The sequence below is a fragment of the Scomber scombrus genome, chromosome 16, assembly GCF_963691925.1.
Source record: "Scomber scombrus chromosome 16, fScoSco1.1, whole genome shotgun sequence".
Lineage (NCBI taxonomy): Eukaryota > Metazoa > Chordata > Actinopteri > Scombriformes > Scombridae > Scomber > Scomber scombrus.
Window position 1 is genome coordinate 11,625,864 of NC_084985.1, and position 72,089 is coordinate 11,697,952.

At 40.7% G+C, this 72,089-nt stretch overlaps 3 protein-coding genes across 3 annotated transcripts in view; 2 read left to right on the forward strand and 1 right to left on the reverse strand.

The window, feature by feature from the left end:
* Nucleotides 1-1,201, forward strand: part of trim46b (tripartite motif containing 46b) — a 12,860-nt gene extending 11,659 nt beyond the window's left edge. Inside the window, exons 11-12 of the mRNA XM_062435599.1 lie at nucleotides 531-598; nucleotides 736-1,201. Coding sequence (XP_062291583.1) covers nucleotides 531-598; nucleotides 736-1,201 — 534 coding nt within the window. The remainder of the gene's footprint in view (nucleotides 1-530; nucleotides 599-735) is intronic.
* A 12,478-nt stretch (nucleotides 1,202-13,679) lies between these two features.
* On the forward strand, nucleotides 13,680-15,173 carry dpm3 (dolichyl-phosphate mannosyltransferase subunit 3, regulatory). The gene is made up of 2 exons (XM_062435600.1): nucleotides 13,680-13,718; nucleotides 13,958-15,173. The coding sequence occupies exon 2, from the start codon at nucleotides 13,994-13,996 to the stop codon at nucleotides 14,270-14,272; it is 279 nt and encodes a 92-aa protein (XP_062291584.1). The 5' UTR covers nucleotides 13,680-13,718; nucleotides 13,958-13,993; the 3' UTR covers nucleotides 14,273-15,173.
* Nucleotides 15,174-21,901: 6,728 nt separating this feature from the next.
* Nucleotides 21,902-36,166, reverse strand: efna1a (ephrin-A1a). The gene is made up of 5 exons (XM_062436038.1): nucleotides 35,886-36,166; nucleotides 24,538-24,833; nucleotides 23,926-23,991; nucleotides 23,677-23,802; nucleotides 21,902-23,560 (listed from the first exon to the last, which is right to left on the reverse strand). The coding sequence occupies exons 1-5, from the start codon at nucleotides 35,981-35,983 to the stop codon at nucleotides 23,433-23,435; spliced, it is 714 nt and encodes a 237-aa protein (XP_062292022.1). The 5' UTR covers nucleotides 35,984-36,166; the 3' UTR covers nucleotides 21,902-23,432.
* Nucleotides 36,167-72,089: the final 35,923 nt, after the last annotated feature.

Below are 72,089 nucleotides of genomic sequence, written 5' to 3' on the forward strand. Positions count from 1 at the left end.
AGCAGCCACAGGGACTCTATAGTGTCTTCCAGAGCTCAAAGGCTCAAACTGGATATATAGTAATTTAAAGCACATTGCTTTTCTAAAGCACTTGAGTAACAAAGCCTTTCTCATCATGACTGCATGCAACATGGCCAGTCCTTGTGATGTGCTACCGCATTTATTCATCTTCCAATGTAACCGCATCTCGAGGACAGTTATGTTCAGGATAAGTGATGCCTTAAATCAGAAACATTACAGTGAGCCTTTGGTCTTCGAAAATGTTCCCTGGCTCAGTTCCATACTTGATGTATTTGTTTACAGTGTACACAGACACATGTCTTGGTAAGATTACTTATGTGTGGATTGTAACATTGCACATACCAAAATTTGCATGGCAGGAAATAACCACCAGAGAGAGGTTTATAATCCTGTAAAGATGTTGGTATTTTCACTTGGGAATAGAGACAACTAGATGGATAAATAAAGATTTCCTGCAAGATTAATTTATGGTTACATACAAATCAGTTGCTTGTTTGTCTTTTGAACAGCTCGGCGTTGGTCTAGAATCCAAACTGCAGGAGTGGTTTCATCTTCCACAAGACATGGCCAGTCCCCGGTGAGTAGCTGGAGAATGAATAGGAAATTAACTAACAAAAACAAAAGAAATTGTGGTATGTAATAAAAGATAAAAACACGGACAACATAGTAGTTATCTGTTTCATCATTATTTGTCAAACTGTGCTCCCTCTCCAGCTACGACCCAGACAGTGGTCATGACAGTGGAGCAGAGGATGCCCTGGACTCTGCTCCACCCTTCTGCTTCCTCACTATGGGGATGGGTAAAATCTACCTGCCCCAGCACAGCTACCACCACCACCACCACCACCACCACAACAGTAGCCATGGGAACGGTATCCGAGACCCCATCACCAACGGCAACGGCCCCTCCTCGCCCACAGGCCTCACCTACCCTCTGCCACCTCGGCTGGGTGTGTGCCTTGACTTTGAGAAGGGTCGCGTCACTTTTTATGATGCCCACTCTCTGCGCCCTTTATGGGAGGGTCATGTAGATTGCTCCGGCCCCGTGTGTCCAGCTTTCTGTTTCATTGGCGGAGGGGCGCTGCAGCTGCAAGAGTTGGTAGCCAATCGCAGCGCAGATCAGACTCCGGTCAGGAGGGTAACCATCCAAACCCGTGTCTCTAATTTGAATAACAACTGATGGCTGATCTGAGGTTATATGGTAAATTGGAATGTTATTAATAAGTGTATTTACTCAGCTAGAGCGAAAAGTTAGACATCTCAGCGATTTTGTTTTGTATTTAATTTTCTTTGTATAACAAAATGTTTCTATAGCAACAAATATGCAATGTAATTAAGTTTCTTACATTTTGGTTATATGCAGTTTTGCAAGAGTTATTGCTTCAGTAGTGTCTGGTGTATCCAACACTCACTATGTAATTATATCTTTAATGCTTGCACTTGTAGCCAGGCTATCTTGCATACATTTATAAAGCTAATGTAGATGCAGCACCACACAATGTCGTCCTTCCTGTAGAAACTCATCTCATGCTGTTAATGTTTAAAGCTTAATGTTTATGTTTTAAAGATATGAACATTATGTGGGTTTAAAAAAAGGCCTTGACTTCTTTATTGCATCTATAACAAAACGTGTGTTTAACACACACAGTTGATGATTTTTTTTTGTTGTTAAATACTTTCTTGTCTTTCACCCATTATGATCCCAACCAAAGGTATTGTTTTTCTGGGATGTAAATGTGGTAAATTAGTGGTAGAGAGGAACAATGAGGCAATGCTATAATTAGAAGCTCCAATTATACCTCTGCTGCTCAGCTAATCACTAGTTTCTGCATTTCTGTTTGTGTTTCCTACTTCAAATACACGAGTCTGTGTGTGTGTGTGTGTGTGTGTGTGTGTGTGTGTGTGTGTGTGTGTGTGTGTGTGTATTATAGGTTACTTTTGGGGATGGATTTCAGACTTAGGACCAGTTAATTGGGGGCAGCTTGTTTCATTGGGGACATAAGCCGTGTCCCCAATTGGCAAAAGGCTGATTTTTTTTGGGTCAGTGGTTATGGTAAGGGCTAGGGTTAGGCAAGCAGTGGTGATAATTAAGGGTAGGATAATTCTCCAAGAAATAAATGTAAGTCTATGTAATGTCCCCAAAAGTGACCATGGTCGGATATGTGTGTGACCATGTGTGTATTTACTTTGCTATGCGCATGGATGCGTGTATGGTTTGACTGATAACAGCATTGATTCATTGGCTTGTGGAAAAAAGTTGTTTTCACACAAACAATACTTGTTTTTTTTTTTATTTTTAACCTTGCTTGATTGTAATTTAATGAGCAGTGCTTCTTATGAAACGATTAGCAGATTTAATCCATAAATTTCACCTGCTGGCAGAATGTTTGCAAAAGAAAAAAAATGGATTAAGGAAACAAACACTGAATAAATACAAATTGTTTAAATTATGAAAAAGCCTTCTGTTTTCTTTTGTTGTTGTTTAATTAGAATTCAATCTGCGTCAACCGGTTTTTCACCTTATGATAATTAACAACTCCACTGAATGAATCCTTACCACTGTTTAACCACTAGGGTGCAGCAAGACATTGCAAAGCACCATTTCCAACCTCACAGACTGCAGCTACTGTGATGGTCAGAGTATTTTTATTTGGAAAGATGAATAATTGGACTCATTTTCCATACAAATAGTCCTTTGTTACAGGATATTAGCAACAGATTTTTGAAGCTGTTCAAAATTGGCAACTATAAAAACCCTTACTGGGACCATCTCTTATAGATTTGTTTTTTATGGGCCTATTTCTTTTATGGATCTTTTATTAATCACCTGCCTTTTTTGGTATTTTATTCCCAATTAACAGTTCAGTGTCTGGCTCTGCTCATTGAATTATGTTTCTATTTTACTGCTTTGAAAAATGCTGTTTAACTGCAATAAAATGTGCCATGCAAGAAGAAGAAGAAGTACACTTCAGAGCCCATAAGAGGACATTGGGGAAATAAATAGATAGGTCCCAATGTCCCCTTAGGAGCTCTGCAAAAGTAGAATAAGTAGAATAGTTATTTAGAATCACTGCCAAAATATATATTTTTTGAATCTATTACCATACATGCACACTTTGATTGGCCACCATAGCCAAGGAAATAAGTCACTTATTTAACAGCAAATAAAGTTTTAGGATGTTGGCTGATCTGGACAACCATCATAAAGTTTAACAAATGAGTCATGCCAAGTTCTTCAACTCGACAGAATAGCATTTACTGCCAAGTGCTCTCTTACATATATATAGAGATATGGATGTGTGTGTATGAGAGTCTGTGTAGGAATTACCAGTAAATCAAAATTTATGATGTCCACACACATATATAAAATACATGTCTCTTAGTCCTACATGGTTCCTTTGTTTTTTAAAGTGCAAAGAATGCCTCCTTTTGTATAATCACTACTTAAAATAGACTCAGCAGACCTCCACAGGCACCTCCAAATGTTAAAATGTTTGCCCTTCTCTGATTGTTAATAATATGCTTCTTTAATTGTATGCATATCAAAAATCATGCGTGACTATGAGATTCTTGCCCAATGAAACACGTCAGGTGAGAATAATGAGTAGTGATGACCATCTGCTTTTTGGTAGGGATATTAACACCTCACATGTGTAGGTACTGTACTTAGCATTCCTTATGCAAATGTGATGCATTGCTGGAGCTGACCTTTTATGAGCTTCAATACGAAAATCCGCATATGTGTTTAATTGGACCCACATTCAAGGAGGAACTGTAGGGGGATTTGGGTTTGCCTCAACCACAAAGGGAAAATAAAAAAGTCGAATAAAAAGAGAATTGAAAAAAAAAGCGCATAGCCTTGACACAAGCCAAGGTTCTTTTTTAACGTTGTAATAGACACAGATAAAAATACTGCCTCCAAAGGGAGGTTTAGCTCTGATCCCTCATGATATAGAAGAAGTGGAATGTAATGTAAAGCATGAATACAGCACGACACAACCCTCCACCCACCCTCTTGTGCTTGCTGCACCTCACTTCTTTAGTCCAAATCTGTAACAGATTGGGTTTAGTCTGACTGGAGGTATGCAGCCACAACACCACATGTAGGGGTCTGCATAATCCCTCCACTAAGTATTAAGCACACAGCATGGGCATTCTTTTAAAGACCTGGTAGGAATTACCAATGTATAATCTCCATGATCATCATTTAGTATAGTTCAGAGGGAGAGGATGAAGGGGGGGAATCATCTGAATTTATGAGGGATCTCAGAGCTATATACAATCTGTGAAAGACAGTGTGCGGTGCCATCTGGAGAACACATAGGAGAGAGTCTGTCGGAATCCGCTAACCCAACTGTCTTAAACAACACGTAGCTAAACCACATGTTCAAAATACCTGATTTGTTTGTTGAGCCCGCTATGTGGTTCTATGGCCTGAAGAGGAACATTGTTTATGGGCAACCTGTTTAATACTATTCTGCTGAGTCAAAAACATTACTGTGAAACTCTGTGACGGAGGCCAGCAGTATGAATTAAGTAGGCAGGGGGTGACATAAAAAAAGGATATTAATATATTTGGGCTGCAAGCTCAGTTTTTTGTCAGCTGCTACCTAAATTTCATAGCTGTAGAATTTTCATTTGATTGAAGAAGAAGTAAATAAATTATTAATCTTTACGAGCACAAACTCCACATTCCTCATACAGTGACAAGTCTAATTTCCCTGATAATCTTCTCCTTCTCCATATGTAACAGGTTATTCGCTGAAGGGATTGAATCACATTCACATCATTCATTTTTCTTACTCAGTTTGCTCTGCCTTTAAATTCAATAATGTTGCCTTGATATCATTCTTCCGGACGTGGCCACTGCTGAAACATTTATGTTTCTCTTTCTCGTCCATCCATCCGCCCGTGTGACTGAATAGCATTAATAATAAACAACTTCCTGCTTTTATCACATTGATAATCTGAATTAAGGTAGAAAGAGAAAAAATCAATCAACTAAATGTTGGCTAAGAGGATTTGAGGGGCATAGCGGGGCCATCTTCCCTCACTACAGTAAATGAGGGGTGACAGTAATGCTAGACAGAGCCCATATGGCCACATACTGTAACCTAGTTCCCTGCAATTGTGAGAGAAGACACAGGGCTAATTTAATATAACATTTACACTCCAGCGGCATATCCTAATCTATTGGATTTGTGTACTGCATTTTGTTTTTTCTGCTTAATGATGCAATGACTATTATGCAATAAAAGTGGAGTTTATTGCATAAATCAAACTGCATAAAGCCTACAAGAAGACAATTAGAGCCATCTGTGACATCAAAAAGCCACATTACACGAATTGTTTGACATTTTTAGGAAAGCGCTTATTTGCTTTCTTGCCGAGGGTGACATACAAAGATTGATACCTCACTCCAATCTGTCAAATATGAAGCTACAGCCAGCAGTGGTTAGTTTGGCACAGCATAAACACTGAAAAGCCAGCCAGCTAGCCTGGCTCTGCTTTAGGTAACTCTAGGTAACTTTAAGGTCTGCCAACCAGCACCTCTAAAGCTCAGTAATCATACATGTGCATCTGTTTATATCTGTACTTGTATTTATGAATTCAATCCTTAGTTACTCGTGACCTATTTCTATATCTATGATAGATTTACACTGTGTGGAGCATCATTCACTAACTGGAAAAATATATGCATATTATCATGTTATCATTAGGCAAATATTGAGCTGAATAAAGAGTATTGAAATAAATAAATAAATGACATTAAATAGCTTTTTTACGTATATTGCAGCTTAAACTTTTACAAAATCTTTGGTGTAAAAATAAGTTTAGTGGTTTTAGTGGCTGTATGTTTGCTTTGCTGGGAGCAGTGACTTCCTAGAGTCTTATTTTTAATATGAGGTTGTCACATTGCTGTTTCCTCCTTTTTTCCAGTCAAACTACACTAACTGGCTGCTCGTTGACAGGAACAGTTGACATTTTGAAAAAGAAGTATATTTCCCAAAATGTCGAAATATTGCTTCAACTTCAGGCTGAAACCTAGAATGTGTCGTTCCCATCTTTTACAAATAATTGCACCCAAAGAAACTGTCTGCTGGTTATGAAGTCTGTCTTTTGGATCAAGTGTGTGAAGTGGACCAAAACATATTGCATAGCTTTTGGTCCTGAAGGTGTAACTTTAAGGCTGGAGTAACATCAGATGTATGTCTTTACGTTCTGTCTGTAACTTAACAACTAGGATATTATTGTTTCCATAAAACTAAGGTGTGGAATAGCATTTTGGCGAGACTAATGATACAAAATTCTTTGTAACAAATGGTGTGAGCAGGTGTGTGACCATTGCACGTGTGGTTAGAAACCACTATTTTTGATTGAATTTTATGTACTGTGTGACATGTCCATTCAGTCTTTCAGTCAGGCAGGATGCTGGATATTTTGAGTGGTTTTCCATCGTGGTCAAACATGCTGAGTCGGACCTCAATAGCCCCTGCACAGTTAAAATTCCAGGTCTCTGAAAAGTGAAAGGCTAGTCAAATCAGAATGTCAACAGGGGATTCGTAAACCACAGGTTTCCTGAGCGGCTCTGTCAGGACCAGCTGTGCATACATCATAGTCTGCATGATCTGTGTGTACAGTTAAAGAAAGAAATAAAAGACAGAGAGAGGGGGGGGGGGAGACAGAGAAATAAAGGTAGAAACAGACAGAAAAAGTCTGACATAAGACAACAGATACCCTCAGACATACACAGAACATGAAGTGGAGGAGGGGGAGCTGGTATTTCATCTGTGAAAAGAGAAAAAACAGTCTGATCATCTCTCTGAAGTCTGACAACTCCTGGTCCTATCTGTTACCATGTCAATACTTCACAACAGCCCACACCCGGCGTCCCAGTCTGTCCCTCCTCACCTTCCAGATGCTCACCCAGTGAAGGGGTGAAAGGTTGGCAGGTGCCTGGGGGAACAGTGAGAGGAGCGTCAGGGTCAGATTTCTACGAGGTCAAGCAGTCACGGTCTTTGGGTGGAACGAGTGGGGAGGAGGGCACAATATGGCTAGTGTCCAGAGCAGGAGATAGACGGGACCACAGACCAGCAGTCCCACCTAATCAACTTCATTTATGGGCAATGACAGACAGCCACGCCTGACTGGGGCGGCCACAATCAGCTTTCAGGGTATTACCCACCACAAATCCATAATCCTTGAATCCTCGACCTTCCGCATTTTCAACATAAAGTTAATGACAGCCACAATGGCATTGACAAATGTACAATGCATTTGTGTGATCGGTTGCATTTCAATTCCCCAAATGATCTGTAATTGTTAAATAAATAAGCGCCAGCGCCTTCCAAGTGACAGTTATTGATTATACATGACATGCTGCACAATAATTCAACTCTCATGAGCTGGTTTAAATGCAAAGCACGTTGTAATTAGTCTGTAGAGTCAATCGACAGTGTATTGATGCGCACTCAGGCTGTATCCACGTGATTTCTCTGATCATGACTTCAGCCCTGACCACCGAACCTAATCTGGTGGAACACGAAAAGGACATCGTCTACATAATGAGAGACCAAAGGCAATATCTTGTATGCAGTCAGTGAGGCTTGCGTCCATCGAATGGACTTAATGAGTTTTTGTATATAACTTCATGATCTGTTTGGCCTGTTTGGCTTTATGATGCTCCAGTTTCTCTATAGCCACCTCATTATATCAGTGAAATGAGTCAATTACATTTGCAATTTGTCTAGGCTGAAATCAATATGATAATGGTAAGAGCTATGTTGTCCGCCACGGTGTGTGTAGCTGTACACAACTATCAGTTAGATTTAAATCACCTATAGCTGCCTCTACAGTAGCTACTACACACTGTGCAGCTATCAGATCTATCAAAGGAAAACGATGTAGTGAGTAGATAAGATAAGTAGACAGATTTCCCCTCTTTTCTCCATTACCATCCATTATAAACACAAGATAAGGTCAGTTTATTCCAGTCTAGACATACCCCTACATCATCCGCCCCTTGCTGAGTGTGCTGCACTGACCCACATTAATACATCTATAATCAATACCTCCTGAGGTCCCGTGCGTAGATTCGCCTATCAGATGTTGGAGGAAATTGGGCAGTCCAATTTAAAATGGCCCAGGGGGAACTTTCATGACCATGTGCCAATTAGTTCCACTGTCAATAATGGTAATGCTAAAGGACATTGTGTTCTGGGGTGAGAGGAGCGGATAGATAGAGGGAGGAGGGAGACATCATCAAGCTTAGGCCCGCTGCTCATTGTTAATGGCTGTTACACTGACAAGAAGCATTTGATCAGACACACACACACATATTGCGGGCCCCTGGATGTGGTTGAGGGGGCTGTGTTATGGGGCAGAATTACACAACCCATGAAGATAATAAGTAATGACGTCTTATAAAGGTCAACAAACAAAGCACTAGTGGAACAAACACAGGCCGTGTGATGAGATTCATTAGGACAGCATTGAGAGCGTGGAGAGGGAGAAAAAGGGGATGAGGGGATGAGGGGTTGAAGGGGAGGAGGGGGAACATTCCTCCGCAGTTTTACTTCAGCCGTCACAGCCGCAGCTGAAACAGGTGTGTTTCTTTACTAAGGGCATTAAGGGCAAGTAAGTGCTATTCTCACATGGTTCAGACTGGTCACACATGACCACACTCTGACCTTACACCCACTTGAGTAGCCCAAGACTTCATTAAGTGGGTCCTAAGTAGCGCGGGGGTCTCACAACTATTATCTTGGCAATTAAATTTAGACTCTCACTGTCACTAAATGATCCGGGCCCAAGGATATTTATGAGAAGTCAGCTTATCAACGTCAAAACTCTCAGGAGCCATGCTAGGGATTCGGGCCCTCCACCCTGACACGTCTACTTTGATACGCAGTCACCTCACCTGTCTGAGAAGCCTCTTCTTAAACTTGGAAAGTCATCACACAAACTTTTCTTTGCTCAATGTGGTCTGACCAAGTAGATAATTCATTAAAAGGAGATATAAACATGAAGCTACCAGTTGGTTGGATGAATGCACAACTTACTGCATGTACTTCTTTTTTTGTTAGTCGTAGACTGGTGGCATGAGATTCAGATTGGATTCCGACTTAAAGAATATAGCTTGTGCTTTTCTATATTTTTCCTATTGTCAACAAATCTCATGTGCAGAGCCAAACCAACGAAGAACTGATCCGACTTACAAGTATTGTGTGTGTAGCCAAAATCTGATATATCATATTCTTCTGTGCCGTGGACCGCCGTTATTGTCCAAAAACAGCCACACCACTGCACTGGGTTACATGTTCCTCCACCACAGAACGTTTTGGGTACGTTAGTTTGTTTAGAATAAGCTCCAAAGATTACAACAGTAATCACATTTTCAGTCCCCCAAGAGCAATTCCTTGTACAGCAGACGCCACTGCAAATGTGCAGGAACGCAGTTACATTTACAGAGTTTGGCTAGCTTAGTGTGTTACGTATCAAAGGCTCTTGAAAGCTCAAGAGTGAATTTGATAAGACTTGAGATTTGACATAGACTTAAATCAACTGACTGAATATTTGACTTGAACATACTCATTTTAAAACAATCATTGGTCAATTCTTACAATTTTCAGACTAGAAAAACATAGCAAGTCCTGTGGTTAGATTGTAAAATCTCTTCTAAACTAACAATGGCAGTTAGTTTTTGAATAAATCTATGATGAGAAATAGGCTGTGTGGTTGCAAAATAAGGCTTTCATCTAAAAACAATGCCTGCTGACAAGATTTAAGAGTTTGAAGAGATTGTCTCATCACTTTTAAACCATTCCCTTATATTTTGCTGACCAGCCTGGCTTTATTTGATTCGAGTTGATGCTTTCCAGACCAAAATCTCATTGTGAAAACCTCAACTTGAAAGATTTTGGCTGTATTTTGCGAGGCTCACCTCTTTTTACTTCGGTATCAGTACTCGCACTTCTAACAGCAGTGAACTTGGGCACACTGACGCAGTTTTAGTCACTCTTTCCTTTTCCCAAACACATCTACACACGCATCTAATGACAACATAACACACTACGATGGTCGCCAGCTCAGGAAACAGAGGGTTCCTGTTTTTGACTCCAAGCTCTATTGTTATCTTGAACAGCATTTTGACAGTACACTCTCTCTCTGGCTCTCTCTCCTTCTATCTGGGTTTCTCTCCCTCTACAGTTCTTGCTTCACACACTTGAGATATTACACAATTATTACTTTATCTAGCCAAATCTCGATCCCCATATAGCTCTTTGGTACCACACACCCTTATCTCGACCTTTCACTCTGCTAATATTGACAAAACCAGAGAGATAGTCAACACAACTCTCCATTACCACTTTTCCTGTTTTATCTATGCCTCTTATCTCTTCTCTTTGGATGAAGTCACACAGTCACTTCTCCTTCTGCACTCGAGGATCAACTATCTTCTCTGCCATCGCTCTGCTTCTGACAGTCTCTGTAACTGTCTTCATGCATTTTCTCTTTCCCTCTGCCTGCTCCCTTCATTGTGGGAACCGACTGAGGTGCTGCATGCAGTCTATTTCGCAGCTGAAGGTGTTAGGGGGATTGAAGAAAAGTCTGGATAAGCAACAGCTGGACTTAATGCACCATTAAGGTCATTGGTTGTTCAAACTGCACCTGCAAATCCCCTGATTTCACCCCCCTGTCTAAAACCTCTCTCTTCTGTCTGTTCCCTCCCCTCCCTCCCCTTCTCTTTTCTCTGTTGCCCTCTCCTCTTTCGTCCACTTAGTCACCCCTTCTTTTCATTCCAGGCCTCTCAGCTTTCTCTCTCTCTTGCCCTGTCAGCTATGAAATCCCTCTCTCTTTTCTGGTTCTTTAACGAAAATAACTGCTGCCACTGCTTCACTCCACTCTCATTCTGGTACCCCACATCCCTGTCTCCTTTTTTTGTCTCGCTCCGCATGTCCCTCTCTCCCTCTCTTTCTTTCTCTACCTCTCTCTCTCATTCTCCCTATTTCAATGCCCCACCCGCTCGCAGGCTGTTGTGTTGTGTCTACCAGACCTTCTCGGTTGGAGCACAGGTTTCCTGAGTACTGGAACGGAACAGGAGCTGGCAGGGAGATACACTGAGAAAAGCCAGCTTGACTGTTCCCACTGAGCGTCACACACGCTCACACTGCTGCTCATAGCGATGCAACACAAGCAGGACACAGCATACACTATGATGTATGTAATGATGCAGCATGAGATGAGTAATCCCACCTGGATTCAGTTTACAATATGAAATGAATCCCAGGGTCTATTGAAAAAAACGTACTCTTTAAATTAATTAGGAGATGATTTAAAAAAAAATATTTAGTGGGTCTTTATCTTTTAATTTACAAAATGAATCCATTAGAGACAAATTTACATATAGACATTAGCGCCGAGGCAATTTGTCAAGTAATCAACAGAAAGTGAAGAACGACAATTTTGATAGTCTATTAAGTCAGTTATCAAGCAAAAATTCCAAATATTCACTGCTTCCAGCTCATCAAATATGATGATTAAAGCTGTTCTATACTTTCTATCACTGTAAATGAAACATTTTTAGGTTTTGGACTTTTTTATTGGAAAAAAATAAGCAATCTGATGACATCATCTTGGGTTTTCCCTATATTTTGAAAGGGTCGGCCTGTGGCATAGGGCACCAAATGAATATTAAGTTGTGTGTATGTGTGCGGTGGGGGGTGCTTGTATACTGCTTTTGGAAATACATAGCCTACATAATCTTCATCTTAACAATTTCCTTTGTCCTCATTAACTTGCATGGATTTTCATCTGGTTTGATTTTACAAAGCCTTACTGTTAAGTCCTTGACAGTCTTATGTACTAGACAGTCTTAAGTCCTTGACAATCTTTAGTCCTTGACCCCAATGTGCCCTTTTGTCTAGAGGACTGCAAGGACTTTGCCTGAGCTGGAGGAACTATTGTGGCAATTGGTTTTAGTGTGAATTCGAATCTGAAGTTCTTGGACTGCAGGTTCCACTTTTTTGAGGGCTTTGATTCAAATCTTTTAGGGCTTCAGTCTAAAATATTGCTTAGGGCACCAACATTTTCAGGGCCAGCCTTGTATTTTGACATTTCATATACTAAACGATGAATCAAAAGAAAGAAAAGAAGTTGACTGATAACTCGTTGATGAAATTAGTCATTAGTTGCAGATCTACCAGGCATGTACTGCTGCTTCTTGTTGAAAAAAGTTTGAATGGATAATTGTTTTTTTTTAAGGGTTTTAAATATTTTACACTTTCTGTAAACAGACATTAATGCTGACTATCTTCCAGCTTTGCATATTACTGTCTGCATAGACAGAAGACACAAGCTGGCAGGCGTGCAACTCGTCACTTACACTATTAACACTGGTGCAGACAAACATAAACACTGCCATCCTAAGAATAACTCCCCAAAGAATAATGTTTATTTCACAGTGGCTCTTTGGTGTGTCCCCCTCCCCAGCAAAGTGAATGATGTTTACATCTTCCACTCCTCCTGATTTCACCCTGGAGAGGTCTGTGCCCTCTTCACCTGGATAGTTCACCACCCTGAATGAGCGGACGTGCCTGATAGCACCTAAAGAGACACCAAGATCTAACAACAGTGTGCTCCCGGTGGCCCCTAATGAAACTGTTGTTGGATTCCTCACTTTAGAATAACATTAGTATTTATGGATAGCTTTAAGCTTAATGGTAATCTAATTTTCAAAATGGCTTTTCTAAATTAAGAGGATGACACAGAGAAACCGTTAGAGGTTTAATGTGTGTTAAAAGCCTGACAGGGGACCTCATTAGAGACCAAGTTGAAACAAATTGTTTTCTCTCTCTCAGCTGACAGGGCGCTGGTGGTGTTAATACATCAGACAATCTAATGCAGTGCTTGTTTTGTACATTATCAAGAGGTGTTTTAATGAAAGAAGAGACAGCAGCAACATTAAGATTACTGAGATGTATAAAAAAAGTTAGTAAAAGTAATTACTCTTTATGACCTGTCACTCCTCTATTTCAAACTAGTGACAGAAAACACGGTATATACAATACAAATGAATTTAATACACCACTTCACCAAGGATTTATTAATGATAAAATAAAATTTGCAAATATATAAATACACATGTCAATAAGAATGGAATAAAATAGATAAATAATGTGAAAATAAATGTATCATTAAAACATGTGCAAAAGTTATATCTTTAAAATACATATGTATGTGAATGATTGTATTTGATAGATTTTAGATTTAAGTTTTATTGAAAAAAATAATCAAATAAATCAAACTTAACTACAGCTATGAGGAATTTTACAAATATTATGAGATGTAATAATATACCCTTCTTTGTGTGTTTCTGATAGCAGATTTTCACTCCATAATATTGTTTTTGTAATATTGTATTATATTACAATTTTAAATTATATGATATTATATGATATTATATGATATTACATTATATTATATTATATATTGTAATATTGTGTTTTAATTTTGTTGAAGGGTTGGGTGTTGTTCTTGGACACTGAGAAGGTGTTTGTGATATGGACATATGATCTGGTTGCGTTAAAAAACACAATTTAATATTTTATTGACTACTATGAACTACATTTCCCAGAAGGCATTACTGGTCGCTACATCATAAACCTGCGCAGAGCTGAGCTGGCGTTAGAGAGGAGGTAAACACATCGGATTACTTCTTCTAAAGTTATCAATGAACGAAATGCGTTTTTAAACAAAATATATGTTTAATTGAGCCCAACTGTTTTATTTCTGTGATTATTTTATTCCTCCGATGAGCAGCATTTTTTTCTTTTCCGTGTGTTTTAGCTATATAGTTGATACGGTGCTACTCTGCTGTGCTAAAGCTAAGCTAGCTGTATTGAATAGGGGTTCAAACCTTGTGTTTCTCTCTCAGGTCTCCGTGAAATCCCCTCCGGTGGCTCTTTTCACCATGACTAAACTTCTGGAGTGGCTGTTCGGTGTGTCGGTCGTGGTCGCCGTCTGGGCTTTGGTCACCTTCGACCTGTTGGACCTAAGCCTGCCGCAGACCTACAGAGAGGTGGCCTGGCCCATGCCTCTGTATCTGCTGGTGTCATTCGGCTGCTACTCTCTGGCCACAGTGGGATACAGGGTGGCCACCTTCAATGACTGTGACGAGGCTGCGAAGGAGCTGCAGCAGCAGATAGTAGAAGCCAAAGAAGACTTGAAGAAAAGGGGCTTGAAGATGTAGAGCTAGGGAAAGGACTATGTAGAAACTTTTGAGAGACTGGGAGGGAAACATGGACCACCACTCTTCCCCCCTGTGTCTGCACTTGTTGGGTTCCGTGTGTCTCCTATTGAGGATCTTTTGAATGTGTAAATGTGGCTGAACTCTGAATGTACACTTCTCTCTATGTTGTTTCCAGCAGACATGATATGTACATCAATCATTTTTTTTGGAGTAATATTTACTTTTGTAGAATCTCACTCACTGTCATGTTAAAATTAGATATTGATCAGGCATGCCTTCAGTAATGAGACACGTCAGGTCTAATGGATGTTTTTTTGGGTCACTCAAAAATCATAACAGAGAAGTTTGAATCCTCTTTAAACGTTCATCATTGTCACTGTCACTTAAGGACCTCCACCACCACAACCTCTTTTTAAAGCAACTGAATGAGATTTGACTGTGTATGTACGTTTCTGTTTAAACTACACTGCATCAGGTCGTTTCACAAACTTGAACCAGATGAAAGAGACAGTGAAAACACATGTTGCAGTCTTTTTGTTGTTAACTGCACACACGTAACCCTCCATGGCACACTGTTAAATTCCACTGAGTTCATATCACTGCTACGCTAAACTGTCATCTGTAACCAGTTGCTGATCACTGTCATCAAATGAAACCCAAAGGTCACGTTGGAGCAATCTGACTAATGTCGGTTTTTCACTGGAAATTCTCAGATGCTTTCAATCTGCCTCCGCTTCAAAACAACACAGTGCGGACCTTGTCTGTGTCTGGAGACTGTTGCTCGTCAGTGTAAATGGACTAGATTTAATCTGTAAAGACGTGTACATTCCATTGTCCAATATCAGAACTGTGCCCTGCAGCTATTGCTGGGACCTAATTAAATTGAGTCTATTTTCTTCAGTTTTTCTGCCTACAAATGTGTATATATGTGTGTATGTGTGTGTAGGCTGGTTGGGGGTTTGGATAGGGCCAGGAGGTATGCAAGTATGTGCATGAGTGCTTGTATATATGATGCATTCCTTCTCCAAGCATAGCCCACATGGCTTTAGGGGCTTTATATCAACCGTTCAATGCCTCCCTCTGTGCAAGACACAGATCTCTTTTGTCCCATTTTCTAGTTAACGGCAGGAAATATACATTATGCAGCATTTCCTTTTCTTCCCTCACAGAGGTTTGTTCTAATCAGAAAATGTGAGCTAAGTATTTCGTTGTGAAGTAATCTGATGTTGGCAAGTACAGTTCCTTTGTGTGCGCCTTAAAAGACTGCCTATGCTCATTTTCGGCGAATCCCTGCTGTGCATAAACAAAGCATAGCCTGGCCAAAGGCATCATTATAGGGTTTCAAAAGCTCCCATAACTTCAGAACAAATGCAAAAGAGTTGGCAGTTCTCTTTGTGCAGGCTCTGCCTGTTGTGCCGTTTGGCTGTAGCCCCACCATGCCTTGCAACGCCACCCCCCCATGAATGTCTGCAAGCTGTTGCTAGAGCAGACTGGATGAAAGGCAACCTGTTATTTACCAGAAAACCTTCTACTCTGGCAATTACACCAAATGCTTTCCTCAGTAGGCAGCTATGTTCTTACTCGTAGCCACATGTGAAATAGTTAATCACTTCTGTTTGTTATCACTCTCCCCAAATTTAACTTAAAGACATCCATCTGTTCAATCTTTTTCTGCAGGATGTTGGACATAAGTATGAATCAGACTAAGCTCAACATATTATAGGCCATATAGTGCATGTGAACAGTGTGAGCATTTTTGTGCCTTTTCCATTTAATCCCTTATTTCAAACATACAGTACATAAGCTTCATCCCAGACATAGCCCATAGCATTTACATAATAGCTAGTGTAAGTAAGTGTAATCGGATGCATACTGAGTATGAAGGCTGACCCAACAGAAATGACCTCAAGCTTTTTTTTTTTTAATCTCCTTGCATTTAATTTGCAGCAAATGTGAGATGAGGTAAGAGGTTCACAAGAGAGGATGCACCTGATACAGTATGGTAACTTGAAGCACTGAGCAAAATCCATAATAATGATTGCATAGTAATTCTGTGTCTCTGTCTGCATACTCTTCGGACTTGGAGGTGAGAGGTTTTTGTGCCTCTGGTGTGTAAAGCTGCAGAGTGCTGCCTTCGCATTTCAATGGGCTACTTAAAGATTCGGTGTTGTGAACTTCGAGAGCTGTTATTAGGCGCATCATTTTAGCAGGGAAGCAGTAAGGAGCCAAGAGCTGATGATCGTTTCTTGTTGGTGTGCCTTCAATAATCCAGGGCCGTTTATTGTTCCTCTATAGTGAGCTGTCTTGGAGGACTGAACAAAAAGTACAAAACATATATTTTTTTACTGAATTACATAATTTCACTGCATGACCTTAAAGTAGGCATTCTAACTTCCATTAGATAATATAGATGAAAAACATACAGTTCAAAGCAGAGGTATGAAACACTAACACAATCTCCAAGAGGATCTTGGTGTAAATCAGGAGCCCAATTGGCTTCTTTTAAAATTAATTAATTAATCAGTTGAAGTCTGCTCAGAAGAGACGTACCTGAAAATGGGATCAATATCAAACAGGCAACAAAAACCTGCAAATCTGGAAAAAAAACCAAAAACTACCAACCAAACAAAAAAGCCCAAACTACTAATTATGTCAAAACACAACCCATATCTCAAACAAACACACGTATTCAAAGTTTTTGCATCTGTGGGCACAAAAGTCTTTCTAAATAGTTCTGTGAAGCAACTTACTGGTGATTCAACACATTTTAGATGAAGTGAAAACACCAAACAGGGGATTCCCTTAAAGTATAATTTAAACTCTTACCCTGGTTCTGCCTTTCAACACCAATTAAAGAACCAGCCTTTTTTAAATAAATGTGTTAACCCTGTTCCCACTGGCAGTGATGCTGTTCAGCCAACATACAACAGACGATAAAGTCTTGATAGAAAACATTTAAAAGCTTTCTGAAAACATGTCTTATTGTTCTTCATACAATATACCACAATAGTTGTTTTTCACACTGAAGATATGAAGCTAGTTCTGAAGTATCTAAATTATTGATTCATTCTTGTATAATTAAGTGGGTGAGTACACTTGTTTGTGTGTCAAACTTATCATAACATACCTAAATAGTGATTGTAAAAACTTTGTTGTTGCCGCTTTGGTATTCTTTTTTTAGGGGGGGTTTGGGAAGTTGGAACCACTTACCAGAATTTCATAATTACTTTGGTTTTGGCGAGGGAGGATTTTGACAGTAAGGGGGAGGCTGACAAAAATGACAGACATGCACAGAATATTCTTCACCTTCTGCTCCAAAACAGGGAAGCTGAGAGGCTTCGGATAAATTGGAAGAAGAGCTGAAAAACTGGAGAAAAACCTAATGGGGATAGAGACAGTGAGGGGAGCAGGCCATAGGGTTGTGCCCGCAGCATGGCCCCACTGAGACACTATAAAAAACATTTCTAGAGACACTCTGTGACACTGCCGGGAGCAAATCCATCTCGACAGGCTGAGAACCAAGACTGAAAAAATGATAGGTTATCATTTTTCTGCACAGAAAAGACTTTTTTTTCACCCACCCACACATTTCACAGCAAAACCTCAAACCCAACTACAGACGGACAGAAAGAGAGATGGAGTCAGTAATCGAGGCCTAGAGCTGAAAGAGATGGAGATTTGATACAGAGACAGAGTAAGGACAGCAGTAATGACAGGATGAGAGTGACATGAGGACAAATCAAAACAGGAGATAAGATAGATACAGAGAGAGAGAAAGGACCAATTAAATGGAAAGAAAGAAAGAAATGTGGGTAGAAGTTCCATGTACTCTCTGTCCAAAGCTCTGTTCAGCTTGTTAAACAATTATACAATGCATTGTGTTGTTTATCCGTTTTTAGTGTGAATTTTAAAAAACTGAAATCCTCATGCTTTTCCCATTCTTGTCTACAAATGGACGATTGGAATAGACAAAAATACAGACATATCTAGTTCAGTTAGGATCTAATGTTAATTAATGTCCCGTGTTCTTCTACACACCCAAAAGGTCTTCTGTTACACACACACACACACACACACACACACACACACACACACACACACACACACACACACACACACACACACACACACACACACACACACACAAATTCATACTGTAAGCGTGTTTGAAGTATAGCAGCCATCCACCTGATAAATCCTGAGTTCCATCAGAGCTATCTAAAAGATAATTTATTACCACAAAAGTTTATTACCACAGCTTCTACTTTCAGCTTCTGAAGTAAACATTTTCAGACAGCTCTGATGGATATCAGGATCTATCAGGAGGACGGCTGTTCAATTCCAAATAATTTCACTGCATGAACCTGGACTGTGTGTGTGTGTGTGTGTGTGTGTGTGTGTGTGTGTGTGTGTGTGTTTAAACAGATGACCTTTTGGATGTGTAGGCTAGAAGATCTATCTATCTATCTATCTATCTATCTATCTATCTATCTATCTATCTATCTATCTATCTATCTATCTATCTATCTATCTATCTATCTATCTATCTATCTATCTATCTATCTATCTATCTATCTATCTATCTATCTATCTATCTATCTATCTATCTATCTATCCATCATCAAACGGAAAAATAAAACAATGCATTGCATATTTGCTTATCCTGTTATCCAACAAGTTGACCACAGCCTTGGACAGAGGTTACTCAGGCCATAAAAGTATGGATGTGAGAATGAGTAGTAAAAAAAAAAAAGGAGAGAGTGACTAAGTGACACGGGCAGGAAACCAAAGCATGAACTGGAACAAGACGCATGACCCTTGCAGTGGCGACGGCTGTAAGTGTGTGACAAGGCTTTTTCGGGAAAAGGAGACCACACCCCGACCGCTGGCGATGGCAGGGGACCAAAATGTGCCCTGATTGGCCGAGAGGCTCCAGCTTGTTCTGTGTAACCAGTGTTTCCTTCCCATCATCCCTGTCTGACCCGCCTGTCATTTAAAGCTTTTACAGGACTCAAGCAGAGGAGAGAATAAAGGAGCTTCCAAACATGAGGCTACATTAAAATGAAATTTAATCCGAACATGCAGTGCATCATCACTGTATAAAAATGATGTGAACACGGCTAAAAAGTCACTCAGGGGTCAGCCCATTGTTCTTTCGCTGCTCATAAACAGCTGCTTTGATACTTACGGTTCCCATCCTACGGCAGCGTGAAAGCTTATAAATGCCACAAATAGCTACAATATCATTAGGTAACCTCCCAAAGGTCCTGTAAGGCAGATACTCTTGGCTCTTCCGAGTATGTTAACTTATGCCAGCAGACGGACAGGGACTGGATGTGTCCTGCTGATATGGAGGCCTGACTCAGTCTAGAGATACCGAACCAGCTGGTTGTGTGAAACCATCTCTGCATTTTGGATATTTCCTGCTGCATCTCCGCCTCCACACACTGTTGGCTCAGTTCCCCTTGATGATAAATTGGTAAATGCCCTGGGTTTTCTGCTTGTTGGGAAACACATACAAACACACACAAATACATGCAAAGGATGTACTGTGTATATAAAGACAGGAAAAACCAACATAAAGTGTATTAGTAAGGTGTTGGGCCGCCACGTGCCACCAGAACAGCTTCAGTGCTCCCTTGCCATTGACTCTACAGTCTCTGAGCTCTACTGGAGGGATGAACATCATTCTTCCAAAACATAGGTGTTCAATTTGGTTGTGATCTGGTGACAGTGAAGGCTATAGCATATGATTTAGCACTGTACTGTACAAATTGTATTTTGATTGCTTTGGCAACATTGTTCTTCAAATATTGTATTCCAGTAAAGCCCAATGAATTAATTTTGATTAAAAATGTAATTAATAAAACCCAGGTTTGTGGCTTTTATGTATTGCCACATCTGAGTCAGAGTTAAGTACACCCAAATCCAGATCTTTGAAAAACCAAAAAAGGATGTTGAACAACACTGAAGGTATTCCAAGAATTCTCAAAAATTCCTCTAGGCATCTGGATAATAAAAATGTTCCATATGCTGCATAATAAAACAAAACAAAAAGGTTTTTAACCTATTCCCCAAGTTGCACCACTGTTTCCTAATCTTAACAATGATGGCAGCTGGAAATGACTTCATGTCCCTGTTCAAATTGTACAACTGGAAACAAAATGTAAAGTTGTTATAATTGTCAGTTATATTTGTCTATGTTAATATTACATTATTTTATATTTTCATACACTTCTGTTTCCATGCCATATTAAAATTAGCATGGCAATATGTCATTTCTGGCTACCTGGACTGGAAATATAGTCGAAACTTGGAAAACAGCGTAAAGGACATATTTTCATCCAGATGGTTAGATTTTTTTGTTGCTGTTAAACACTATTCTGCATTTTACAAATTTTGGTGATTATTTCTTCTCTTTTTTTTTTTTTTTAAACAGCTGATGCTAAGCTTTATGACTGAAATATAATGGTAATACATGGGAGCCACAAGCTGATGCTAGATTTAAGATACACTGTAAATGTAAATGCTTGCAAAACAACGTCCTCCTTCTTTAATCGTATTCTCAACATGCAGAGATTTTGATTCACACTGGTCTTGCTACTATTATATATAATGCTTCTGATCTAATGCAAACATATAGAGTTTTTCCTCATATAAACCTGTTACGACATTGCCCTCAGGATGTTCTTGTTTTCCTTGCTCCATGTTTGCTCTGTTTATCTCCTGACTACCCTCAACATTTACTACAGCGTTAAAGGTTTCACACTTGTAGTTCACATTTACTCAAGCTGGTATGCTGAACGAGCAAGTAAATAAAAAGAATTGTCTCCTCTTGACAAGATACTACTCAGTGGGGCCCTTTCTAGGGGTCGGGCGGTTAAGAGTCCTGTCCACTGGCCTTAATTTATGACCAGCCCCTTTGAAAACACTGGGGAGTTGTGAGGCTGTGGCACCAGTTTTTGGTGCTACAGCTGTTTTTACTGTCACGGCCGTAAAGCTCCCCTGGGAAGGGAGAGACAAGAGGAGGAGAGATGAGAACAATGGCTTGTCATGCAACTAGCAGAGGAGTAAGGGATCGTGGTTGGAAGAAAGAGGAGTGTGTGTGTGTGTGTGAGAGAGAGTGTGAGTGTTGGGAGGGGAATGTTCCAGCACAGGGTGGAGGCTCGTCAGAAGGCTAAGATTAAGACAGTACCAGGATCACACCTGTGTATTTTGTCTCCACACCAAAAGGCTGTCCTAATGGGAATGATAAACATAGCACTCTCTCCTGTATTCCTTTATTGTTCTATTGTTGCTTTTCCCGTCTCTGGCCACCTTGGCCTTGATTCTATTCAACTTTTGTCACATTAGTGTGTTTGAACCATGATCTGTGATATTGGCTCCTCTGTGTAAATCTTTATGATATAATGAAAAGGAAAAATGGGCTGGGTTTCCTGAAAGCTTTCTGGTACCAAGATCAAACTAGGTTCAAGGGAAAAAAATTGATATTCCCTTTACAGTAATGCTAGAAACCCAACTGGATTCTTAAACTATATAAATATATAGTCACAAGGAAGCTGTTCTGGTTTTCCAAAAATATCGTTTTTTATTTCACATGAATTTTTCACATTTAGCATATTTATCAAACAGGTCTTTTATATAATCTTCTATATATTTATATATATACATATTATACACTTATCTTACTTACACATGTACAAAAATCAGGTAACAAGGATTCAGATTAAAAAAAAGACTGACTTCAACGGTAGTCATACACTGTTGTGCTTTGTTGTTCAAGCCAGTCTGTCAGGTGAAGATGCGCTTGGCAACTCGGTTTGATGCCGTGTCGTGTCTGTTGTGAACTGATTACAAGAATTTTTCCAAATAACAGTGATAATTATTCTGAACAGCTGATTACTTTGCTGTGTGTTTAGATGTGTACACTTGTTTTCCAACTGTAAATCTAATGGAAAGCACAATGATACACAAGGGTTTGGGGTCCTGTTGTAATTAAAGATTTGATACCAGCTCTTCATGTCGGACAGTTTATCCAATACAGGGGCAAGATCCAACAAACAGAGAAGTCCAGCCTCTCTGTGGTACGCACAACATCTCAGTGTTTGCTTTTGGCAGAAATACATTTTGTCTTATCGCTCTTTCAATCAATCGCTCCTTAGCTCGCGCATGTTATCTTACTCACACTGTAACACACATATCTTCCCTTTCACACAAGCACTAACTCTACTAGGAGAGAGAAAAAAAAGCTCTCTCCATTGCCAACGGTAAACATTTCATTTTGTGAGCACATAGTATATACAGTAAAACGTCTCAGCTGCAATGTTATAAATTATCTTCACAGAATGTACATGTAACAGTTCAATGTAGTGTGTCTGTCATGTGTTACAGAGCGTCTGATGTCAGTGTGTGTGCATGTGTGTGTTTGTGTGCAGCACTCTTGTGGAGTGTATGTTGGCGTCTTTTTACTGTGCAGTAATAGTGCTACAGTATTTAAGCACATGGTCGAGTTTGCAAAGGAATGGTAGTCATGAGAACAGCCTCCATGTCTGTCATTGCTACATTTGAGAAAGTAATCACTTGGGACATCAATGCCACTCAATACCATTACAATAACAATACAACAAATAGTACACAATACTCAAGGGTGGAATAGTGTACAAGTTGGAGAGATGACTGATCTTTGTCTCAAAAGGTAGTAGATTACTTTAGAATGTGGATTTATTCCAGATAATTTTATATTTTATAGAATTCAACCAGAGCTTGTGTGTTTGTTCTTGATTGTTCTTCGGCCAGGTTCGCCTCCTCTTCAGCTTCTTCATTTTTTCTTGAGGGGTTATCATCCAAACAGGTTCATGTTGGGTTTTTTTGTTGTTGAAAAAAAGCCCCAACAATTACAAATCAAGGAGAGCTTGATAATTCCAAGCAAAAATACTGTCACCTTTTGAAAAATAAGACGAAGCACACATACTTTGTCTCAAATGAGCACATTTAGTGCAAGTGAGTCCATCTGAACTTTACAGGCTTCAATTGTCTCTCCCTGTGGCCAGCACTGGGCATGGAAAACTGTCTTTTTGAGTCAGTGGTTTCTTCCCCACGGACTGTCTTCATTGTAGTCCCTGAAAAAATTGTCTGCGAACAACAGTTCTTTCATGTGCTCTCAGTGCAACAATAGCAGTAATGAAAATGGGACTAGCAATGAGAGGATTGAGAGAGATGTAGCTGCCACTGCAGAGTTTGTCCGCACACTCTTCTGGACCTCTGGCAGGCTCACCACCGGGTCATCTGCTTGAAGATGGGAGATAAAGAAAACACATTAGTACCACATATTTACACCCCAAAGTAAAGCTGGATTGTTTTAAGGTCAGGGATAATTAGAAAGGACACAGGGTTGGGCAACATACCTGCAGGCAGTCTGTTGGACGGGTTGTGAACCCCACCCCCACCACCACCCCCACCCCCACCTCCAGCTCCAGCTCCAACTCCTGCCCCAACTGTGCCTCCTTTAGCCACTCTGGCTTCTTGGGAGCCTGAAAAAAAAGAAAAGAAAAATGCCATCAATTACTCTGCTTGGGTCTTAGAGTAGTTTAAAACGACTGTTATTAACTGATTGTGCTGCTCTCCTTTTCGGACAGGAGGGTAGCGAGACTCACCGTCAGCAGCTACTACGTCCACCCTAAGCCTGAGGCACTCCTGTCCATGGTGGTGTAATGGTTTGGCTACAGGAAAGAGGGAAGAAACAACACAGGCGTTAACATCCTAACTAATGCACTTATCCTCCTCTGGCCACTTAATCCACCTTCATGCATGTGTGCATACACACACGCACACACACAACAGCCACACACACACATACACACACACACACACACACACACACACACAAAGAGAGGCACACACAAACACTTGGCAACAGACTGACACAGGCACAAAGCTTTAGGAAGCCATCTGTGACCAGGCGAAGTGTGTCTTGTCCTGCCGTTTATCTAATTACAGCCATGGTCAGGGTGACAACATTGCTTGCTCTTTGTGGTTACACTCTAGCAGAGTAAGTATGCATAAACGTGGCAAAATAAGCCGACACCCCAGTTTGTGTCCGTGTGAAGTTTCACAGAGCTGTCCAACAAACTCATATCAGGGTCAGCGGACAAACAAACCAAACCCACAGCACTTTGCCCTTGTAGGTAGTTTTATTTCAAATATTTGCACTACTGCCTGGCAAACAAATTGACAGATCTGAAAAAAAAATCTTTAGTGACACTTACAGATATAATAGTAGCTTTCTCCTTGCCGGAACTCCTTCCCGAGAGTAAATGGAGTAAAACGCTGGAACTTTTCGGAGAACTTCTCAGGGGCGTGAGGAGCAAATGGATGGCCGCACTCCCAGCGCATCTGGTCATAAGACTGGGGCTTGCAGGATTCATAGTCCTCGCGCTCCACCATATAGAGCACGTATCGTTCGGCATCCAGCAACGGCACCTCACCCTGAGGGTAATGGGGGCACACAATGTCCAGGTAGTCATTGAGCTTCACCTCCACAGCGTAGTCGTCCCATAGAAACCTGCGGGGGGGAGGCAGAGGAGGACAGTTAGGCAAGTGGCAGGAGACTGATAACCATGGTTATAGTGTCGGACCGGTAATAAATATAAGCCTCAAAACCTGTGATTATATATTGATCGGCTACACGCCAGTGTACAACAGGGAAATCAGAGGAAAGACTGAGGGGCCTGGGAATGAGAGATTCAGAGCAGGATAAAGAGAGTGTTTCTTGTAAGAAGATATATGTGTGTGTCGGAGTGGAATGAAGAGGGAAAACGCAATAAGGGGAAGAATGATCTGCAGAGAACATGTGCATAAATATGGATGAACGTGAAGCCACTGTAGCTGCTGCCGCTTGCAGCTGTGTTGAGAGTTAGCACCGAGTGTACATTGATCCTGTATCCCTCAGGAGCTGGATGATGTTTACTAAAAAACATTAGCAGTCAGTTAGCCTGTCAAGACAGGAGATGAGTATTGACATCTGCAGGGCTACACACACACACACACACACACACACACACACACACAAACACACACACACACAGATGGAGAAGCTGAATACATAATGACAAATTCAGACAAATGCACACACACCTTGGTTTACTCAAGATAGGGACATGGATAAAAATAAAGGTCCGTCATGTTTTAACCCATACATTAACACTAGAAAGAGACTGACAAATGCAACATGAGTCTGGTGACGGCCTGTAACTGTCTCCCCACCACACTCCCTCTCATTACAAATACAGAGGGAGACGAGAGACAGTCAGACTGTCTGCCTCCCTTCCATTCCTCCCTGCATCCCTCCCTTCACTCCTCCACCCTCTTTATGACGGTCTTTAAGTAAACAAAACTTCCTCCCTCTCTTCTCTAACCTAGGTCAAAGAGTGACCACTGAAAACCTCTCAGTGTTTTAATTTGCTTTAAATGTCCACACACAGGAATTTCAAAGTCAATTGTTGCTGAACATTTAAATAACAATTCAGTGTACTCTGAGGCAGGTTAAATTGGCCTTATCACGATTCCTTGCCCCTCTGTTTTTTTCTTGCAGCAGAGATATTATGAGTTTATCTCCGGGGAATTACCACTAAAGGTATTTCAGCTTTGTCCCCTTCCCCCTGACTGCTCCAGGGGCGGCTCACAGCTAATGTTCTCTTCTCAGCCAAAGCCATCTATCACCAGCCCGAAGTGGTAGCAGGCCGCTAGCAATACACACAAACGCACACTAACTTCCCAGTAATTCCCATCTATCAACAACCTAAAGCAGTAGCTACCTACTATTTGCACCCACCGAACACACACACACACACACACACACACACACACACACACACACACACACACACACACACACACACACACACACACACACACACACACACACACACACACACACACACACACACACACACACACACACACACACACGCATCTCCTCCCCCGGTACTAAGTTCCCCAGCGATGCCTATCAGTTTACCGTCTCCTACTGTTTTGTGTCACCAGGGGTTCCCTGAGAATGGATGAAATTTGACTGACTTAAATATTTTCACAACACACACTGAGAATGTGTGTCTAATATAGGGTTTTGTTGCTTTTGCAATGAATACATGCACGGTTCGTCAGGCTTTCAACAGTCCAAAACGAGGCAGCCTGCCAGCCAGCCAGCCAGCCAGTGTGAATCAAGTTACTTACAGCTATTTTAAATCAGATCTACAGATCTTTCTTTCTTTTTTTTAAGATAATTTGGGTTTTTCTGCCTTTATTTGAGGATCAGTGTTGCAACAGAGGAAAGAAGGAGAGAGAGAGAGAGAGAGAGCAGTGTGACTTGTAACAATGGTGGATGTTGCAGTTATATGGTATGTGCCTTAAGCATTAGGCCACCACGGCACCCAAATCAACAGATCTTAAAGGACTTTTCAGCTGCCCACAGGGTACCAAACTGACTCCCTTAGTCCCCCCAAAATCTTGCAGTGAAGGGCATTTCTTTCAACAAGTTAACTTTTCTTTGAGAACTCTGGCATTTTCTCGTAAAACACCCCAAATGTAACAAGTAGCATTTGGGGAGTTTGTGTTTGTGTGACAAGGTCCATATGTGTGACTAACGATCAAAGTGCACAGGCGCAGGCCCCTGTCGCTCGTTAGCTGGTGTTGTTGTTTGTTGCCAGGGGTCTCCCCTGGTACCCCCTGGCAACAGGACAGACGCTGTGGCTCCAAACTCCGGGACCCGACTCCTGCTCCCTCTCTGGTCCCCTCCCCCTCGTCTTTTTACCCCTCTCTGCTTGACTGCATTCCCTCAATACTGATGACCAGATTAGCCAGCAACACCATTACAACAGCAACATGGGTCTGTTAGGAAACAAGCACCTTTTTAGTATACTGATGGAACTTCCATCTAACTGTGGTGATAATAGCGTGCTCCAGCCAACTTTGGAGGGGGGGGGGGTCTAATAATTATCATTTTGCCATGGTCCAGACAGCTTAGTGCTTATCTGCAGTTTGCCTGCCATGCTCTGTTTACCAGATTGGCGGTAAAGTGTTTTTTCCCCCTGCAACTTTCAATTCCAGTCGAATCGATAACACTATTGAACAAACACTGTTGTCTGCTTTTTCCTGACAGAGTTATCATCTCCCTGCAAACACTGAAAACACACACAAACAAACTCCCTATACCCAATCCTTCCCTCTCCCCTCTGAGCCCTGATTACAAACTGGTTGTGGTATGGTCCCAATGTGTTCATCAAAAGAGGGTCGAAGGGGGGCGCAATTAAACACAAAAAAGGGTATTAAAGTTGCCCTGGAGGGGGTTAATTATGCCCTCCTGCTCCCCACTTCCCAGCCCCTTTAGGCTGAGAGAGTTTGGGGAGAGACAGAGGGCATGAAAAGCGTAGGCGGGGGTAGGCGGGGGGGTCAAAGGGCTTGAGCTGGGAATGGCTTTTGAAGTTTCTCTCAGTAAAAGTTTCTATGTGAGTGCTACAGTTGCTTTATCAATGCCACTGTTTCATACAGTGTCTCTATTCACAATCTGCCTGCGCTGATGGAATACTTCACTTAGCAGACAGAACAGAGGCTGAATACACACCCGGGGAGGCTGGCTAGCGCCTTTTATTAATGGCAAATAGTTTTAATTATCCTGCTGCCTTTTGTTTCCCTCTAACGCCTCAGCATTGAAACGTTCCACATCATCAACTTAATTAACTGATTGGAGTAACGCACTTCAAAGAGAGCATCGGCCTATGTGTGAAAAGGTTTAGCTAACAAAGTCAAATCATGCCACCTTCATTTTGGCAGACACAATCCTCTTTCTCTCTGTCTTCCTCAGTGTGTGTCCCTTGTTATTTCCTCCTTCCAGACTGTTTCTCTCGACGTGTCAATGGGCTGTCTTTTTTTGTTCACATTGTTTATCCCTGGATGCTCTCTTTTAATGACAGTGACGCTTAGAGCTTCAGCAGTATGGAGGTGCTGATGTTTTGTCTACTTAAGGATGATTTGTGGAACTATGGCAGATATGCAGCTAAGACAGTGCGCGTGTGTGTTTGTCTAAGCCCGAGACATTTAAATGTGTTATTCTTTGTGTATGGGGTGTGTATGGGTGCGATCTGTCTATAGAGCTCTAAGGAATCTGGGAGTGTGTTTCAGTCACGATAAGGTGGATAATGAATGCCAGTAATGAACTGCGATGATAGCAGTGAGGGAATGTCAAGTGGTCAAATCTGTGAGTGTGTCTGTATGCTAGCGTGCAATCTGGTGAAAAATAGACTACAGACTGTTCCGGCCACTCGTCCTCCTCTCCTAAGAAGGAATTCCTGATTTATTGGAGCCTCTTCAGGAGCAGGAGTCTAATCTCTTTTCTTTAATCTCTGTTGCTAGCGTTTTGCTTTCTTGTCTACCTCTACCCCCCTCCTTTCATCCATCCATCACCCTCTCATCTCGGTACTCTATCGCCCTGTGGAATGCTGGACCTTTGAGGCGAAAAAGGTGCACCGTGGATCAAAGGTCGGACAATTGCCAAGTCAGCGCTGGAGAATTTTATACATGGACAGTCAGCAAGAAGTGCCTTTCTAACCTGCCTTTCTATACACGGGTGCCATGAAAAGAAATACTCTCTTGAAAGATTGATTCAGATCTATTTTAGTCCATAGAGGCTGTTGTAGGATGAACTACTCATATCTGACCAGACTAGAAGAGCTCAAGTCTACTTAACTTCTCAAAAGGTGAAGATCTGTCTCTCTGGGGCCAAAACAGTTACACTAACCACATTAGCGTGATTATTTTCATCCCGTGTTTTTACACACGCCATTAATGTGACCTAAAAGGTGACTGGCCTATGTCACGGATGAGTGAACCGGAATGTGGGGACCACCTAATCGGCTCGTCCAAGCCTGGATTACTGGGTGGAGCAGAGGCTGAGCTCGGGTCCATTCATCAGCACCAGACCCTGCTTAATACAGGGGCTTAGAGCAGGCCCAGAGCAGGGGCCGAGGGGCTCGGTACAGAGTAAGGGGTGAGACACTCCCCCCCCCCCCCCCCCTATTGTTCTCACACAGAGAAGGGGTATTACTCCTTTACACTGGAGTTTTGTAGTTCAAAAAGAGACACACTGACTATGTATGTGTGTGTGTAAGTGTGTGTACAGGGTTGCAGAGGGGAAAGTGAGAGGTGTTAACAGAATAATGAAAGACAATGGACTCCAGGGAGCTGTTTCTTTTAAGATATATCTGCAAAAGCCACGTAACTCCACGAGGGAGGTGGCATATCAGAGAAAAGTGAAACCTTTCTGAGGTGTATTACAAGCTTAGTTAAGCAGTAATGATTAATGTTATTGCTCGAAACTCTTTTTTTTTCATCTTTTTGTCTATACATCCATCAATGTCAGCCCCTCCCACTCTCTGTCCTTCTTTCATCACTCAATAAGCAAACCAGATCCTCATGTCAACTCTGTCCATCCCCCACCTCAGACTAGCTGAACCAATCACAACCTGTCCTGGTGGTATTCCAAATATGCAACTTTTTGACCCACGGTTTGCAGAGGCGAGCACAATGCTGCATGGTTATGTCGAGGGTTGTCATAGAAACAAATATGGTCCAACTCTTTTAACATAATATTCCAGCCTTCATTCTTTGTGTGACTTTCTGTCATCCATCTCAATCAGCATTCTATGTCTGTCTTTCAACCTTTGTCTGTCCGGATCATTGGTCATTCTGCCGACGTTCTTGGCTGAACTAGTTGAGCTCCTTGTGCCGCTGAGCAAAGCGACAAAGCTTTAAGTCCGGCAGAGGAAAAATAATTGGCTGACTCCACTGAACTATGGTGGCTTAGATGAATACATATGCTCTTTCCAACTGTCTCACGCTGTCCCCAGAGCCATTTGTATCTTATATGGGCCAGAACATAAAGGTCACCGCTGACATCACATTTCTCAGGGGGCAAATACCTGTACAAAAAAAATCGATTTTGCTGAATTGATTTCCACAATATAAAACATTCAAGCTCAGTGGTTTTTTTTTTCCTGCAAATACAGTCTGTGCTTATAGCTTAATGAATTCAATGGGGAATTTATAATATGTGAGTACAAGTCACAGTTGTTATATAGTTTATTTAATGTAGTAGTAGTAGCAGCTCTTGCTTACAGATATCTAGTAGTAATAATGGTAATAATACAACTGGCCTCTAGGGGGTAGCAGCTTTTACAGCAGGGACATTAAATCTAGCCATCCAACAAACAGGACAAAAAAAAAAAAGGAACAAAACAAAAGTTACACAATGACCCTTATTTACACAACAAAACAAACACAATGGTTCATTTCCAGAGATAATATCTGACTCTTGCTGCTTAATTCTTCCTCATTCAAGCACATATATACTGAAAGTCACCACAGCTAGACAAATAAGTCTGGAGGACACACGCACACACACTCTATCTCACCCTCACACACACCATGAGAGAGAAAGTGCAGGCTCAATTTGTAATTGTACTATAATCATACATCTGTTTACTAGTGGAGCCCTTCTTCTTCTGTGTTTTTTACGTGGGACTAAACAGTTGTAAAGCAGTGCAGAGAGCAAAGGAGGAGCAGGGTGGGAAGGAGCAGGGGAAGTCTGCTGCGAAGATAAGGAAGAGGCATGAGGATGGGCAGGGGGCAGAGAAACTGCTGGTGGGGTTGACTGGGGGTGACACTGATCAGAGGAGAACCCTAAACAAAGACAGGCAGAGATTTGACAGCAGGGGAGGCGGGCGAGGCGGATCCTAAATCATCCTCGAGGCTCGACAGTTGCACATGCCTCATAAAATCAATTAATCACTATTAATCACTGCTAATGTACTTATTCTTGCTGCCAGAGTTGAAACGTGTTTATTTCTCATACAAGCCTGGGAAATTTAATCAGCTCCTGAGTCCAGACTTTTATGGTCTTGCGTGTGTTAAGTGTGTGAGAACTGTATTGTTTATTGTGTAGACAGGATACGCTGTTTTCCCGGGAAAAGACGTAGCCAGGAAGTGCAGCACTTCACAGGGGAACACACAGCAGACAGCGTGCAGACCTTGGTAACGCCAAGCAGCCCGTCTACGGGAAGTTAAAACCTTTGGCCTGATTCACTATCTAATGTGATCAATAAAACAAGCCCTCCTGCCACTGCCACTGCAACAACAAGTGGGAATATTGAACAAGATGAGAATCAGCTTTTGGAAGAAAAAAGAAATGCTGGCTCTTGTCAATATGGTCCACAAGGTAAAGTCTTCTTACAGACGATTACAGACTGTAAAGATAGGAAACGTCACACACTTCAGTGATCATTGAGCCTATAAGAGGCGATTACCATCCGTTTGTCAATCTCTCAGAGTATTTTACCCCAGATTGAATTCACCAGACAGATTACAAATCCAGATTAAGGGTGGTAGGAGGGGAGAGGGACCGACAATGCGAGAGAAAGATGGAGATGGACTTAGGAATTTACTGAAGAAAATGCTCACCGAAGGGGGAGGGGGTTATGTGGTGGGTTTAGAACGAAGGCCGGATTGTGAAGTGAAGTGGGAAACCTGGATGTTTTTCAAGGAAAGTAGCTCCAGTTCAAATTACTTGGAAATTGCAGAAATCCCTTATCTATTGCATCCACCTAATCATACTCGCTGATGTGACCACCCGATCTTATCTTTCGTCTCTCTAAACATGCATGCGCCCACATGCACGGAGGGAAAGTGCTCACGTACACCTTCTCATACCTTTGTTTTCTTTCTTTTTTTGGGCCATTTAATCCCTGTCCTTTCAGTGCTTTCATGAGTTCTCAGACTGGCTCTACCACCTCCATTACTTCAGCAAGACACTCAAGATGACAGAAGAATATACAGACAGACATGTGAAAAGACCAGGAAGAGGAGAGAGAAAAAAGAAGCAGGTTTGCTGGGAAGACTAGAGTGGCTTTTCAGAGAGAGGTAGAAGGAGGAAGCTTTAAGCGAGAGAGCTCAGAGGAAGGGAAAAAAAGCGTGAAGGAAAGGGCAAAGTGCCTTGTGACGGATCGCCATGGGTGCCAAGAACGATAAAAAAATTCCACACCTCTTAGAATGTTTCCCTCCTTCCCCCGTTCTCAGAGAACCAGAGTTGGAGGTGAGGAAATAATAGACTGAAAAGGGACAGCTTGTAAAGTTGAGATAAAAGCTGGTGAAGGAGCGAAGGGGACCCAAAAACAGGAGGGGGAAGAATGAGAGTTTCCCAGAGGCAGAGCCACGTCCATGTGAAGAAGGGCTGGCCTGAGTGGCAGCCAGTATTCAGGGACCACCGCCGTGACAGAATGACTGACAGATTGATAGAGGCCGTGCCACTTCATCACATAGTGAACTCTGACCCTCAATCGGTCACACCAGTTACTATTCTCTTTCTATTGCTCACCGTGAAGACCATTCCCCAATTTGTATGGGAAGCACCACAAAACACCCATATTGACTGGATAAATACCAAGAAAATCCTTCATGTGGGTGAAACATACCTTAAATAACTCCCTCATTTGAGCTAACATAGCACAAAAAAACATATTCAGTCAAATAAATTAAACAACTGAGCCAGCAGTGGTGGGCGAAAAGAAATCTGTAAGCTTATTTTGTGGCTTTTCCTAAAATTAAATGAGCTCATTAGAAAGGCATAGTACAACAAAGGCTTCAGAGTAAGAAGGGATTAAGTCAAAAATGTGTTTATGATGACAGAAAGGGTGACGATGATGATGGTAAAATAAACAGTGGATCAAACAGATGTGAGTATGTGTGTGTGTGTGTGTGTGTGTGTGTGTGTGTGTGTGTGTGTGTGTGTGTGTGTGTGTGTGTGTGTGTGTGTGTGTGTGTGTGTGTGTGTGTGTGTGTGTGTGCGCGCGAGCCAGCCACGAAACAGTTAACAGATTCACAAAAACTCGAGACCACAGAACCAAGTTGGAAAAGGGAACCTGGCCAAGAAGAGGGGGAGGGATGTGCTGGAGAGAGGGAGAGACAGGTACAAAGCAGAGGAGGAGGAGGTGGAGGAGGAGGGGGCGGTGGTGGTGGTAGTGGAGGTCTACTCATGCTCTGTCAGCAGGGAGAAAAGAGAAAGGGGAGAAAGAAGCAGTGAATGAGCAGATTATGGCCTCACATTGGAGGCGAGTAGTCCAGTGGGCTCTGGGGACAATGTTAACATCAATTATAACACATGTGCATTTGACTGGGTTAATGTGTATGAGAGTGTGTGAGTGACTCAGGTCTTGCGGTGTTGAAGATGTGAGGGCTCACACATTTACTGGCTTCTGCACTGACACTCCACTCACAAAGACACGTACACACGCTGGCATGCTGGGATCCTAGCTGACTGGGCACACTGGTGAGCCTCTTTCTGGGAATCAAGCCGTGTTGGTGATTAAGCGGTTGCTAATCAGACACAAAGGTTCAGTCTTTTGACAAATTTTCCTGACAAGGAAAGGTCATAAAGTGCTAAAAAAGACAGGAATAGATTCACTCATGCTGAAACAAAGTAGTCGTTAAAGTACAGGCGGATACGACCTTGGGAGTCAGCAGGGCCCCCGGCACACACATAGCTACACAAATTAGTAGTGAGCAGGGAAACAGAACAGTACATGTATATGTATGAGTCTGTTGCTAAATCCCTCAACAAACACACAGATTAGAAGGAAATGAGGCTGCACCACATGGACCAAAGTGATCAATCTGAGATCAATGAGATTGATGACAGCTTTCCGACCAATGGGGATGGAACAATAAACTCAGGGCTCGAAATAAAATCTCATGAGAGAGATGGACGTCAACACACTGTATCAAGTAACAGGTCAAAGGGGACAGCAGATTGCTGGAAATAATGAAAGAACCAAATGAAAACATCTTGGAAACTCTGTGCTTTTTCTGCGAATACAGGATTAAGAGTAGCCAAAGGCAGAGATTTAGCACAGTCATCCGGAAAAAAATAGCAAGTGCAAACGGGCGGATTACAGTATAGCAACGACCACTGTCGTTCCACGGCAGGGTCACAATGAAACGCCTATCCATCTGGTCTTCATTCTGATCTGGACTTCATTCTGATTTTCAGTGAAAGACTTTGTCACTGTAATTATGGCCTTTCTGAGAACAGTAAATGCAGAACTTTCATCCACAGGGAAGATCAGGATGGACACAATTGAAGATTGTGAGAGAATAAACGAATATCTAGGTGTTTACACAGCAGAGAGTGTGAACCCAACATTGATTGAATTAGATGGCGTCACTTGCTGATTGAGTAGTTGTCTGCCAGGAGTCTCTGTTTGTGCTTGCCTGCCTGCGTGTGTACCTGGGTTTGTTTATATGTGGGTGCATGAAGAAGTTCATTTGTGGCATGTAAACCTAACCCTCCTCATACCCCGAGCCATTTCACCCCAGCCATCATCAACCATAATTCTAATTGACCCCCACTTATTCCCAAACGGCCCCTAACCTTGACAATTTGAGATCCAATTTCTCCTCCCTGAGCAATCCATCTCTCTCCCACAGCGTGACCTACTGGGCAGGCCTCAAGTTACCTCCTCTGTCTCTGTCATACACCATTAATACTCGTCTTACCACCTGAAATATGAACACCCTTATGTCTCCCTGACAGCCACGTAAACCCCAATGCGATATCTCTTGATTTAGGGGATACAGTAACCTCCCACTCCACACAGAGGTTAGGACACTGTCAGATGGAGAGGATATTGCAACAGATATTTCAACACGTATGGCTGTGAGTCAGACCTGGAAAAGAAAGACAAAAAACACAACCCTTCCCAGGGAAAACTTTAAGCAATCCTTTGTAGGATTTCACCTCATGAATACAGAACCAACATGACAGAGAAGGGCTCAAATTTGCTCATTTTTAACAGTGTTGTGTCAGGGCACTACACAGGTCCATTTTTGCTGCAAGTGGTTCTGCAAATAACTTAAGTCAGAAAAATGTAGAAAAGGAACACGTGTACAAAAGACTTTAAATAAGGAGATGTATTCACAGAGCAGGCCTTTAAATGTCCTAAAATGAAAACCCAAGCCCCGCAAAAGGAAATCACCATCTTTTCCTGCATTACTCTTTTCACAAACCCCCCACCTTCACCCATTTAAAGCAGCTTTCTTCCCTCCAAAGTACGAGCTGTCTAACTAGCTCTCTGTCAGCACAGAAAGATAAATAGATGGCATAACCTGATGTAACTAATCCCGTTGCAAAGGTACACAGATTGCGAAACGGATTAAATCTGAACAGGTTAGACAAAGTATTACAGGTAAAAAGCATAACAGTAACAACAGGTTTGAGCCCAGTGGGGGGAGGAGGGGGGGGCTCCCAACCGTTTTGCATTATCATGACAACAGCAGCCAGTTGCTTCCATCACAAATTCATCACAACAACCTCGTTGAATATGCATGAGTTGCAACTATTCAAATGCAATATGGATCATAATGATCCTATCTGCGCTGAGAATTTGGGTAAAGTTTACTTATATTTGAGATGCCAAACAGTCAGTCATTGATTGATGAAAAAAATAACGCGAGGTTTGGTTCAAGTGCACTAAATTAAAATGTAAAAACAAATATCAGAGCAGATATTTACTTTGGGTTGGTGCTGTTCCAGTAGACGCTGTGTCGCTCCGCTGAAGCAAACCAGGCGCAGACGCTCACAACGAAGCCCACAATCCAAACCAAATCCATGGTGGAGAAGAGTGGAGGCGTACAGGGGGGGACGACACACAACTCAGGTAGATTGAGCAAAAAGAAGAAAAAGAAAACTTTGCCGTAAAAATGGCTGCGCACCCGGAGACTGCACGCGTAAAAATAAACACTTTACGCGTGTAGCTTTTAAAGGGAAAAAAAAGTAGATTAGTAGAGGGATGAAAACTGTGAAGAGATCAGGTTAGCCCAACAAATCCGTAGTGAATGAAAGCTTGAGCTGCGTGGAGGCTGGTTTTGTGAAACGCCCACAGCCGCGAGCCCCGCCTCGTGTACCACAGGAGACCAATCAGAGGGCTGTCCGAAAGACGCTAGGGGGTTTTCTCTGGATGTACTTTACTGTATGTTTATGTGTTGTAATTGCAACTCCAAAGAGTAGTTTGTCTGGATAAACCCACAACAAAACATTTAAACATATTTCCCCCAATTTCTATGACAACATTTTTGCATGAGCCCATGTTATACCTTATGTATTAGTATTTTTTTCTTCTATTTTTTTAGTGAGTTTTGAGCATTCTTGCCTAAGCTTGTTTGATCTTTCCTGTAAGGTTACAAGTTTAGGAAGGTAGAGGTCATGTCTTGACAATAGCTACAGTTATAAATCATAATGAAAGTCATTCCCTTTAATATTTTGCAGATCATTTTTAAATAGTTTTAGTAGCAGGAAATCACTTAATTTGTTCATAATATTTTATCCATATATTTCAATTTAAGCTTTCTTGCTTTTAAGTAAACTAAACATTTTTGATGTATTTGCAAACATACTCTATTGTTAAAGTTTAATCTGCATCAGTCTCCTACAAGGGAAAGACAAGAAATGTGGACACATGACAAAACATGTAATCCAATCCAATAAAACATACACAAATACAGACTTAAATAAACAGCTCTCTGGCACAGTGCCAACACACAGTGACCTGAATACAAGTGTCCCAACAGTATTGAGCACAGGGTTATTGCATTGGGTGGCATTACCTTGTACGGTTGTTTTAGTAGTTTTATCCACTTGTGATCAAATTGTAAGATTTCCTTCGAAGTTCTTATCTATCCCCGGAGTGCACCGCCCACTCTTGAGCACTGGTTGGGCAACATCTGATATGTTTGCATAGAGATTAATTGCACTGAAGTTTTTATCTCGCAGTTACCCAACTAACTCTTTTGTATCAGAACATTAGTGGCCACTATCATTGTTTGCCAATTTCGCATTTAATCTGAGGGGGCACATTTGTGATATGGAAGTAAAACAATATAAACTTTGAATATATTTTGTCAAAGTTGCCAGCAAGCCTTTGAAATAATAAAATCAAAATGTAGAAATTGGGACGCAATGGCTGTACATCGAACTGGAAACATATAACCTTCATGCTGTCAGATACGAAAGCATACATCCATCCTGATTCTCATTTTCGGTTCCATTGACATGGATAATCTGGACTGCGAGCAGCTTGTTCAGTCTGGTGAGCCATATTGCCAGAAGGGGTTTTCAAGCCTGCTTCTGCTTGACATGGCACTTTATTTGCCATGACTGCTTAGCAGCGTATCAGCTTTCAAAGGTAACAAACCAAACAACAAAAACGAAAAATAAGTTAAAAGAAGGGCAACCATTCTGAATAATAATTTTAAAAATTATAATAATTGCACAGCTAGAAGGCTTGGCTCCATTTCAGGATATGGATAAGATTCAGGGATGCGATCAGTTACACTCTGCAGGGATTTGGACCATGTTTTAAAAAAGGAGTGACGGAATGCAGAGAGTGCAGGGTACACTCCTGATGTAACCTGAATGTAACACTTAATATAAAAGGTTTCCTGCTCCACATAAAAAGGGTAAAATAAACTGGGGCATTCAAGCTCTATGCAGACCTGAGATGAACCCTTTAAGAATGTATTGTTATTAGCCACATGAGAAAATACATTCATTTAGAGGAAGTTCTGGCTTTAACAGTCAACCTCAAAAAAGTTTGTGGTAGATGCATACATACATAGGACGAATGAACCAGGTGCTAGACCAAACATCAAATGAAAAACAAGGAAAACGTCTCCACACTGCAGCTCCCAATGCAGGTATTTATTTGACTATCACCAGCGTGATGTTTCAAGCACAATGCTCTTCTTCAGACTAAACTCGTTCTCGAAACGTCACACTGGTGATATTCAAATAAATACCTGCATTGGGAGCTGCAGTGTGCTGACTTGTTTCTTGTTTTGCAGTCAGCCTGATACTTTCACAATATAGATAATTTAAATGTCAGGCAAATCAACATACAACCTGACAATTTTATCATCACAGTCCAGTAACATCCCACTCATCTGGTGCTTAAAGCAACTGCTAAGATCTATCTGCATCTCCTGTTAACCCAGGTCTGTCTCTTTTCTGTATCGTCCTTATCTTTGAATAATCACCTCTATCAGGCACCCACACTATCATTTTGTCAAGCAGTTTACATAAAGCTTTTATTTTTTATTATGTAGTTTATGCAGCAAAAAACTCCAGACCTGTGAAGAGGATTCCTCTATATATTGCAGACAATATATTCCATGCTCAGTGGTTTTGAGTATTCAGTTTATGCAATCTGCATTTCAAAATCCTGTCCAAACTGACAAACCATTTCAGTGCAAATGCAGAAAGGCACATATACATGGTAATTGTGTGCTTTTCAGTGTCAAGCAGGTCATCCTAAGTAATGTGTTTTGTATTCACGAAGAGCGCTCATCCCGGTGGATCAATTTTTTTTAGAGTCCAATTGTTTTTTCAGGCTCGGTGGGAAGATAAGAGGGTGAGAGGGACTGCCAACATAATTGTCATTTGCGTTGCAATCGAAAATTGTTGTGGAAAAGCTTTCACCACAACGCAGATGTCAAAACTCTATCAGGAGCCAAATAAGAAGACCTTTAATTTCATACCAACCTGAATTGTGGAATGAGTAAATAGAAAGATGAATTGGAACAAAACTGCAGCCTGATATAGTACATATATATATATATATATATATATATATATATATATATATATATATATATATATATATATATATATATATATATATATATATATATACATATTTTTTACAGAAGGCAGACAGACAAAAACACACATGCATGGTTCTCTGCAGGCCTGCACGTTTACACAGACATCAACACAGGCGCACATACACACACCACACACACACACACACACACACACACACACACACACACACACACACACACACACACACACACACACACACACACACACACACACACACACACACAAATAAACACTACCCTATCCACCTCGAATCCTGACGGAATTTGCACTGAGCCTGTTCTGCGGCATGAAAATAAGATATAGGAAAATGATAGGGAAACCGTTTCATGTAGGCATGGGAACTTAACTGTCCATAATTAGTTTTTTTCAACCATTTCAAACCAAAGTAATTAGATGATGTAATAGAATTGCACTTTCCATGATCCTGAGAAGATAAATCACAACAAGAAGGAGTTTTTCCTCCAAAATCTATGAAAACTAAAATACCTCTGCACAGGAACAACCCTACACTCCATGTTCGGGGAGGTTCTTATAACCCATGATTGTAGATTTCAACTTTGCTTAAAATGTTTCTCAGACCATCATGTCTGATCTGTTGTGCTCTTCCAGTCCACCTCAATAACCAAAGCAGGCCTCCTTTTTTGTTGTTGTTGTATGTAACAGATATTCAGTGAGTTGACTTCTTGTCGTCTGCTGAAACTTGTTACCACTGCCTTCTTCCTTGCTCTCCAACATTGCCATTAAAGGAGAAGTGGTGAGTACCTTCGCTGTGAATACAAATGAGACGTTTAATGACAGACTGTCTTCTTGTTCCCATCCCCAAACAACACCCTAACATCTATTTACATAAGAGAACTGCACCGCTCGGTCCAGTGTGTGTGTCTCACTACATTGGCCTCCTTGGTTTGTTTCCTCTATTGTTAGTCAGTGTAGCTCCTCTGCAGGAGTTGCTCCTGAAACTATGAGCTCTTTCTCTGCAAACAATGGAAGTGAAGTGTTTCCTGTAATTAGCATTGCACAGGTTTACCTCCTCTTATGAAATAGAGACTCTGTAAATACAGCATAACCATCCCTCAGTCAGGAGTTTGCCTGTGAAGAACAAGTTTGTTCATGGTCTTGGATTTGCCTGTTCTGGCACAGATCTTGATTTTCCTTTGACTTTCCTGAGGCAATAGAAAGCAACGCCGATTTAATGATTAGGTGGAGCAAATTTAAAGCAAAACAAAGTCAGTAAGTAAGTCTAGCGTTACAGTGAGGAGAGATGAAGTGGTAGGTAGCCAGTTCTTAATTAGCCGTGGTTAATTATCAGAGGCGAACAGAGAGGTGCTTGATTATGCATAGCCACAACCAGTGATCAGTGTGTTGGCTGACAGTTCAGGTAAGACTATTAAGATGACATCCGAGCGAGTGGCCTTGGTGATAGCCAGGCAGTCGCTGTGCTTAGACATTCAGAGAAGCACACACAGACGCACAAATATGTACGCCTGCAAATCCACCGTACAAGCCAAACTGAGAGACAAAGAGCAGCTGAGAAGGAGGCGGATGAGGAGGAGGAGGATGAGGATTGAGGAGAAATGCAAACCAAACGTTAGATAACGAAAGTGTAAGACCAAAAATGAAAGCTAAAGTGAGGATGTGTGCCAAATGAGAGTGAAGAGCTTAAAAAAGATGGATTTAAAAGGCACAATATGCAAAGTGAAAAGATATAGTAGAAATAGGGCAAAGGAGGGATAGACCATGAGGCTAAAATAAACATGTTATCAGCGATAAATGATGTAGGCAACCTTTGGGCCAGTAATTAGCAAACATGTTACCTACTGAACTGTAATTATGGCTCTTTCCCAAGGGCAAATTGAAATTTTAGAGGTGTGATGCATCATTTCCCTTAGACTGTCAAAATTCAGTAAGTGGTGTCTGAGATATTGCAGGTGACTCACAGACAAACAAATGAACAATACAGAGCTCTCTCTGGGGAAATGCAGGGTAATTTAGAAGAAGGCTGGGTGGCAGGCCACCTCATCCATCCCTTTCAGTTACAGGCAGTGCAAAAACATCAAAAATTCTATGTGAGACTTGTAGGAGAGAGAGACAGAAATTTACAAGAAGTTTAATAAAGAAGAGGTGATATGAGAGATGAGAGTTTAAAATAAAGGTGAAAAAGAGATTTAACGTGCACACATAAATTTATTTGATGCGAAAGTGAGTGCAGAGGAGAAGCGGAAGGAGAGACGGATGCCAAATGAATAAGAGGGGGCCGGCAAGAGAGTGAGAAAGATAGAAATAGACAGGAAACAAACAAGGAGAGGGACAGAGGGAGAGAGGAGAAGCACAAGATGTAATAAGATGTTCAGATGAGATGTAACACACAAACAAAAAGATAGGGAAGCAGAAGGTGAGACTAAAGCTGGAAAGGTGGAACAAAATAGAAGAGGCAGTGATTATGATTTAGAAAAGCAGAAATAGATTATTACTGTATTTACTGGCGGAAATGTGGAGCAGGAATAGAGAGGAGGATTTTAAAAGATGGATGAAAGGTATAATTTTCAAGCAGAGTTTTTAAGGAGACAGTGAGAAAGGCAGAAATATGCTGAAATAAACATTTGGAGTGGGGAGAGAAATTGAAAGAGAGACAAAGTTGGAGGGGTGTGTGAGTTAAGGTAGTGACACTTCAAGTGAGGCTCACAAGAGTTTTAATCTTCAAAACAAAAGACAAAAAAATTTGGGCAGAGGAAAATTTGGAGCTAAGTGGTGTGAGAAAGGGAGGGAAGTGGGCAGATGGAAGAGAGTGAGAAAAAAAGAAATCGAATAGTGGAATGCAAAAGTACTTTTTTAGAGAGATACAGACAGATGCAAAGAGAGAAAAAAAGAAAGGGAGGGAGAGATTGACACTCAAATGTAAATAGGGAGAGGAGGGAAGAGTGGATGAAAAAGCTGCACACTGGTGGATTCCTCAAAAGCCCCTTCAATATGTATGAGGGCAGTTCCATAGACTCTGGCAGCCACAAACAAGCGACAGAACAGAAAGGAGAGGAGAGAGAAGCAACGCAGGTTGTGTTGAAAAGAAAGAGCTCCTCTCAGCAGACTTTACAGTGTGTCCGGGGAGTCTGAGTCCAGAGAAAGGGGACCACCCAGAGGCTCTGTTTACCATTCCCTGCTTTTCCTTGACACAACAACACAACAGCCTGAGAGTGTATGAGAGGCTCACCGTGAATAACCTGCCCACTAAATTACTACGGTGCACCAAAGCACAATTACACCATTTGAACACATACAAGACTGATGTGAAAGAGGAACCAAAATCATATCATTTGGTAAACAACCCAGCACCACATTACACTTATAGAATGGGATTTTAAACAGAATGCGCTAACAATCTCAGAGGGGCCAGCTGAGCACCTTTCTCTAGAGGAAATAGGTGGAGGAGAGGCTGAATAGTAATGACAGTATTTGCAGAGCCATGTTTTTTTATTTTTTGGGAGAAGTTGCAGGCTAGATGCACCTGATGCCAGCGAATACTTAGCATAACTAGATTTGAGAGGGAACAGCATGTACTCACACTGTCAATCTCAAAGATGCTAAAGCCTTGTTTGCTTATTACCCCCTTAAATATATTGAAATGAAAATGACAGGCTCTGCCCTCCTCCAAAGAACAGCGATCTGTCCAAAGTGCCCAGACCTTTCCAGCACTGATAAACCCTGGGGAGCCTTGAGGGTTGCCCAGAATATTGCCATCCTGACTGTCACATTGACAACAACAACAAGTGACACCATTGCTAACAAGAGGTTGTACTTCACATGCACGTTCGTGCAACAGCTACAGCGGCATTGCTACTGACTCCTGCTGACAGATGGGAAGTATAACTTTCCAACTCTGAACTTGCTTTTTGCAACTCGTTTTGCTGATAGTGTGAAAAAAGAAATACATGCATTGATAGAGCGTTATATAATTGAGGATGGTTTGAGGCTTTGCAGCTGAAACATAGCAATAGATGGTGTGAAAAATATGCAGCATAAAGGTCTGGATGTATACATAGAGAGACAGAGTGGTAAATAGATTGCTCCGGGCTTTTCAGCTGAAGCAAGATAGTGTGAAAAAAAAGCTGCTACTGCAAAGTCTGGAGAAGCACAGAGATAGCAGTAAATCCAACTGACACAAATGATGTGCCTGTATGCATGCTGAGGATGTGTTTACATAACTCTGCTTATGAATGAGCAGAGAGCATGTGTGGTCCATGGCTGCAAAAGGAAGGACTGTCTGGGTGCATGTGTGCCATGCTAAAAATCAGCTTAATAGTAATTACTCCACCCTCCATTCAAACAGGCACATGCTGCCTCTCTGCTTTATTACTTGAGGCAATAAGAGAAAGACTTTTATAGCCTCTGACCTCGCTTCCTTTTTTCCATATGAACAGGCGTCCCTCTGCCACGGCACACTCCGCTAGTCAAACCTCTCTCTTGCTTAAGAAAATAGGGAATAAGGACTGAGGAAATGAATTTTACTGCCCCATTTTCCCTCCCTCTGCTTATTGACAAAGGCACCACACTCACTCTCAGCGACTTCTGCTCCTCCATTACTTAAAGAGAGGAAAGGAAAATGAATGAATTTTACAGCCTTTGGTCCTATCTGTCTCCTCAGACACCCCCCCTCCTGAAGTGGCACACTCCGCCACTCTCCCGCTTTCTCATTACTTAACACAAAGATTGGAAATGAATTTTACTGCCTATGCCCTTTCTTCTCTCCTCAGCACCATCCTATAGTCAGTGATCCACATTGCTCGTATTGTCTTTCTCCTTTGCAGCCTTAAAGAAGGAGAAAATCAATTTTACAGCACCCTCTCCCCCATAAAGTGGCAGACTTCAGATTTTTCTTGTTTCTTCCCTTTCAACTTGTTCAAAAAAAGAAAGGGGCCAAAATCAATTTTTGGCCTCTGCTTCCATTTTACAGCCCCAAGCCTTCTCCAAAGGAGCGGCACACTTCATCCTTCTGTTTCTGCAGCGCTGCCCTCTCTGAAAGCCTCACGATACATTAGCATACAGGTTGTATCTTTTGTTTCCTTCTGAGACACACTTCTGCTCTGTATATTGCCCATGTGTCCACTTTGAACGCCCGCCAGTGGAGGCATTGTGAAAGGGCCGAGGGTATTAAAAGGTCACTTAAGATAACTGGCCCTTCTGTTGCCACACCTCCTCCAACACCTCCCATAGATAAGGCAAAGTCATTAGTCTAGGGCTGAGCTGCCCTTTCCCTGCAGCCCATAGAGGAGTACGAGGAGTGTGTAGGGTAACTAAGTATATCTGGCTTTTTGATCTTGGTAGTGCAATGATACATGTCTGAGCTTAAAATGTGAGCACTCACGCTTGACATTCCATAGAAATATTTCCGAAAGAAAGATGATTATGATTATTATTATGAGTATTACTTGAATTGGATACATTCATACAGTGCATTTTCTACCAGGCAGGTCACAGAGAGCACTGGCTTCAAAACAGATCTTTTGATTCCTCTCCTCCCCCAAGACGTGCACTGTTACCACAACCTCTTTTACATGATTACACACATATCTGCTGCCCAGATGCTACCCACCCCCCTGTTCTCCCTGCCTTCACCACCCCTCCCTCCTCCAGCTGCCTCGCTCCACTTGTGGCTGCTGCTCCAGCACCCTATTCATTAACAGCTTCTTAATGCTCCCAGATGGGTTGACTGTAATTTATGGTGGCCTCAGTGTGTTTACATGTGTGTGTAGGCGTGCATGTGCATGTGTGTGTGTGTAAGTCAGTGTGTTTATCCATAAAATCTATGCATAGCAAACAGATTTGTTTATATGTGTAACTGATTAGAACCAATGGAAAAAGCGTTATCTTAATTAGACTGCACCTACATTTATTTGGATCCATTTTCAACACAACATTTGCACTTGCTCAAGAGTAAACTGTGAGCTTATGCAAATATGTTTGTGCTGATTTCCCTCTTCGCCCTTTGTTTGACTCAGGCAGAAGCACGTATCACTGGAGGGCAGAATGAGGACAGCGATTAAGGCACATATTTCAGGTTTTTACTTTGCTCACTCAACAAGGGTTTTGTCTCCAAAACTGACCTCAGCACGAGCAATGCAGTTTTTCCATTCGTTTTTCTCTCCGTTTTGTGCTGCTGAATTAAGATGTCATGAGCTTGAATGGGAAGTCCCCGCTTCCACGCAAACATGAACATGTGTGTGCAGTGTGTGCGCTTGCATGCTCGTGTGTTTATATGTAATTGTTTGTATGTTCACATGCATGCGTATCTGACTGATGTTCCATGCCCAAACCTCAGTTTACGGATGCTGGCACTCACTGCCTCAGATTGCAAAGTATTGATTCCCAGCTTCTCTCCTGCAGGGTGAGGAAGGGTGGAGGTGGTGGTGATGGTGGTGGTGGTGGGTGGGGGTGACAGAGGTTACAGAAGATTTGTTGGCTGCCTGCTCTACCAAAGAAAGGCTGTTTCCTAGAAATGGAGACACACACACACACACACACACACACACACACACACACACACACACACACACACACACACACACACACACACACACACACACACACACACACACAACAAACACACAGACAGTTATCCTCAACTAAACACAGAACACACGTACTGTAAAAGCCCACCCGCATTTGGTTACAGTGTAATGTACACCTACACACCCACATATACACATAAACATAAGCATGTGCACTACACACACAAAATGATACACAGACAAGACAAACTGCTGTGTTAAGAGGGAACTTTCCCCTTTATGACTCTTTGACCATGTTGCATTTCCTGCACTTCACACTCAAGCCAGTCCAACGGAACTCCACACTTGGTAAAAATAACTCCTCCGAGAGCCAGTCAGCACTCGTTGGGGCCCGCTCTGAAAACACAGGGTGCCCACATCGCCTGTTAGCAGCACCATTTCTATTTGAGGAGACGTGCACGTTGGGCAACAGTCAGGCTCCAGTGGTGGGAACGGTGGCCTCAGAATGCAGCAAAGGATTGTGGGAAGGGATCTTTTGGGGGGTTGCGGGGTCCAACTATTGCACCTTTGAGCACTTATTCCTAATTACTCCGTTTGTGCTCGACATTGCTAATGGCTCGCAGACGTGACACACATGTGGAGAAAAGGTGAAGAGGCTGAGATGATGGAGTGCTTCATGGGGACACACTACACACCAATATCCTGCCCGCTGGAGCTGCTGAGCAAGAAAAACAGATGGAAATGAGCACCAGCGCTCTCCAGCAGACGTGTAAATATACGTATACACACACAGATGTGCATACAGGTTCAGGGACATGAACACAAAGGCACAAAGGCTGGAAGGAAAACAAACACAGACGGTGAGATTTTTGGTGGCATTCGCACTCTCTTTAGCACGCATGGATAGGCTGTCACATCCAAAAACACACTCAAACACACACACACACACACACACATGCATACAGGCCAAGTATGTCCTCATCACCAGCATGCGTAGATAAGTATATGTGTGTGCGAGTGTGTCCTCTCCGAGTCGACCACAATGCACAGCTGGCAAGGAGAGAGAGACTTGAGTGTGTCAGTGTGGTCAGGTCAGGGGCCCTGTCTCTCTCCACTTTCTCCACCATCTGAGTTCTTTCTGCCTTTTCCTCCTCTTGTCCTCCCTTGTTTTTAATGTTGCCTTCCTCTCTCTTGGTCACATTTTGGCATGTTCCTCCGTCTGTCTGCCGGTTTCGTCCAGACACTGGTTCTTCCCAGGTTTCTCCAAATGCAAATATACAAACACATGCAGTTAGATTCAGAAATTTAAAAGAGAATGAACTTCCCAGAACTGCAGGGACACATGCATTTAGAAATGTATGGGCACATACATTTTGGACAAACCAAAACACAAAAATGCACAAAAATATTTACATTCAGTCTGTATTTGCAAACTGTGCAGTAGTAGTTAGATTCTACATTCACACGCTCTCAATGAACCCCCATCCACTCCATCTACTGGACATATCTCTCATGTGAGCACAGACCGCAATGCAAATGCTCAAACAAACACTCACAATGTAATACAAAACTCAAAAGACCACAAAACACTGCAAACCAACTTATCTAAATACAGTCACTAGGAGACAAAACACCAACTGAATCTCCTGGAATATTACTGGAGAGTTCATGTTCAGTCTTTTTTAGAAAACAGGACAATAGCCCAGAGATAAATTTGTACATATTTTATGGATGAACTAAAAGCATTTTCCTAGAATTTCTTGTTGTTTTTCACACTGAGAAACCCCACAGGCTTTCCAGGATGTGATTTATTCTTTAAACCCTTTAAAAACTTTATTGACATTACAGAGAATATATTAATACGCTTAAAAGTACTCTTTGCTTGGGGCTGGGAGTGAGCAAAAGTAAAAATCGATGGGAAAGAGTGTTCCAGAAAAAAAAGAGGTTCAATTCATCTGTCAATTTTGATTTGGGGAGCATGTTGAGTGTGACTGTAACTGGAGCCAACAATCACTTACAGCAGGACCGGACGTAACTTTTACGCACAGTTTGGAAGTGATGCATCAATATTTGTTTTGTGGAAAACTGAGTGGAGTTTTCCTTTTGCCAAGAATAATCTGGTTAGAATTACAGCAAGCTAAACAGTTTGCAGCAAAAATAAACTGAAAACTACAGTATATTTATTACTATAATCATGCATGCTTTAAAAAAAGGGAGCCGCTAATAAATCCTGTTCTCCAAAGTAATGTAGACCAAGTGTGAGTGTGTGCGTACAGGCATGTGTATGGACATGCGTGCCAATCTTTTGTGATTAAATGTCGCTTTGTGTGCTTGTGTGTACGTTTGATGGGCGTGTTTATGGCCTGCTGCACCTGTGCAGGCAGAACAAACACACCTGAGCACATTTAGCTTGGTGATAACAATCTTTCATCAAGCCCTATTCACCTTTTCTTCAAGAGGAGAGAAACGTGTGATGAGGAGATCCCTGGATCAAATATAATTAGCCTGGACATTTGGCTCAAAGCAGCATGAAAGCCACTAAAAGATCCTGACTGTCAGTGCGCACCATTAGAATGATTTATTCACATTCAAGTGTGGTTCAGGGCTTGCCAAAATGCCTTTATTTTTGGACTGAACAGCGAAATGACCTTGGGAACTGAAATAATTAGTTGTATATGGCGGACTTGCATTAGCTGGAGTACAAAATGTCACTTCATAACGCAGACAGCAAAATGATGTGGTCAAGTCTACATGTGGAGAATTTTGTCCCACATGGATACAAAATGTCCTCAGCAACAATTTGGGTAAATGTCACCCCTATTGAATGTACAATGTAGCTTGCCAAAATGACTAACAGAAAGCCATTATGATCTAGCCGTTCCCGCTGTATCCCCTCTCTCATTTTGGCATCATGGCAAACAAGCAATCATCATTTAAATGCAGAACCAAACAGAAGAGAGGGAGGAACGATATTGTTTTTTACTGCCAACATTTTGGCTGATGATGCCCCACGCGTTGTGCAAAACAATGCCATCAAACCTAACCTAACCCGTCTCCATGACTTGTCATGACAACAGAGGTTTTTTCCCCTCTGATGTTAAGAATGGCCTCCAGCTTGTTTACCCAGCATAAGAAAATCAATCCCAAATTATATTAAACCAAACAAGGGAAAGCATATCTGGCTTAGCTATCTTAGGGTTTAGTGCTGTGCTCTACCTTTAGGTTATTTGCCTTACCTGATAAAGGAGGAAAATCATAGATGTGTTGAATGCCTTCCAAAATATAGAAACATCATGAAGGACGGCCGCAGAGCTATGACAGGGAAGTTCAGAAAATACATAATGACACATGACTGGTGGTGATACTGGTTTTCTCTGATGGGCTGACTCATCTCAGCAGTGACTAGCTCTCTGGGCAGCATTTTCAGAAACCATAGGAAAGAAGAACATTGCAGTAATAACACACACTCTTAGCCAATAAAATCACAAATGTGTTTAAGCAAGTAAATACTATCCCACAGGAAGTAGTGCTTTCCTCTGTGGTTAAGTCACCCATTGTTGGACATCTCAACAACAAACTGGAGTGCAAAGAATATATTAAATACATTAGTCAAACTGATGACAGCTCAAGGCAGACACTGTCCAGATAGTCATTGCAAATTTTCCTCTAGAATGCGTGTGAAATGAATTGTCTGACATTTAGGAAATAAGCTTTTTTTACTTTATTGTTGAGAGATAGATGATTAGAGACTGGCAACACTCTCATATTTGTCCGAAAATTATGAATTTACAACCGGCAGCTGATTAGCTTAGCTTAATATACAGTCTGGAAACAGGGGGAAGCAGTGACAGGTGGCAAAATCTGACAACACCTCTAAAGCTCACTAATTGACAGATTATATCCAATTTGTTTGTGAAAAAATCAGGTTGTAGTTGCTAGTGCAAGGCTAGCTGTTCCCTTTCCAATCTTTGTGCTAAGCTGAGCTAACTGCTTAGCTATGAACCAGGCACCAGCACCAATCGACTGCTAATGTCAGCTTCAGATTTACCAGACGGACATGAGATTGGAATCGATATACTCATCTAACTGTCATCAAGGAAGCAAATAGGCACATTTCCCAAAATACCATTATTTCTTTAACCTACTTTCAGTACCAGATAATGGATATTTTGTATGTCAGGGCAATCCAGATAGTAAATTCAATGAAGCTTCCCAAAATAATTACAAAGAAATATATATAGTTATTGAGATGTGTTTGGATAAATAGTTCATGCCGAATCTTACAAGAATATTGTAAGTAAATACTACTGGCTGCATGTAATTATGCTGATCTAAGAATTTAAGCTTATTGTGGTGGTTGTGGTTTAAAGCTTCTGCTGAATGCCTAAAAATGGAAATGAATTGTAAATCCATCCTTGGGGCGAGTCTTTAGTTTTAACAGTCAAAATGACACTTTGGTTAAGTCATCAACAAGGATAACAGGGTGATCATCCTGGAGTGAAAATTATTGTTTGTTAATGAGGACAGCATACACTTAATACCCACAGGCCGTCAGCAATAGGGCAACGTGACCTATTTTAAATCGACGGCTGACCTAGTTCTTCCGCTTGACCTGCTGAAACAGAACGTGGTGCAGAGGGCTTGCGGCATTGCTACGGTCGCCTTTGTTCACTGTTTTCATTTTCTGTCCGAGCTAGTGATCAGATGTTAATGCACAATAAGTTAGACAAGTTGAAACTAAATAAAAGGTTTTACTCCAGTGAGATAAGTGACGTTAAGCAGAAAATATTCCTGACAGTACATGAAGCCCATACAGACAAGACAGCAAAATTTTCATCTTGAATGTGGTTTGTATCTAATGAGTGATCTTGGAGATATCAGCCCAAATGCATTAATACTCAAAGATATGGATCATCAAGATTGGCATGATGAGGTTCATCATAAACCTCAGTGTAATAAGTACAGGCTGTTTAAGACAGATTTTGTTTTTGAAAAATATATTCTTCTGAGTGAGCAGTTTTATTGGAATTTAGATTTCCACTTCAACATTTTCCCAGCAGAGTCAGAATTGAAACCAGCTATCTTCTAGTCAGAATCGTGCTATTATAACCTCCCCTGCCTGCATGATAAATGATAATGATGTAAAAGTGCGTGTAGAACAGCTATGGAAAGACTTGACATATTAGAACTGATTTTTAGACTTTAAACTTCTATGCTGTCTGATGAATGACACTCTGTTTATTCTTTTCTGCAGTCCGTGCTGTTAGTGTTTTAGACAGCATGTCAGATCCTGCCGAGTTTTTCACAACATCTGTATCCAGTTATGCAGAATGCTTGTATATTTAAAACTATCGGCAAGTTTGATAGACAGCTGATGGAAGCCATGCGTGTCTGTGCATTGTCTGCACAACTGACATGCAGCTTAGGGTGTCTTGATGAGGACATAACCTCCTCGGAGATGGATATCTTGAGCACACTGTGTGCGGCCCTATATAGGCGTGCTTCTAAGTGTTAAATGCAAAGTCATAAATCAGCCATGACAGTACTACTGCTGATGAAATTATTGGTTTCAGCTGTTATAGGAAGTATTAGAAGTATTAGTTATAGCACTTGTAGAAGTGGCGTGATTGGTTATAGAAAAAGATTTATGTCAGTAAAAACAACAATGACCGCAACAAGAAGAAAAAACAACATAAAATAGGAGTGTTTTGTTAGCTTTGGAGCAAAAGCCAAAGAAAAGTCTTAGGCTGGAGTTATGGTTCTCAGAAGATACACATAAATGCCTCAGTGGGTCTATGATGAAAAGTGTGTTTGGGTTGAGGAGATTTGCAGGGGAACTGTAAGAATTGAATTCATAGGTGTTGTGCAGGCCTGAGCATCAAGTAAAGTGATTAAATTATCCAGTTCCTGTCAGGAGGCGGATTCAAAACACTGAAAGAAGAAACACGTAAATGTTAAAGGAACTGTTCAATATTTTAGGGAATATGTTTATTCACCTTCTTGAAGAGACTTAGATGATTGATACTACTGTCATGTCTGTGCACTAAATATGAAGCGAAAGCCAGTGTGGGGATGTTGATATAGTTTAGCATAAAAACTGGAAACACAGACAAACAGCTAGCTCTGTCCAAAGCATAAAAGCTGAAGTGTAAAAATAGCAAGTTGTGGTGACCTTCTAGAGAGAAGGTGACTTCCTGGAGAGAAGTCACCAGCCAAGAAAGTCACACCCATAACCCCATGTAAAACTACAACATTTACACTTTGGTTTTTGTTTGGATTAAACTGATGTGTTATTTAGTGAGCTTCAGAGGTGCGGGTAAGTGCATTTTATCATCTTTGGAAGGGGACAGACTATCTGTTTCCCCCTTTTTTAGTCTTTATGTGAAGCTATGCTAATTGACTGCTGGCTGTAGCTTTCTATGTAATACACAAATGTGAGAATGACATCAATTTTCTTATCCTGGCAGGAAAGTGAGTAAGTGTATTTCCCAAAATGTCAAACTACTCCTTTAATGTTTTCAGTCAAGAGAGGAAAGTTGTACCATACACACATATGAAGTTGTACTTATGTTCCTGTACATGTGAATGTGGTGGGCCATGTGGGCATATGCATACATATATGTACAATACTATATGTCTTTAGTTACCAGTGTGCCTCTATAATGGATACTTTACATGCATGTGTATGTATGTGACATGTTGACTGTCCTGGAGAGTGTGTTGTTGTTGTGCGTGTTGCGTGCTGCTAAAGAGTTTATGTTATTCCGTCCCTCCTCTCTCCCTCGTTTACTGGCTATTCTGGGAAAATCCAAATTACAGTCTTTCAGCATGTGGTTGGCTTGTGTGGTTCCAAATTTGTACTTAACCTACCCCTCCTGCTCTGTCACTCCGCCTTCTTAACTTCCCCCCCATCTCTTGCTACGCCTCTCTTGCTCAAATGACACCAATCTTTCTGTCTCTGCTTTGCATTCTTGATTCTGCTTTGGTTAATTGAATTTAAATAGACTCGGGATTTGTTGAATATGATTAAGTTAGAATTCAGGCACCATGCAGTACTATAAATGTCAGGATGACAAATTGAAGTCAAAACATATGAGCTCTTCCATGCTCTTCTCTGTTTTTCTCTTCTTCCTCTCACACTCCATCTCTTCATCTTTTTCCTTTCCTCCCTCCTTCCACATTTCTTGTTTTTTCTCCTTGTTGTTTTGTCCCTGTGCCTGTTACTCTGGAAGTCCTGAACACATCCATGTCTCCTCTAAAAACATATCCTCCCTGTGGCTTTACTCGCCACTCAGTTTCAGCGCTTCCTGTCTCCCCAACTTGCCCGCCTGTAATTACCAGCGTAACCTATGAATCTGCAACCCCCTCTCCATTCACAAAATGAGTATTTTTATCTTAGTCTGAGCGACAGAGATTTAGCCTTTTTCAAAGAATGCCTATTTGTGTAAGGATTTATGCAAATGCTCATTTAGTGGGTGTCTTTGCTTACATAATTGCTCAGCTCAGCTTCCTGATACCTGTTAAATCTATTTTAGCCCTCTGAATGACCCTGCACACACACATGAGAGTGTGATATCAGACATGTAATGGGTTCAGTCACTGGATTAAAATGACAAAATGAAAGTACAAACTCTGTGGACACTCCACCTCTGAAATGGCTCAGCTTTGGCACACTAATGTGCCCTCAGAGGTTTTGACAGTGCTTTGTAATCATTGGTGAATATTTTTAACATTTCACAAAGTTCACTCTCTTGTTTGACCTTAAATGCTGTGACGCATCAGGCGTCATGAGCTCCCTCTGATGAGGATATGCAAAGCAATTTGTTAGTTTTCTCTCACAGATGTGGTTGAAATGTAAGCCTTAAAAAGTCCAAATGAGAATGCTTGAGTCACCAGCTTTGAAGTGAATTTTTAAAGTAGTTGCAAGGGTATCTTCATGTTATGTGTCAACACAGAGCAGTTAGCTCTCGGAAGACTCCTCGCCCCATCTATGAACATTTTATGTAACTTGTGTGTTTATGCAGCCGCACATTTGCATTAATGTGTGATGTTTTAGCTCAAGCCATTGCACTTTGACATGGAGCATTCTGGACAGGCTCAGTACAGATTATGTTATGATGACCAACTCCACTGCAACGCATCACGTCACGAGGCTTTATCCCAAAATAGTGCACTGAATCTGTTTGACACGTTCTCATCGTTAAGGAAACTATTTTTAGATTATTACTTTTCAGGGCAGATTAATGGACTTCTTGGTACAAAGATCTCTGTTGGTGAAAGGTCTCATTAAGTCTTAAGGGCAAATCTGGTTTAATATCTCTTTCAGATCAACTCTTATTTCTGGACTCTTGCTTTTTAGTGAGAGTGAATAGTGACTGGATCATTAACCATTTTAAGTGACCGGCTGCCTCACTCTTTCCTTGTCCTTCGATGGCCTATGGCCTCAATCCATGTCTTCCTGTGGCTCTTGGCTACTGTTTACCACTTCTGACTGCGTTCTGCTTGTGCGTTTTCCCTGTGTGTGCTTGTGCAGCAAACTGGTGAAAAACGCATGACCATGATGAGTGCTCACCACTCACTCCTCTAATCCTGTGGAGGAGAAAGGGGTGAGGCTGCCTCAAGGCCAAGCCCTGCTGGTATGACCGAACGCTGTGTGACTTTCTCAGCAGCATCCCCTCCGGCTCTGCATGACATCGACAGCGGTCACTTTTTTTTGCCTTCTCTTCCTCCTTCCCTGCCTTTCTGAGCAGAAAAAGAGCATGTTTGGTTCAGTTGCATGGTTACACACAATAAATAAATAAATCTGCATAATTACATAAGTGGTGTTTTGCTGAACTGCAGCCAAGAGTATTGCGAGTCGAGCGCTGATGTTAGCTCTCATTAAGGGGGGCATAAAGCGCTCCTCGAAATTCTGAAAAAGCGGCTCCAGCTCATTGAGTGTATTTTTTTCTTTCTTAGGAGTTTTTTTAGTTTCATGCAGTGATGGAAAAACATTCAGGGTCATGCAAAGCACACTGGATACATGCTGGTTTTGACTGCACAGTGTGCGATCTAACAGGCTGGAAACAACTGGAGAGACAAGAGCTCCTGTTCGCCTGATGGCTAATCTCAGATCGGCAGATGTGGAGCCGAAGAGGGAAGCGAGTGAAACCTTTCATTTTTTCATCCACCTTGAAATTCTCCACTCCAGTCCAGTAGTTCTTTTGTTCTTTCCCTTTTTTTCCTATGATGTTTTTTTTAGCCTTGCCTTTAAAAACCTCATCCGTCTTGCTCACCCTTCCAGAACTCTCTCCTCCATCACAACTTTTTCTTTCCTGCCTTTAACCCTTTCTGCTACAAGCCGCCTTTCCATCTCCTTTGCCTTTCCACACCATCCTTTCTCTCCCTCCTTCTTCCCCTGCCTCGGTTTTGTGAAAGGGGGCTTTATCAGCAGGCCTGAATGGTGCAGGTCTGCTGGAAGCACAGACAATGGGCCCATCATCAGAGGGAAGCAGAGCCCATGAAAGAGGAACAAAGACCCTCAGCCCAAGAGGGGCCCCACTCTGCACCTCACACCGTCCACAGCAACAGCCTCCACTGCATGCTCTCTGTGTGTGTGCTTGGGGAAAAAAACGTGTGTTCATGCCTATAAGCAGGCAGGTGCTGCCCCTTGGGATTCCTACATTATGGATCTGCCCCCCCAAAATGGCTTGGCTTTCAGCTATCATTCTTAAACAGGCTACATTCTCCTGCTGGCAATACACATTTATTATTGTCGAGGTCTATCTTTTGCATGGCCTCCTGTGCATCCTCACCACTATGCATCATGCATTTGAGTTTGTTATTCTGTAGAAGCCCTTGCAGCGATTTGCAGACAAAGGTTTATGGGGTACATGCTTTCCTGTCTTTCATTATAACATGACAATACATGCATCCGTCATGAATATGCAAGCTCACTTGCTGCCTCCCCGGGCAAGAAGGGAACTCTGTAAAAAGAAACATGTTTGTGCAGGGAAAGCTGTTTGTGTGAGCAGAGTGCCAGACAAGTCATGTCTGTTGAACAGGTTTTTCAGTAGAAAGTGACTGGAGAGGACAGAGATGACAAAGAGCTTATCTGTTCCTCCACTTTTCATCGCTGCTGCTGAGGTGTATTCCCATATGCTGTCTGCCTTTTGCAAAACTTAATTTGATCATGTAATATCTTTTTGTTATTGCTTATAGGATTCTCATTAGTGTCTGCTAATGCAGCTGCTAGTCTTTTTGAGGTCCATAAACACACACAAATAACTTTTTAGTCAGGGTTGACATTAACAGCTACAAAAAAGACTAACAATAGCAGTGTGAAAAATAGTCAATGATAAAAAAAAAAAGATTAGAAACTTATACATGACCCAGACAGAGTTGAAAGCGAGGACCAAAAACATAATTACATAGTTGGATAATTGCATTACACTATGACCTTCGACATATTTCACTTGCAATTTTTAGCTCCTTTTATTTACATTTGATGTGAGTCAGTAAAAGCGGTGGTTTCAATCTGAGCAGATTCTGTCTGTCAGATATGTTTTATTTAAATATCAATGTTAATTCTCTCCTCAGAAATAGTAGTCTGAAATAATAAAAATAATCACTTACTAAAGAGCTCTCAGCTTCATCAGACAGTGTTTATCAGGAAGTTGAATTTGTTTAGTTGGAGGACTAAATCTTATCATCCACTGAGGAGGAGGAAAAGCTAGTAAGTAGACCTTGAGTAGAGATGGTTTCCAGTAAATCAACAAACAAATCTTTTGTATCCTCAGGCTTAACTGAGTATTCGTAATCACAATCATCAATCATCAATCATCATTACTGAACAAAGTAGCTTTCTGCATTGTATACCTTGAAATGGGAAGACGACAAAGTCACAGAAACAATTACATGTGGTTTCTGAGCTAAAACATGTCTTGTAGACTTGGTTTCGCAATGAATTGACAAACAGTTCAAACAGAAACTGAACTGAACAGAACTGAAAATAGTTAGAGTCAGTGACCACAAATCTTCATACTGAACTTAATTAAGTGATTTGAGTGATGTGTTATTTTCACTTCTGTAGCATGTCTCGTAAAATGCTTCAGGTTTCAGTTTATGCAAGGTCAAAATAAATTCAGGATTACATGATGATAATGATACTGAAATTAAGTTTGGTCTTGACAGCTAGCCAGGATAGTTTGATATGTATATTTTCAGTGTTAGTGAGGACAGCGCAGAGCTAATCTAACAGCTCTGTTTGAAACTCACTCCAACAAACTGCAAAAACTAGATCTATACAATCAATTGATTGATTGATTGATGGATTGATTGATTGATTGATTGATTGATTGATTGATTGATTGATTGATTGATTGATTGATTGATTGATTGATTTATTGATTTTGTGCACTAAATAACAGGACTTTTTTATTCTGGGACAAATTTCTGCTTTCCATGATTTAACAATTGCTGTAGTATCTTAATCACAGCTTTGATCTGCAAAGGTACATTATAACCCTGAATGGATTTCTTTGGAACTGCTCAGGAACACAGCAATTTAACTTAGAAAATATATTAAATAACTACAGCTGCTGTTGTTGCTGCTGCTGCTGTAGTGAGAGATTATTCATTCTGGTCTGTTGATATTGTGCAATAGTATTTAATATTTGAGGGGAGGTAAGGTCATATTCATCAGTTGACTTTAATGGGCTGATCTGTACTCATACATTAGAGTACTCATTAATGTCCATTATACTGGTAAAGACCTCTTATGACCTGGTGTGAATTATAAGCTTTATCTAGAGATTGAAAGAGCCTCTGAGGTCACTCTCTGCAGTTCTCTCTTATCAAAAGATTGAGAGAGGTGCAAATTTTGTGCAGTACTGTATGTGTGTATGTGTGTGTGTTGGCCTGTGTACGTACGTGGTCCATACTTATTAGTTCATCATATCTGTGCTTCCAAAATGTTCAGCTGAATTTGGCAGTTGTGGTGTGATGGTGTATGTTCAGGCAATGACCCAAACCACAGATCTTTCTATTCTGAATACAGACAGCATACACTGAGCATATTATGCCGCCCACAGAACAGGATACATGCAACCGACCTCTGACCTGAAGCCATTTGGAATCATTATCTTCTAGCTTAAAAGCAGGGGCTAATCCTTGCGGTGTTTACCACACAACTGGCACAACAGCTGGATGGTCTGTTTGCAGCCTCTCCTGGACCTCTTGGTGAGGCTGAAACATATGGATACTATCTGGGATGATGTGCCCTCATTTGGATTTTGACCAATGGGCTTCACCGGAGCATTAGTGAATGTACAGTAAGCTATGTTCATCTCAGGAGATATGAGGGGCTCAGCCCAGTCTGGTGCTCTAAATCATCCCATTGCTATTGGCAAATTTGACTGTTCCAGTGAAAAATCGTATTAAAGGCGGATTAATCAGAGTGTCCATGTTGTTCAGTGGGGTAGTTGGTACTGTGAAGCTTTCATAGACCTTCCTTGGTGATCTGCTATTAATGGACTGGTGACCTCGCTGCAGCAGGTCCTGTTGTCTGGAGCAGCAGGATAAAGGCATGTAGTGAAGTGAGAATGTGACCAGTTGTATCTAAAAGTGTTACAGCAGAACTGATTGACGTATGGACATAAAATGTATGGTAACTGAAGCTTGTTAATGTAGTGACTACATGTGGATCGTGAATCACAGTTAATATCATAGCTTCTTCCCTTTTCTTCTATGTTCTTTCATGGATCTGCTCGATGGACGTTTTTAGGATTGTCAACAGCGCAAATTTGTGCCAAACACTCTGTGATTTCACTGTGCCACTGCAAGCAACACCACTGTTCACTATAATTTCATTGAAATTACTTGATTAGATATTTCAATGTTATCAGTTTGTTAATCCTAGCCCTAAAACCTTTAAGGAGACTTACTAGTGCACCTGGGCTCAAACAACCATGACTTCTACAACTTCTACAAGCTGTCTGGAATGTTGTTTTGTAGCTTAACCTGTAGTCTTATTTCCTTCAGACTGAACTTGTGAGGCTGTATTTTTGATATCGGAGATCAAGTTTACATTTTGTTTGGCATTCAAGTGGTTTGAGGCATGACACAATAGCTGTAAGGGATTTTTTTTTAAATAGTAAATGATTTGGTGCTCTTTGATTTTAAACCACACGTTCGAGCAAGTACACCACCTTTCAACAATTAGCCAATTCAAAGGGAAACGCAAGACCATATAAAAAGGAGAATTAGAGAGTAAAATTAAATTGTGCATAAAATAAACTAAAATAGAATAAAAAGATTAAAGTGGAGAAAAATTACAGTGTGGTGCATGAGTGATTTTTTGTCTTAAAATTGCAGGAATTGGCAATAATTGCAAGTCAAGGCATTTTTTTTAACTACCACCTAACATCAATTGAATATGCAATGTGATGATGTGTCAGAAATGACTGTTTTGATTAAACAAACGCAGGGGAGGGTAACGATTCGTAACCTAATTCTCAGAAGACCATATTTCTCATAAACCGTCTCACTTCTTGATTTGCCGTTTTTTTATCGGTCAACTGGCATGAGGTTTATTTTGATAATGAGAGGAGAGGTTGAAGAGCCTTTCTAACTAGAAGAATTTGAAGTTATTTTTGTTGATAAAGCAAGTGTTGTTTTGAAAGGCTGACTCTGTGCTGTATTATCCTCAGCAGAACTACTTGATCCAAATTGATCTCACACAATATCTATACAAAATTAAAGCCGCAAGCGGCGATGGCGGGCCCTCGCTCACCCATGCCACCGCGGGGCCTGAGGCATGGCGGGGCTGTGGCGTGAAGCAGAAAGTGAGAAAAAACCTGGAAGGAGGCCAAAAATGCAATGTTTCGTTCATCCAGTAGGGGGAAGTCACAGGTAGTTACACATATGGTCTGGTGTGGTCTGGTGTGTTCAGGGCGGCCATTCATCAGTCATGTGAAGTTTGGAGTGAATTGGACAAAGCATGAAGGAGTTATGAGAGGTTGATGGTTCATCCACCAGGGGGTAGTAGAGTATAACAAAACACAAGCGGTTGCGTTCAGGGTGGGACAGTGAATACACATGTGAAGTTTTGTGGAAATCGCACAATGATGATGTAAAATATGGCACTTCCTGTTTCCACTAGGGGGCGACACGAGTGAGATCGCCTATGAGCGAATGGAGACGTTGAGGTCAGCACCCTGGACCTGTGTACCAATTTTCATGATGATACGAGTTCAATAAAGCCATCAAAAAGCCAAACGTATTTTCATGACGAGGAATTGATGGTCGCCGCGTCGCCACACGGACGCCATTACTCGTAGCTTCACAGTCTTCATAATGTAGCTTCACCAACTGGTTCTGAATGAAGTTGATGGGGCAAAGTATGTAATTTTAATGAATCTTAGTTAACTTACTGTTACCACCGGGGGGCGCTATCAGTTACGTGGGAAGTTAATATATCGGGACGTTCAGGGCAGAGCCATCATCATGTCCAGCAAGTTTGAAGCTGATTGGATGAAGTATGTGGGCGTGAGAGCCACTCGTATGTACATGGCGAGCACGCCAAAGTTAGTTGAGCCCTGGCAGACACGCCCTTTGACCTACGGATGCGCAGAGCACAACTTAAGCTCAGCTAGGTCTGGAGATGTTGCGTACCTAATTTGAACTTGATCGGGCGAACGCTGTGGGAGGAGTTAATTTTAGGCGGGAAAAATCAAAACCAAAATGGCCGACTTCCTGTTGGGTTGAGGTCATGAGGTCAAGAGGCTTTTTTGCATATGTGGGTATAATACATATGTGTACCGAATTTTGTGAGCATAGGACAAAGTTAGCAAAATTACCTATGGGCATTTTTGGACTTTGTAGGGGGCGCTATTCTGCCATTCTGCGTCGACCATGTGCGACCACCCAAAAATATTGAATTTTGGATGAGCCCGGACGTCCGTGCAAAAGTATAAGCATTTTCGCATTTGGGAAAGGGGTGAAATTGGGGCACGAAATGTCGGAATAATAATAATAATAATAATAATAATAATAATAATAATAATAATAATAATAATAATAATAAACATTACAATTTCAATAGGGCTTTCGCCAGGCGACTTGCAGTCGCCGCTCGGGCCCTAATAAAGGATATCGATGGACTTGTTGCAATTGTCTTTCATTCTTATCGCAAGGTATTGACTTTAATTTAAGATTGATGTCAAAATCTTAATGCAGAGAAATCACAGGAATTGTTTGAAGATTGATTGAATCTTAATTCATTATTACAATCGCAAAATTGCAATTTCCTTTGGGAGACTGTGTAATAAAAGGTAGTGATAAAAAAGTAGGCTTTAAACCTTAATTTACACATCAGAAAAGAAGATTAAAAAGAAAAAGAAAAAAAAATCAAAACACCTGTATTGTACATGTCACAACTCATGAACTTCAGATCTCTCAGAAAATTCCAAAATTACCACATCAATAAGTTGCTTGAATGTGACTCTGGTAAAAACACTAAACACAACAGCACCATGTATGAAAGTGTGAGAAATTCACCTCAAATAGAAAAATAATCCATGGCAGAATACAGTTTTTACATAAAGCTATTCTGCTCAAACAAAATTCAACTTACACCTACTAATGGAAATGAAGTGAAAGTAATATTAAAATTAATAATGCAAAAACATATCAGTGTAGATATCAGCTGAAAGTCTGTGTTGTTTTTTTAAACTCTGTTTTCAGCAGGGATTGTGTAACAGCTCTGCTGGGACAGGTGAACCATGTAACCATGTTCTGACTTGTTTTCATTCTGTTGAATAACTACTGCCTTGAGCATGTATCTACACGCACACACACTCACACACATTTGCACTCAGATAAGACCCCATTGACACAGACACATCTCACACATCATTATTTTTAACTCATTCTACAGCTACAGCTTTCAAATATCAATTTATAGATTATTCTATCTCATCACACAGTGGTAAAGCATGTGTAGATTTACCTCCATTTGATACCACTCTGGAAAATCAACAATATTTCATAACACATTCTGCTGGCCTAAGAGGGCTTAACTCAATGCATGTCAGGGCAGAGGTCATAATGCAGACTTCCTCTCTATAGGTTGATTATGGATAAGAGGTTAACTAAGGTCTTTTAATCACTCACTCTCTATTTATATATCTAGGTTTTCATTAAAAAAAACTGCTCTCAAACTTGCAAATAGGGTGCAGTTAGGGATAGAAGCATTAGTGGTATGGGGATAAACTGAGGCTGTGCCTGGAAGTCATCAATGTCTGTCAGCAGTGACTCTCATGCCCATTCTGGGACCTCGATGCCACAGTGGGAGTGAGATTTGTTCTGGGTCATTTAAGGGGAAACCAACCACAAAAATCCAATGCTTTCTGTGAATGGCCTCTTTTATTTAAATCGCTTAGACATACAGCATAATGAATAAGAAATACTAGAAGTCATTATCATCCTTCGTAAAAGTGAAATAACATATGTTAAAAAAAGCTAGCTCCATTAGAGATTGCCAAGTGCCTTAATTAAAAGTGCAAACTAGCTTTTTTAACATCAATTAATCTATAAAATTACTTTGGAGATTGTATTTCTTTTCAGGGTTTCTCATAAATTGAGAGTGAAAGTAGTGGGAACAAAATGTTCGAAAATCTTAATTGTCTTCAGTGAAATGAAAGCAAACACACACACATGCACAAGAAGCAACGTCCTTCGTGACAGGAAACAAAGTCGTTTATGGGAAATGCTTCCTTAATTTCAACAGACACCTACACTAACAGCACCACTTATGTAAGACAGAGGCAGTTAATCATCTCCTCAATAATCTTATTTGTTTAATTATATAAAGTTATCACACTTAATTTGACAGCTTTGACACACTGATGCTGCTAAATTAATTAATAGAAATTCTACACTGAGCAGTGAGCACTTTTATGAATGAGAAACACACTCACTTTTTTATGGTCAACAAATCCCATTCTATGCAATTTTAGTGCATGTAAGTTATCATTATTATATACTGTAGGCTACAGCTTAATTTCCCAGTACAGTCTCAATGCACCAGGGCTAACAAGTGAAATACAACAACGTACATGCATCAGCGATAAAATATTCTCAACTCAAAGTTCACTTACTAGCTTTTACTTGCCAAGAAGGTCAAGAATGAATCTTCATGCTCAAATACACTCATGCACTATATTTGATGTCAAAGGTGTTTAATAGAGATTTATAAAGAAATGTAGATATTTTCTATCATCTGACCTACCTTGAGGATACACAGTAAAATCACCAGCTGGTATATTTCCCATGACATGAGTAACCTTTATGTGTTTCGATATTTTGCTTCCATTAGTGATACTGACAGTGGTGGAAGTACATATATGTACCTAAGACACAACTGTACTTACTTATGTACAATTATGGGGTCCTTGTGTTTTATGGTAGTTTGTACTCCTACTCCACTGCATTTCAGAGGAAAATATAGTACTTTTCATGTTCAGTTCATAAAATATGCATTGCTACAGATTAGACTACCCAACAGTATAAATTAAAATGAGCTCTACCATGACAACATTAAAATGCTGCCCATAAATCAATGTTAATATTGCAATAATGTATACAGTATTTGTTACATTTGGAACCAATTTGCAAACACAGTACTTTTCCCTTCAGTACTTTTACAATAATAAGATTTTGAGTACTGGAGTATTTTTTGTTTTCATTGTGGTATTGTTATTATCTCAGTACTTCACCCACTCCATACTGAACATATAGCTGTTACTACAACATTACTGAGTGTTTCAGGTTGGAGAGCAAAGGTTCGTAAATCAAAAAAGAGGCTTTTCAGACTGCAAGCTGGTGAAACGTAGCTTTAGTCCAATTCACAATGGAAGATGGATGGCTGTAGAGGGGAGTAGGACGACCCACCCACCCACACAGTACCTTATATGTTGACAGACCAACAAGTTATCATTATAGCTGCACCATCCTGCAAACCGATCCATTCTGTCTTCTTTAATTTGTTGTATTTCCCATTGAAAGAGGATGATAGAGTGGATCCATCTTTCCAAAGTGAAGATAAAGAACAATGGGAAGTTAAGGACTCAAAAAGAGAAATCTGTGTTGATTTTATTGGGTTTTTTATATATAGACTGTATATATAAGCCTTCTGGTACACCGTGGCTGAGTTTGGAAGGTTTTACCCTATGAGACATACCACATGTGCCGCAGCTTTACATGTAGTGTGTAAAGTAAAAGTCGTTCTTCATTTCAGTCCCAGTCTCCCTCAGTGTTTACTGAAACTCACAGATATAAAAGCAAGGGTTTGATTAGGCACAGGTGCGGCTTGTTAAAGGCTAGACCTCTACTGGCTTCCTACCAACAGTCATGCTGCGTTCATGTCATGTTGGATTTCCTGTAAATGTGAGCTGCCAACTGGGGAAAATCATTCATTTGTAGGTTGGACACACAGTATGCAACACAGTCTGTTAACTCTGAATCTACAGATGAAAATATTTGTACTTCTACTGCTATAAAAACATCAACTCTACTCATGAAAAGTCGTTTAGTTTTGTTTATGGTTGGTTATAAAAAATAATTTTGTGATGCAAGTATTTCCAACACTTTCAAGTTCTGGCGACGAGATGTCACTCTGTTCCTCCACTTCATCTGAATGCTTCATCAGTGTGTAATAACATGGCATCTCTCATTGTGCCCATTACTACTTTGCAGGCTGCTATTGTCATGTGGCGCTCGCACGAGTCTTATTTGCTGCGTTTGGCTTTAGCCTCAAAGAGTATTTATACTCCAGAATAAGAAATAGTTTCCTGTTGAAGTCAATGCATAGCTGTCAAAGACACACAATGAAAACACTGACAAGTTTTACACACAGATTGTTTGTGGAATCATGAATGAAATCGGTTCCTATATTTCTCTGTTTCATTTTGTTAGTGTACTTTAAAGCCACAGAGCATGTCTGTTTAATTTGACATCAAATGCAATAACAAAAAAAAAAAAAAAACCCAGAAGCTGAAAGACCTTTGCAAAATTAGTTTGTCAATATGACATTTTGGGGAAAATTCCCTGAGGGAAGTGAGTCAAGATGCCTTGTGACATCTTAAGCAGTCAGTTGATATAAGCCGATTTGACACATGCTCACACAAGGTACAAAATATTGCTATGAAACACAACCTGCTTTACCTTTTAATAACATACCCCTTCATATCAGTGACCTGTCATCAGTCTGGGAAGTTTAACAGCTCAAATGTCCAAAATTGGTTGTGTTCAAACCAATGTGTCACTCAAGCAAAAATCCACCATGAGATATTCATGTAACATCATCTTATGCAGTTAAATTCATTTTTGTTCATTTGTAAAGCACTGTGCTTAAATTGGGTCTCAAGAAAAACTTTAATAATGCAAATAATTATCTAAAAATGTGTCTATATCAATATTAAACAATCCGGCCTCAACCAACAACTGAAATTTGACAGCTTCATGTAGTCTGTGAATGAAAAAGCTCAAGAATTTGTCTTTTGATGGCTGTTTTATCGGCTTTTCTGTTTCTAACTTCATAAGAGAGTTTATAGTCATATATCAAAAATGAGAAATCCAAGTTCCTGGTAATAAACCATATCCTCTCTAGACCGGATTTCCTTTTAAAGGCTTGTTTACGTTCCTGACAAGATGTTCTCTCTTTGGAGCTTTCTGTAAATTTTAAACGGTATTATCTATTTCCTTTGATTCTTATTTGAGCCCGTCTGCAGCATCCTGAGTCGCTCAGCATGACATAAATACTCGGTCATAACATCTTTTTTGGAGACAAGCATTAGCTATTCCTGGACTTAAGTTTTGACCAGATGCCCAAAGTGTGGGCACATGTACACATCTGCACATACACACACGCACACACATGCACACACACACACACACACACACACACACACACACACACACACACACACACACACACACACACACACACACACACACACACACACACACACACACATGAGGTCCGTAGCTGTTTGTGTGTGAGTCGGTCCCCAGCTGTTGAGTGCTGTGCAGATGTAGCAACCAGAAATGAGGGATTACAGCTAAATCTGGAGGGAGAGGAAGAGGAGGAGGAGGAGAGTGATTAGAGAACAGCGTGGAGACTGGAGGGAAGGTTAGACTGTCTAAAATGAAGACAAGTGTTAAGAGGGGTTAGAGGAAATGCACCCTGATAATAGAAAGATTAGACACAAATGATGAGAGGCCACAGGCAGAGTGTGTAGAGAAAATTAGAGAAAATGTGAGAAGGCGAGAGAACACATGGAGAAAAAAGAGAAGAGAGAGAAATTTCTTTAACAAGTAAAGGCTGGAGGGAAGGAAAAAAAGACTGTTGAAAAGAAAAACTATCCCATGGTGGGAATCTGTTGCACAGTCGGTTTTTATTTGATTGCGTATTCATTGATTTCTTAGACTGCAAAGGAGGCTGCGTCAGTGCAGGCGAGAAGAAGCTGCAGTTAAAACACCTTAAATCTCACATCCATTAATATAGTCACACATGGGAGAGGGCTGAGATGTTTTCTTGCTAAAACAGTTTCTGCAAAGTAACAGTGCAAATGTGTTTTCTATAATTCATAAGAAGCTTTAGCCTCCTAAATGGAAAAAACTGATAATGGTTTGCATTAAAAATAGGAAGGTTATATGAGTTGGGCTTCACTGATATGAATGAATGTAAATACACATAGACCGCCTAAACCAGGGAATAAAATCCCAAGTCCTATTACAGTCTCATATCTACTTCTATTTCTTCTAGCCTAGGGTTACAGTCATATCCTGCCCTCTTTAATATTCAAAGCATTTTCACACACATGCTGTTGCTGCAAGTACTAGAGGCTGTTTAAGACGGCAAATGTGCTCTGTTTGAGATTCTGTGATAACTTTTCCTCCACTTGTCAACACATTAGTCAACTGATCTGAGGAGGATTGGCAAGAGCCCAAATTAATGTGCGCAAAAGCAAAGCCCTCTGGGATGCTTAACGCTGTTCTAATTAAGATGCGCATTCACATTTTCCTGCCTCTTTCAACAACATGCCCAAGAAAGTCTTGGACATGTTGTCACTTGAACCCTTTAATTGGTGGACTGTCATTGTAAAATTAGAATTTGTCATTAAATGTAGGCTCAAAGTTCAATAAATGCATGTTTTTGCATTTACAATGAAACTACTTTAGTTTTCAAACAGAAATTTTGATTTTAACAAGACCTGCGTTGCTCTGAGGGCCAATTATCAGCTCAAAAGGGACTATTAATGAGATTGCATGCCAGCTCCGCAGATCCTTCTCATCATGAGCGCTGCACGTATCAGATAAGCAGCTGTGAAAAATAATAATGTGAAAACTGACACATCACACTTATTAGCTGCTTTGATAGCTTGCATGATGTCACTGGTGGACTGTCACGTCACCCTGCCATGTTCTGCCCGTGTCTTTGTTGCAGGAGCTGGCATCATATTTCCCAGGGGAGAAAATGATGTCATTTTGGATCTCAAACTGTCTCCTCACCTCATCTCAGCGCAAACTTCTCTACCTGGGTCAATCTCCATTTGCGGAGGAGGAGAGTTGACTCACAGGGAACTAAAGCTGCAGTGTCAAGTCAAATCCAGACTTCTGGTGAGATTTGAAGAGGTCCCATTAGGATACTTTCAGAGCAGGGGACATGCATGTGAGATGCCACCTGCAACCAGGTGAACATGTTAAAGTGACGGAAATTATTAGAGTTTAGTCGGTGCTCTGACAGTGAAGGCACAGGAGGATTGCTGCTTCCTTCTAGCCAGCTGAATCTGAGAATCAACAGAATTGGATTGTTGCTTCTTTGCATTGGAAGATTAAATTAAGGGGAGAGGTGCTATGGTGGAATGTAAATGTGTACACTTACAGTACTCAATAACTGTGCTTATTGTCCAGGAATAGTTCATTTCAAGAAATCATTTGCGATCTTGCTGACAGTCAGATGAAAAGACTGATACCACTTTTGTGTTTGTCTGTTAAATATGAAGCAGGAGCTGGGCCAGGATCAATTAAGCTTAATATGAAGTCTGGAAACTGAGAGAAAAAGCAGGCCTGGCTCCGTCCAAAAGCGAAAAAAAAATCTGCCATCATCCTCAAAAGCTCACAAATCAACATTTTATAAGTCATTTGTTTAATCTGTACAAAACCCAGAGTGTAAAAACAACAAATTGCTGTTTTATGGGGGTTATGTGACAGACTATTTCTTGACTGTGCACAGTGACTTTCTGAAGTCTCCACTGGTTGCCTAGCAACCTCATGAAAAGAAAACAATGTCTTATTATTCCTTTAATGGATAATGAAAAAAATGGATTAGTTGCTGCCCTAACTACCTCTCAGCAAGCACACTATTCACACTATTGTATAAATCTGAGGTATTTTTTACTTACTGAAGGTTTCGAAGTCATGACAATTGATATTCTACATCACCAAAAAGGCACAAAAGAGGAACATATTGCACTTTTATGCCACTGCAATTATTTGATTGCTATGAAGCAAGATTTTGTGTAAAGACATTTAATGAGTCTAAAAGATATGAAGCATTGTTATAAAAAATAAATTACCCAACAGCTGCATCACTACAATACTAATTGCATATAGTTATTTTCAGTAATAATGAAGTAATAATATAATATATAACACTAAAACACTCAATGAGTGCCATTCAAGTACTTTTTTTTATACTTTAGGTTTACCATGATGTACTGTCTCTAAATCTTAATTAATATTTAATGCAGGAGTAAAGGAGTATTTTTACAGTTGTTATTAAGTAAAGGATCTGAATGTTTCCTCCATCACTACAAATGCATGAGGACATCCAAAGAGTAATGCTCCCTTCCTAGCCCTGCCCAGCCTCTAACTGTCTACACAAATATGAGTCTCAAGTAGTATTGCTTCGAGGAAAAAGGGTATTTATACTCATAGAAGCTTTTTTTCCTTTTGGCCAAGCCATTCTATCTATTAACAACAAACAAAAACTGAAACAACAGGCAGGTAATCAAACAGACATTGAGGCAAGCAAGGCAGTTGTTTGGTTACAATAATGTGGTGGGCATTACTGCATGACAATAATTACAGATATACTGTACCAAACCATCTGAGTCTTGTCAATGTTAGGTTGCTCCCTCCAGACATATACCCACTAAAGCTGTCCCATTGTTCTTTAACCATATCATTTTTTCCCCCAGTTGAGTCTCCCCAACATCTTTTCACATGCAACAGTTTGCATCAGTTTCCAATTAGCCCCTGCACATTTTCAGTGTAGGAGTTTGAAGCACAGGTTATTAAGCCAGTTGTTAATCCTCTAAATGCACATTTACTCAACTATGGCACTACAGTTTTGTCTCCAAGGAGACAAGGAGACAAAACTTTGGTGATCTAGGCAGTTCACACTCTAACCATTCACTCATATACTCCATAACCATGACACTTTCTCATAATGTGTGCATGTATGTATATGTTCTGTTTACATTTCCAACTTAAACTTTTTTATATTAGATCCATTTTATTGAGTCTTGTTTAATAATATCTATGAATTATTTTATATTGACAAAACTTGCCTCTGGCTTCTCTGATATATTCCCCATTGTTGTGAAGAATCCTCTCCTACAGTAGGTTTCTTCATCAAATGTACAACCCAGGTCTTTTTCCCATATCAACCTCAGGTTTTTATCACCATTGTTTTTTACCCAGGGACATATCTCATACTACTTTGACGCTTTATGGAACAGTGTTGGAAGTTGTAGGTAGTACCTTATTGGGGTTTTTTCTTGATGAAAGTGAACTTTCCCTTTAATACAGTGTATATAATTAGTAAATATTTCCAAATATGGACCAGATTGAAATGTTCCCTCAGTCTGTTATATGAAACGAAATGTCCCTCTTTGAACAGGATACATATTTTTTAGATTATTATTATCTTACTTTTTTTTACGTACTTCTTGCCAAACTATCTTTGAATATGCTAGAACTGGATTCATCATATTATTTTTCTCCTTTTTAATGTTTGTGCTAGAGCCTCAATAGGTTTAAAAGCAGAAGTAAACCAATCAGGATCCAATCCAATTAAGAATTTGTTCCATCCCAGTTGTCTGGCAAGCTCATCCATTTAAAAAGAAATATAATGTAATATTTTATTTTAGGCCTCCTCCCTTCTTTGGCTGGCAGAGCTTGTCCACATGAATTCTAGGCTTTCAATTCTCTCAAAGAAAGTATTTAATCATATTGTTATATCTTAGTAGCAGTTGTTGTGGAATACAAATTGGTATCATTCCAGTTAAGTAATTTATCTGTGAGACTATAAATATCTTTATTGCGTTCACTTTATCCATAACGTCAAGCATAACTTGACTTAACTCCAATTATCCAGATTAACTTCAATTTTGTTTAATAGTGTTTCCATGTTAGTGGTGATAACTTTTCCTTTATTTGGGTTCAATTCTATCCCTGAATATTTTAAACATTTTGAAAACCATTTAAAATTAAATGCAGATAGTATGTTAGGGGAACAAGTCTGAGAAACCTGCACAGCTTCTGCCAATTAACTTTGCAACCAGATAATTTGGAGTATACTTCAGGAACGTCTAGCAGCTGTGTTTTAGAATTGGCAGGATCTTGAGTCAGCCCCAAAATGTTATCAGCATAAAGAAATAATGTGTTCACTGCTGCCTTCAGTAACTCCTTTAATTCTTCCTCTTCAATTGATGTGGCTAGTAGTTCGAGGAAAACCGTGCACAGGAGTGGACTAAGACGCCATTCTTGGTGAGTTGATCTTGATATATTAATGAATGAAGAAATTATCCCATTAGTGAAAAATGCAGGGCTGGGGCATGAATGTAGGATATTCATTCATTTACAAAAAAACATCAGCATAGCAAATAACAAAGTGCTATTAAATGCTTTTTTGGGCATCGAGTGATATCACTGACACAGGGCATGGGTTTGATCTGTTCATCCACATTAATTGTAATTATCAGTTGATGACGAATAGAAAAATGAAGGACAAACTTGTATTTCCATGAAAACAGACATAACATGATAATGCAGCCATCATCCCTGACCTAGTATAATTCTGAAGAGTTAAGAAAAATGTTTTGTAATGCAGGTCAGTACATCCTTTCAACTGTTAGATAAGAGACAATATTCTATGAAGTTATTTTTATTTGGCCCAGTGTGGCTTTTGATGGCCTTATTAAAATCTGATTTATTTTTCTTAACATTCTTTTTTTAGTCATACTAAACAGCTGCTGGAGTTCAGTATTTAGTCATAGTGCACTCCAGCAGCTTAACCCATAATTTAGACCTGCTTACATGAGATAGCAAAATCTATTCAGGCTACACAGACCACATAATACATAAACCAACCCATTGTTTGTTTTATGAATTCAATCTTTATCTTATATGTTGACATACTTCCAGGAAATCTATTGCACAATGTTTTTCAGATGTCCTGTATGGAGCTCACTGACAGCTTCAACAACAGAAACAATGAGTGAAAGAAAGCTTTGGCGACACCTATGGGTGGAAAGTAGTTTAGTTGGTTACACACTGATATTAGTAAAATATTCCACATAAGATCAGCTGTTTGCCAACATGTCAGCTGGCAGAGATGTGCCTCATGTTATGTTATTTTTGGCATTTGACACACATCAAACTGTAAACCATCTTGTTACATCTACGCACACTCATTGTCTGGTCTGATGCATTTGGATGAGCTACAATTCATTTGTATTACTCCCAACTTTAAAATTGAAAATTCCAAGTAGCACTTGAAGGCAGCGTTCGTCTCAGTGATTGTCTCATTGATGTCCTGAGCTATAACAAGTTCTCTGAGGAGGAGGCATCTGTTTCATTGTTTAGGCCAGACGGTGCAGCTTGTCAGGGGAATTCTTCTAGACGGCACAGGCCTGCCCATGCTACAGATGGCTTATCTCACGGTAACTGATTCAGAAAACGATAATATGCCTCCAAACGGAGAAGAGGTCATCTCCTTTTGCTAATGGAATGTCTTCCTTAGTTAGACTCTGGACGGAGCACTTGTTAGGTATCTATTTCATGGCAGAAATGTAAGGCTCTATGTCAGTTGTTCAGGGAAAGGTAGGCATTTTTAATCCGCTGGTAACACTCCTGATCCTCTTATTTGAACACTAAGCAGATCAATTAATGTTTCATTTAGGCAAAGGCAAAACATAAGCTTTTCCAGCCAGGAATTTAAGGTGTAAATATGACAGCAGTAATTCTCTTAACATGCCTAACCAGACACATTCTCGCTGCCAAAATGTGAAGCAGGCCGATTTCCTGCAAAAATGATGGTTTAAGTTGTCAACTCAGGCCCCGGAGCAGAAGCTAAAACCCTCGCCTGTTCCCTCAGTGTCAAAACACTGAAAAGTTTATGTGCAAGTCCAAACCTATAAGTAAGCAAGAGGACAGTAAGCCAAGACCTACTGCAATATTCAGCAATTATCAGTCTTTCAGCTAAATGCAAAAATGTCAGAGAGAATCA

What these genes read in the sequence shown, in the direction of transcription:
- efna1a (XM_062436038.1), bottom strand. Translation starts at nt 35,983, where the DNA reads ATGGATTTGGTTTGGATTGTGGGCTTCGTTGTGAGCGTCTGCGCCTGG. An exon ending in TGGAACAGCACCAACCCAAA is followed by an intron (nt 24,834 to 35,885) that starts GTAAATATCTGC and finishes TCCCCCCCGCAG; the next exon opens with GTTTCTATGGGACGACTACG. An exon ending in GTCCAACAGACTGCCTGCAG is followed by an intron (nt 23,561 to 23,676) that starts GTATGTTGCCCA and finishes CCCATCTTCAAG; the next exon opens with CAGATGACCCGGTGGTGAGC.
- dpm3 (XM_062435600.1), top strand. Translation starts at nt 13,994, where the DNA reads ATGACTAAACTTCTGGAGTGGCTGTTCGGTGTGTCGGTCGTGGTCGCC.